Source organism: Notothenia rossii (genome assembly GCF_949606895.1).
Source record: "Notothenia rossii genome assembly, chromosome: 1".
In the NCBI taxonomy this organism is placed as follows: Eukaryota; Metazoa; Chordata; class Actinopteri; order Perciformes; family Nototheniidae; genus Notothenia; species Notothenia rossii.
In genome coordinates, this window is record NC_136912.1 from 39,863,878 (window position 1) to 39,935,966 (window position 72,089).

Consider the following 72,089-nt stretch of genomic DNA (forward strand, 5'->3'; position numbering starts at 1 on the left):
TTACAAACCACAGACTGTCTGTGTCATGGCGAATACAGTCACTGGTTTATTTATGTCTGTAGGCCGTTGTTATCAGTGTGGAGTGAGCATATACAACGTTAGCTTAGCCTGGTCGACCCAATCTCCATTCAGAAAACAAGCATTTAAAAAGGTTTTTCGCCTGCCGTCTTGTCTGCAGACTTGTCAAGCTTTAATTCATGGTTTTTACTAACCGGTATCAGTATGTTGTTACGTCGGCATCATTTAGAAACGTGTATTACAATTTAATCACGGTAAAATTTGTTCATTTTGTTGTAGTTGTAGCTCCCGGCCAGCGCATCTTGTTCGAATGATGCGAGTAAACACAGCTGGCAGCCGCGGTGAAACTTGAGCGATTAGAGTGATGCGATAAGAGCGAAGCGAATATTCGCATCTCGTCCGGTGTGAACGCAGCCTAAGGGCTTCTCGGCAACTCTGCAGAATCCTATGGGTGACGTCACGGATCCTACGTTCATTTATATATAAAGTCTATGGTTATAATATCAGCGCGGCAGCGGTCGGATCAAAATGCCTCCGAATACAGTTTGAATAGACCTACAGCCAATCAGAGCAACGAAACGTTGGGTCTGCTGCGTCATGCGTCGTGACTGATACGTCACGTTCACAGTGAAAAGTCCCCAAACTCGCGAAGAGTAAATTGCAGACAGACAGCAGAACTTCTAGGATTAATTGTATATTTCGGATGGATAGATTTGTTCTTAAACGCCCTCGCATTTAGGTACAAGTCGAACAGGTGCCGGAGTCACACGACCCACCTGAAGAGTGAATTGTGAGTTTTGAATATATTTTGGAATAATGGGTCATTTGAAAAAGTGTTTTGTATGACAATAGAGACACAGGCCATCTGTTGTGTGATGTGTCTGTCTCTCTCTGTTTACCTGTGTCTGTGTGTCTCTCTCTCTCTCTCTGTCTCTCTCTCTCTCTGTCTTTCCCTCTCTCTCTCTCTCTCTCTCTCTCTCTCTCTCTCTCTCTCTCTCTCTCTCTCTCTCTCTCTGTCAATTCTATATGCCAACTTTTCTTGTTTCTGCCGCTGCGCATGTTGTAACGACGTGGAATTAGCAGAATAGGCTATTGTATTGTTAACTCACACCTGTTGCTCTCGATGTAATTTAGCTGATAAAAGGAGACTAATAAAAGCTAATAAAAGCCTCACGCGTGGCGTTTCACTGTCAAGGGGTGCGATATAGTGTGTATGTAATTACATTACAAATACTGACTTGAGCCCCATCATTGTATGGCTTAGCCCTACCATAGATTACCCAAAAAAAATACTCTGGCGCCACCACTGTATATATATATATGTATATATATCAGCCCGTTTTCACTAAGGGCTAATGCTAACGCTTCTTGTGAGACTTGTGTTTTGTTTCGTCAAAAATGGCTCATATCGTATAGCTGCGTCTTTCCCTGTTATTTGAGTATAAGACATTCATAGGTTTTTAAATGTTAAGAAGCCCTGAGACACAGTTTAGTGAAAAGAAAAACCACTGCCCCGGTACCGGGGTCTCTCGGGCATAACAGGTTAATCCACGTGAGTTTACAACTACAAAAATAATTGGTTTGTAATCCTGACTCAATCATCTTCTTCACGATCATTTATGTTTATGTTCGACGAATTGACATGAAAGCACTGACAAATATGAATATACTGTGTAGTCAACTTCATTAAAACGTTATTAACTTGCCTAAACTCAGTAATTCACGAAAAAGAGGTTTATTTTTAATGAATCCATCTCATCCTGAGAATATTCAGGCTGCATGGTTTCCCCAGTGATGTGGTCTCTGATCGGGGGCCACAATTTACTTCTCGTTTTTGGTCTGAGTTTTGCAGGTTGCTGGGAGCCAGTGTCAGTCTCTTGTCCGGATTCCATCCCCAATCCAATGGTCAAGCAGAGCGAATGAACCAGGAGATGGAGACTGCCTTACCCCTCGATTCCACCGGGTCTGTCTGCGTCGTGTAACGGCTGCGTTGCGGTTTTGGTCTGGCCTCCTCCGGCGTCATACTCTACCGGGCGCGTTTCAGGAGCCTTTCAGAAGCGGAGCGTCTTGCGTGCCGGCTCGCAGTTTTAGTTGATTTGGGCATATTTCCTGGACAGGCTACTTTGTACAGACACAGTTAATAATAATTGTAATACTCCAGTTGTAAACAACATGAATCAAATATGTTTTGCTGTATTTTAGTGGTAAAAAAATGCATTCATCATCATAATTATTCTATATATAATTTACACAGTGCCTGTAAACCGGAGGAGAACGCTGGCATTTCTCCTCCTACTTCGAGCGATTGAACTACTAACAAAGCACTTATATACTAATAAAGGGCTGGCTTATCTAAAGCCAGTTGAGTAGCACTTGAAATGTTTGGCTCTATGAAACCTGATGTACTTAAATGATTCTGTTTTCTTCAAGGTTGTATCTTCCTGGTCGAATGCACTTATTGTAAGTCGCTTTGGATAAAAGCGTCAGCTAAATGCAATGTAATGTAATGTACTTGAAAGACTACGGAGGGATAGGGTCTGCAAAATTAGTTTATTTGGGGATTGACTGGATGCTCTTACCGGTCCACTTCCTGCCCGGCGCTATGCAACGCCTCGCGTCGCATAGAAAATAGACTTGCATCCTATTTATAACGGAGCCCAGCACCGAGACGCTTCTGAGCCGTGGCGCGGCGCGTCTGGTGGAATAGCACCCATTGACTAGAGTGGTCGCGATCTTTGTGAACGCCACGGCGCAGCCATAACGTGGCCGTAACGCGACGCAGACGGACCCGGTGGAATCGAGGGGTTAGGCTGTCTTGTCTCCTCCACTCCCCCCTCCTGGGCGTGGCAGCTTCTATGGAGTATGCCCACAACACCCTTCCTAGTTCTGCTACTGGTCAGTAGTCCCATTCCAATGCTCCCGTGGATACCAGCCACCCCTTTTCCCTGCACAGGAACGTGAGGCCAGCGTCCCATCAGCCCAGCCGTTGGTAAGCCGATGTTGACGCATGTGGTTAAAGGCCCGCTCCGCGCTACAGCGCTCTTCCGACCGTTATCAACGGTCCGCCAATCGACGTCGCAAGCCAGCTCCACAGTACTCCCCAGGGCAACGTGTCTGGCTCCCCACACGGGACCTCCCTCTCAGACTTGAGAAGTTGGCACCCCGTTTTGCAGGCCCATTTCCCATATCAAGGGTCATCAGCCCTGCAGCTGTCCACCTGCGCTTGCCCCCTTCTATGAGGATTCACACCTTCCATGTGTCCAAGATCAAAACAGTTAATGTGAGCCCTCTTCAGCCCCCCTCTAGACCCCCACCACCACCCCGGATTATCGACGGGGGGACTGTTTAAACCAGAGGTTGCGCTAGAGCTTTTCGCTGTCCGTCATTTTGACGGAGAGGATCGTAACATTTCCTTCAAAATCCAATATTACCCGTCGGCCTTTATACAACTCTGATGAGAGGGAGAAGAGCACGCTCGTGAACTGTTAGCGCCGTGTTATGCATGCCCACTGCACCTCGCGGGAGCGCGCACAGCATAAAGCCAAGATTCACAGACATTTCAATGATTTGTACGACAAAGTTAGGTTTGGAAACTGTAAAATTTCCTTTTTGGCAGGCATGCATAACATGGCATAACACCGGAGCCTCGCTGCGGGGAAACTTTGGCTCTGTTCCGAGTTTGTCCTAATCTGTTAAAATGACGGACTGCTTTCAGATTTTTCCGTCATTGTTAAAAAAAATCCGTCATAGACGGAAAATATTCGGTTAACGCGACCTCTGGTTTACGCTGTCCGTCGCTTCATCAAATCCCGGCGATGTGGAAGAGGGTTGCAGTACCTGTTACACTGGGAGGGTTATGGTCCTGAAGAGCGTTCATGGGTACCCGCTCGCAGTATCTTTGACTCATCCCGATCATCCCGTGGGACGTCAAGAGCCGTCCATAGAGGGGGAGTTCTGTCAGAGATGGGGTCATTACTAAAAAAATGTAATATATTACATATTACATATTACTTTTTAAAAAAGTAATATATTACACTACTTCGTTACTCTCTACATAAAGTAACTCGTTACTTTACTCGCCGAGCACGTACGAACTGCGCATGCGTGAGTTGCAATAACTCTCCTTACCAGCAGGCGTCTGTAGTGTGTATTCGTCATTCAAAACATGCAACAACCGGAAGACAGAGAAGAAGAACAGACTACGTGATATAAACAAACAACAAATAGCGTGTGCGTTAGCTTCACCTTAGCATGTGTTTATCCAAAGCGACTTTTATCCAAAGCGACTTACAAGCAAACACATGTGTTTACAGCAGTGGACAACAGCTTCTGGCCTGGACACAGTTTGCACCTCACCGTCACATTCCTGTCTATTATTCGGACAAACTCAAAATAATGGGCATACCTCCACCCCTCGAAAGTTATCGCTGACTCAGCCATGTTTATGCAGCACTGCACGTGGAGATGTGGACGCGCAAGTCGCGCATAATACGTACATATAAAACTGCGGCGGAAACCCCTCTCATCTTTCAGTGTGATTATGACTGATTTTAGTAAGTAACGAAGTAACGCGTGTCGTGGGAATGTTAGTAACTGTAGTGTGATTACTGAATTATAAAAGTAGCGCGTTACACTGCTCCATTACCGACAAAAGTAATATTATTACAGTAACGCGTTACACCCAACTCTGGGTTCTGTCACAAGTTAGACACATATTATTGTTGTTTTTTGGTTTGGCACATCTTAACTCTCCTGTAATTTCAGATCCCGCCTTCCTGCAGGCTCTTGCAATCAGCTCACTTCTCTCACCTGGGGCCCTGGGGTTAAATGGATTCCTTGCGTCCCTCACTTGCGTTGTTTCCCTGCGACTAGTCCCTCCCACCAGGGAAGCATGGAGAGATGCTGCAAAGAAACCACGAGAAGCAGGGAAATGAGTTTTAAGAGCAATGGGGCGTCCTTTCCTCCGGAGCGTCACGTGAAGCAACGTCCGTTTGTGATGACGCTGCACAGCTGATCGTCTGACAACAGCCAGCTCTGTCCCCGTTGTTTCCACACACACCCCCGCCTCTGTTAGTACACATTTACTGACACAAACATTTGTATCATATTCAGCAGGTCACCATTGAAAAATAGGTCAATGATCTCAATGGGTTTTCACCTGAATAAATAAAGGTTTTGAATTGAATTGAATCATCTGCTGTAGACCCAAATAAATAAAATAAAATAGGAACTAATTCTCAAAAAAGATAAACACCATTCTTAAAATGTATAAACAAATAATAGTTTGATTAATAATGATTCCTACCTGAAAACACCGGCTCCGTTTCGCCGCTCCACCTGCTCTCCTTCTGATCCTCCCGGCTTCACCTGCCTAGCTCCTCCAACGCTGCCTCCACCCCATTCCCGGACTTCTCAAAACGTGTCCTGCCTTTGGCTGGCCTGGACCCCTCTTCCGTGGACTACTTGGAGCTAGCTGCCTGCACCTCTGCAGTCATCAAGCTGCAGGATACCCGCTAGCTGCTAATGCTAGCGGCTGCCCGGCTCACCTGTCCACTCAACGCTCCGTCTCTCCTGCCTGGCATGGCATTGAGGTACTCCGCTGCGAGACTTCTACAACTCAACAACCATTCCACACCGTTATGGATCTCTGTCATCAAAAACCACAAACTTCTAAAACGAACCAGATACATCCATAGAGGCTCCGGTCGCAAGTTTGTTTACTTTCACACAGGTCACTCCATCCCCGTATTCTGGTCGGCTGAGCGCACACCCACCTTTCGACTACGTCATCACAACAATACAGACGAGCGCGCCCCCTGTCTGCAAGCCCTGGCAATGACACCTGAGTCAATCCTCACCACACAAAGCAATATGAAGCTCACTCTGTTTAATACGCGGTCCCTCAACAATAAAAGTCACATTCTCAACGAATTCATTCTGGACAATAAACTGGACTTTCTCTGTCTGACAGAAACCTGGCAACAACCTCTGGATTATCTCTCACTCAACCTCACTACACCCAATTGATACTCATACATAAATAAGCCACGCTCGGAGGGCCGAGGTGGTGGAATTGCCGTAATACACCGACAGGACATTAAAACCAGCCTCATCCCCATCTCATCTGCTCCTTCATTTGAACACCTGGCTTTTAAACTCTCTGGTCACACACAGTCAGTCCTGGCAGTTGTCTACCGCCCTCCCAAACCAAACCCATCATTCCTCTCTGATTTCTCTGAATTTCTGACCCAGCTCTGTTCTCTCTCCACCTCAGTCCTCCTACTTGGTGATTTCAACATCCACATGGACTCCACTGACTCTACAATAACTACAGACTTCACGGACATGCTTAACTGCTTCAAACTCATTCAACATGTCAACTTTCCGACCCATAACCGTGGCCACATTCTGGACCTTGTTTGCTCGACTGGACTAAACCTTCACCATCTGTCTGGCTCAGACCTCTTCCTCTCTGACCACTTAGCCATCACCATGACCATCAACATTCCCACCCCACCACCAAAGCAAAAACGCAAAATCAACTTCGGTAAATTAAGCTCTGTCTCAGCTACCTTGCTCTCATCCTCCCTCTCTGAAAAAATATCCACCACTCCCTTTGTGGACCTCCATAGCCCCTCTGATCTCACTGACTACTACAACAACATTCTGTCCTCCTGCCTTGACCAACTTGCACCCATAAAAACCAAAACAGTTTCCTTCACCCACTCTGCTCCCTGGTTCACCCCTGAACTCCGTCTGATGAAAACCCGTGCCCGGCAACTTGAAAGACTCCGCAATAAAACAGGTCTCACAATTCATTCTCAAACCTACAAAGACCACCTACAGCAATATAAAGATGCCCTCTTCCATGCCCGCACCACTTACTACTCTCAGTTAATCCACTCTGGCTCCGGAAACCCCAAAACACTCTTCTCCACAATAAACAAACTCCTCAGCCCCCTGGACACCACCACTCAGTCATTCACAGTAGACAAATGCAGCTCTTTTCTCAAATTTTTTCAAAGCAAAATAGACAACATTTACAGCAGCTTAACCACTACCACACCAGCTCTCCCTCAAGCCACCTGCCCCCCCTTATCCTGCCAACCCCTGTCCCAGTTCTCCTCTGTCTCCCCTACTGACCTCTCTGATCTCCTCACAGGAATGAAAACTGCCACCTGCACCCTGGACCCCATCCCCTCCAGCTTTGTTAAGGCCTGCCTTCCTACTCTCTCTTCACTCATCACTACAGCAATCAACTCCTCCCTGTCTTCTGGCACCGTCCCACCGTCCCTCAAAATAGCTGCTATCACCCCTATTCTGAAAAAACCCGGACTAAACCCTGACAACCCTAATAACTTCAGACCAATCTCGAACCTACCCTTTCTGTCAAAAGTTCTGGAACGCGCTGTAGCGTCACAACTTAAGCATCATCTCTCTGCTAATAACCTCTATGAAACTTTTCAATCCGGATTCCGCTCAAACCACAGTACCGAAACCGCACTCCTCAAAATTACAAATGACCTTCTCCTCTCCTCCGATGCTGGTAACCTCAACCTCCTCATCCTCCTTGACCTCAGCGCTGCCTTCGACACCATTAATCACTCCATCCTCCTCACCCGTCTTGAAACCACCTTCAACATCACCGGCACTGCCCTCTCTTGGTTCACTTCATACCTCTCTGACAGAAACCAGTTCATCTACATCAATAACTGCAAATCCCCCACCGCTCCTCTCCCCCAAGGTGTCCCTCAAGGCTCAGTTCTCGGCCCCCTCCTCTTCATTCTCTACCTGCTTCCCCTTGGTCACATAATCCGCCGTCATGGACTTCAATTCCACTGCTTTGCCGACGACATCCAGCTTCTCATCTCCACCAAGCCCATCTCCACTGCTACCCACTCCATCCTGACAAACTGCATCACTGAAATAAAATCCTGGCTCCAACTTAACTTCCTGAAACTCAACTGCGATAAATCTGAAATAATAATCATTGGACAAAAGAAGCTCACCACACCTATCCATAACTTCACCTTCAACATAGACGGCTTCCCAGTTCAAACCTCCCCTCACATCCGGAACCTAGGCATCATATTTGACCAAACCCTCTCCTACAACAGATACATCAAACAGATCACAAAGACAGCCTTCTTCCACCTCAAAAACATCGCCCGTCTACGTCCATCCCTCTCTCCCACTGCTGCCGAAACCCTCATCCACGCCTTCATCACCTCCCGTCTGGACTATTGCAATAGCCTCCTCTATGGTTCACCTGCAAAAATCCTCAACAAACTTCAATATATCCAGAACTCTGCCGCCCGTCTACTCACCCACACCCGAATCCGTGAACACATTACACCCGTCCTCATCAAGCTCCACTGGCTCCCCATCCCCCAGAGAATTCAGTACAAGATCCTCCTGATGACGTACAAAGCCCTCCATAACCTGGCCCCATCCTACCTGACTGACCTCCTCCACAGACACACTCCCACTCGCTCCCTCCGCTCTGCCACTGCCAACTTCCTGTCCCTCCCCACCCGGACCAACCTCAAGTCTTGGGGCGACAGAGCCTTCTCCGTTGCTGCACCCACCCTCTGGAACTCACTACCCCAATCCATCAGAGATTCTTCCTCCCTCACAGCATTCAAAACATCACTCAAAACCCACCTGTTCAACACTGCATTCAACCACTGACCACCCCACTCCCCCCGCATTTTTTCTGTTTTGTTTATCTCTTTTTGTATTTCTTTGTCTTTTTTTTGTTGTGTTTTCTTAAATTCTCTGTCAAAGCGTCTTTGAGTTTCATGAAAAGCGCTATAAAAGTCCCATGTATTATTATTATTATTATTATTGCACAAAATAAATAAAAATAATTCAGAGAAGAAAAAGAGATATGTTATCTATCAAAACCCAGTTAGATTAACATTCATTGGATTGCACACTTTGTTTGTTTGTGTGGATATGTAGCAAATTAACGTTTTAAATAGCACTTAATGACTGACTGAATGGAAATGACAATAAATGAAAATGTAAAACGAAAAAAGTGATCATGAAAATGTTTCCAAAAAATGAATAAAATTATTTTTGACCACTTTGTTGTTCAGATATATCCAAGAGGCAAACTCTGTGGAAGAGCCGGGACGCCAATACGGAAGTGGCACACACTGCAGTTCATATATTGGCCGATAGGGACTGACTGCAGAAAGGAGCAATTTCCATAGACCCCCATGTTAAAATGCCCAACTTTACAGCAGAAAAAAACATGTTTCTACCCATGGAACCCCCGGTGTAGTGTCCCCTCAGCAACAGACCACTCAGAGCTGGTGAATACTTTGGTTTATTTCACTGCGTTTCTGCGTTTGAATGGACACATAAAAAGGACACGTTTCTCAAAAGATCCTCACGCGGTATGAAAATCTCCCACAATCCATTGCGGTAACAAAGCTACAGTAATGCAGGCACGCATTTGTAACACCAGATGGCGTGATTCTCCAATTTAACCCGGATTTTACACCAACCTTTATAACTCTGTTACATACACCCCCCTAAAATTATTCTAAATTGGGGCAAAACACAGAAAACAACAAAACACACAGGAGATACAAAATACAAAATACAAGCTGTGTAGAAATTTGAGCATAACCTCGTTTAAGTCAGTTTGAAACTGTCCACTTGGAACAAGTCAGCAAGAGATTGGCCAAACTCCTTCATAACATAGACACAAAATATGCCGTGTACACCTCTTATAAAATAAACATTACTCTTCTACATCTTGAAATTACTGAGGGACACTGTAAGACAGTGCAAATACTAATTGAAAAAAAAAACTAAAACATATATATATATAATCACTATCAGGAGTCTAACCAAAGAATATGTCTCTCATAATAGAAAACAAAGAACCACTTGTTGACACTGAGTCATCAACAATCTGCTCATTCATTTCACAAATGAGTCGAGCTGGAGGTTTTATAGGTCTACCTGCCCTAGTGCAAAGTGGAAGAGGCTGTTCACTAACTACATGGCCCTGTGTGAGTGCACCTAGTTGTGTATCTGTTGCCATGTCAGGGGAGGGCACACAATGAGCTCTTTCTGCTGAGGACTGTAAAGATGCATCTTGGGGCACCTCACATTCAACAGTGGAGGGCAACTGTGCAACACGTACGAAAGAGTCTGAGGAATTCAAAAGCTCACACACAACATGTGATATCAAAGACTCTTCTGCTTCTGAAGGTGCTGTGCTCACATCCACTACTGAAGAACAATCAGGCTGACTGGCTGTCTCATCCCCATCATTTGCATCCTCCATCTGCAGGAGCCAGTTAACTGTCTTCGTCTCACTGTTCTGTACAGCAAGAGAAACCACTGGGTCACTTTGTCCACTTCCAGCGACAGAAGAGCAGCTTGACTCAAGATCTTCATCACCTCCCACGGGGAGAAAACTCACAGGAAGCAGGAGATTCCTATGAACAACTTTTTCCTTTGACGTCACAGGGTCTCTAATGCAGTACACATTGATTCCTGGCTTCACAGATATCACTTCATAAACTGTGGAAACCCATCTGTCTGCAATCTTTCTTTTCCCTCTCTCACCACGATTTGCAAGCAAGACTCTGTCACCAATAGTGAGAGGTGACCCTTTTGCTTTGCGGTTGTAGTTATTTGCCTGACGCGCCTGTTCAGTCCGACTGTTCTGCCGGGCAATATGAGCAGCTTCAGCCAGGTCATGTTTCAAGCGGGAAACAAACTCACAATGGTCAACAACAGCATTGCTAGAGAGGGCATGCTGGAACACAACATCAACTGGCAGACGTGGGATCCTCCCAAACATGAGAAAGAAAGGTGCAAAGCCTGTTGTCTCTTGCTCAGTGCAATTGTAACAGAATGTCAGCATTTGGAGCATTTGTGGCCACCTGGCCTTGGAATGTGGAGGCAGGGTCCTTATCATGCCCCCAAGTGTTCTGTTGTACCGCTCGACAACTCCATTCCCCATAGGATGGTAAGGGGTGGTGTGTGACTTCCGGACGCCAGCTACCTCCATGAGCTCTTTAATGAGTTGACTCTCAAAATTGGCTCCTTGATCTGAATGGATGCGTTTGGGGAAACCATATATGCAGAAAAAGTCATTCCAAAGTCGACGAGCGACCTGTTTAGCTGACTGATTTTTACACGGGAATGCATGAGATATTTTAGTAAAATGATCTGTGACTACCAAAACATCCACACACTTTTTGTGAGTCTGTTCAGCAGTCCAGAAATCAATACAGACTAGTTCCATCGGTTCAGAGGTGCAAATGCTTTCAAGAGGAGCACGGTCGTTAGGCTCAGGTGTTTTTCCAACCACACATCGGAAACAATTCCTCACATGATTGATGATGTCACGTTCCATTCCTATCCAAAAGAATCTCTGCCTGGCAAGAGAAAGGGTGCGGGCCTGTCCCTGATGACCAGCTGAGTCATGTATGCCATTGAGAACCTGGGCCTTAAGGGAGTCTGGAACCACAATTTGGTGGATTGTCGTGTTCATTTGTCTGTCTTTCTTTACCTTGCACAAAATGCCATCCTTGACGGAGAGTTTGGGCAAGTGTCTTAGCAGTTTTGTCACTCCGCGAGACTCAGCAGCACGCTCACGTCTCGTGGGTCTCCTGCGGCGCTGGATGTAATAGAGAGCCCTGCCTATGACATCATCCTGCTCTTGGAGATTAACAAGTTCACTCTTCGGTAGAGAGGAAGTCTGGTCAACACCAGTGACCTGAAAAACAGCTGGTCCTGTTCCTCTCACTTGGCCGACACCTCCAGTGTCGTGTGCATCCAACACTGCTGAGACTTCATGTGATGACAGGGACCCCTGAGAAGGAGGCTGGGTGATGACAGCGACTTCCTCGGACTGATCAACAACCACCTGGCAGTTATTAGTACACCTAAATGCATCCTGCACTGTTCTATCCACCATCCCAGACATGTGGTTCAGTAAAAACACATAAGGTTCAGTCACAAGACGGTGGCTCATGCACGACTGGACAAATGGCTCTCTACTTAATGCATCAGCGACCACATTCTTTGGACCAGGGATATAGTTCAGGTCAAAACTGTATGCTGCAAGCTTTGAAACCCACCTCTGCTCACAAGCATCCAACCTAGGCTTAGTCAAGATGTATGTCAATGGGTTTTTATCCGTCCAGACTGTGAAGTGTCGCCCTTTTAGCCAATGGCTAAATTTGTCACAAACTGCCCATTTAAGAGCGAGAAACTCAAGTTGATGTGCTGGATAGTTCAGCTTAGAGTGGGAAAGTGTCTTGCTAGCAAATGCTACAGGTCTGGCCATCTTTCCATCAGGAGGCAACTGTGAAAGGACGGCCCCTATGCCATCAAAGGAGGCATCAACTGCAAGAATGAATGGGCGTTAAAATCTGGATGTGCTAAAGTGACACTGTGCACCAGCTCATACTTCAATGTTCCAAATGCTTCTTTGCACTCATCATTCCAGTCTGTTGGAGAGAGTCTGACATTGCCTTTTTTAAACTTTGGTTTGTGGCCTCTCCCTCTTTTGTGCGGTGTGGCAGGCTCAGACACAAGGTTGAACAGCGGCTTAGCTTTGGCAGAACATCCCTCAATGAAATGGTGGTAATAGAGAACCATCCCTAAGAAAGACCAGATTTTCTTAGCACATGGTGTTTGCCCATCTTGCTCCATCAAGTCAGCTTCCTGCATATCATTTATAACCTCCACTTTACTCGGGTCGGTCTTAACACCATCCTCACAAATAATGTGTCCCAGAAATTTGACTGACCTGCGTAGAAAGTAGCACTTCTTAGGGGAGAGCTTTAAGTGGTTGGCAGCAAGACGTGAAAAAACCATCTGTAGACGCTCAAGTGCAACCTGTTCAGATGGAGCATAGACCATGAGGTCATCCATGTAGCATAGCAGACTTGTGAAGTTCTCATCCCCAAAGATGGACATCATCATTCGCATGAAAGTGGCAGGGCTGTTCGACAAGCCCTGGGGCATCCTGTTGTATTCATGAAGACCGAATGGGGAGGAGAACGCTGTATATTTTCTGTCATCTTCATGCAGCCCGACATTGTAGAACCCTGATGTGAGGTCCATTGTGGAAAAGAACACATTTCCACCAAGCGCAGCAAGGGCATCAGTCTGATGGGGCAATGGATGTGCATATTTTACTGTTATTGCGTTCAACCACCTAAAGTCATTGCAGAGGCGAAGGTCACCATTTGGTTTGACAACAAGGACAAGGGGTGATGAGTATTCACTCTGAGATTTGCGAATGATCCCTAATTCCTCCATGTCATTCAGAGCATTCCGTAGCTTGTCATAGTGGCATGGCGGAACCCGCCTGTATGGAAGTCTGAAGGGCTTGTCATCAACCAGGTGTATTCTGTGCACAAAATCCACTGCCTCGCCACAGTCCATTTTGTGCTTCGAAAATGTTGATTCATACTGCTCAATGATTTTCATCAGCTTATCTTTCCACTCGAGAGAGACCTCACAAGATGAGAGGTCCAAATCCTGCAAACCCATGTCACTCAAGATGCGGGACATCTCCTCCTCTGACCTTGGCTCAGGCGACGGGCTGTGTGTGTACTGTGCACTGGATTGGACGCAAACTGGATCTGGTAAATCCTGCACTGAAAGACAGGGGGACACATCAGCAACCTTTGCATTCTTTTTAAGGGTGAGTGGCTTTTCAGTGGGGTTTACAATTTTGACAGGAACCCAGCCATTTCCCCATAAAGACGTGACAACCCTCCCCACCATAATTTGTGCAGGTCTGGCTTTTGACTGGGTGGGCTCAATGATGACTGTACTCCCTACTGCAGAGACATCAGACTCAGGTAATTTCGCCCACACCAAACTTTCAGACATTGGCTGCAGAGTTACACATCTTTTCAGTTTTGCCGTGCCAATTTTGTTAGTCCCTGCTCCACCTTTGCATTCATCTGAGGAGGACAGCAGAGACATCAACTTGGGCAAACTATCACTCTGAACACTTCTCACAGGAGATGTGATATTTTGGCAACTTACAGTTTTTTTCATCTGCGAAATGAGCCACTTGATGGCATTGCTGCCGAGAATTATTTCATCAGTCTGGCCTGGCACAACTAGAACAGGAATTATTACCTTATAGCCATAAACTGATGCAGTAAGATCATACATGGCAGTTGGAGTAACAAGGTGACCACCACAACCAACTATGACAAAGTCTTCAGCTGATTTCCTTTCCATGTTAGGGACAGATTGTGAAAGTCTTCTGTCAGCTGCCTCACTAATTGTGCATGCCATAGATCCACTGTCCACTAATGCTTTGAGAGCATGTCCATTATGCGTGGTCACAGCCGTGTGGAATAGACTATCAGTCTCCGGGAGTCTTTGCAGCCTTTGTACAATCAGTGTCTTATTTGATGGCACCATGCTGCTGTAGGTGTCATACAATGTTTCACAATCATCAATGTCTTTCATATCCAAGGTGGAAGGCTCACTCACATAATCTGCACTATCCTCCCTCTTGCACAGATCATTCAGTTTCCCTGCTGGTTGTAGTGAAGAGGACGTCTCCCCTCTGGGCAGTCACGTCTTGGGTGACCAGGTAAGTGACACAGAAAGCAAAGTCTTTTCTCTCGACAGTGTATGAAAGCAGAGTGAGAGCTGTCATTACATATAGAACAAGGCATGTCCATAAAGCCCTCAATCTTTGGTGGCTTGTTGCTAGTATGTTGCCTCCTATTAGCTTGAGCATACCCAGGGGCCTGAAGCAAAACCTTCTCCAGCATGCCAATCAACCTCTCGAAAGCAGGGTTGTCCTGGCTCACAGCTTGTGCCTGTTTGGGAATGTCTGACACTAAAGCAACATTAGTGCTCACCTCAGCTACATTCATGTTTATCCTGCCTCTCTCTGTGGAAGACCTCAGTCCCTTCTCTAAATGGTATTCATCTAGCACTTCCTGAACTTCTCGTGCTGACCATTTATCAATTGTCTTGGACCTAAACGTAAGAGCTAAATCTCTGCTGGGGCAGTGTCTGATGAAGATACGTGTGACTTCAATACTGGGATTATCAAACACCTTACCCTGTTCCCTAAGACAACTGTCAGCCACATCGACAGCTCTGTTTAGTCTGAGCCAGTACTCATATGGGTCCTCTTGTTCTTTTGGTAGGGTGGAATAAAAGTCAGCCAGAGGCACAGAAGAGCAATGGCTGGAGCTGAAATGTTTGCGGAGGAGTCCATAGATGGCCTGCGGTTTCTCTTGGACATCAATTCCACTATTTCTTATCCCAAACTTCACAACATCCTTTGCTCTGCCCCTCAGGTGAATCAGAATTTCTTCAGCTTGATGCTCTGGCTGGATACTGCTTTTCCTGATGTAATTTCTCATCAAATCCTCCCATTCATCAACAGGCAGTGTGTCTGAACTCTCTCCTCTGAACATAGGTGGGTCTTTAACTCCTCTCTGAGTGACTAGCTGAACTTGGGAGAGATCCAGCGTTTGGCAGGGGAGTGTGTCTTTTTTAATGCATTTTTCTTCATGACTCGTGTGTACAGCAGCTGTAGTGTTAATGCGCAACATAATGCTATCAGCTAGCTGCTGCCCTATCTGCTGCACAATAGTGCTCATTTGGTCAGCTAGTCCGACATCATCAGGAGGCTTGGGGACTGATGTGCTAAAACACTGTGGTGTAGATAACTCTACTGTATGCTGGAGGGAAGGTGTCATCACATCTCCACTTCTGATAGGACTGTGCACTGAATCCCCATCAAAAGTTTTCCTATCCCCCACCTTTAAGTCACCTAGTGGAAATGGAACAGGTGTGCTACATAGCCCTCTACCCCTACCAACATTGAAAGGAGTGATTTCAAAGGTATTAAATCTACTGGAACTCATGTTTCATCGATAGTAAACCAAAATAAAATGACAAGTTCAAAAGAATAAGGCTTATATCAACAAAATAAACCTGAGAGTCCAACACACTGAAGGAATTGAAGCTCCAAAACGTTGCAGCGGCGAGAAGACATTCACCCTGGCCCGGCGTAGTGAAGAACGGGTCACGGCACCAATATAACCCCCGGTGTAGTGTCCCCTCAGCAACAGACCACTCAGAGCTGGTGAATACTTTGGTTTATTTCACTGCGTTTCTGCGTTTGAATGGACACATAAAAAGGACACGTTTCTCAAAAGATCCTCACGCGGTATGAGAATCTCCCACCATCCATTGCGGTAACAAAGCTACAGTAATGCAGGCACGCATTTGTAACACCAGATGGCGTGATTCTCCAATTTAACCCGGATTTTACACCAACCTTTATAACTCTGTTACAGATGCAATAAATATTATTATGAATATAGTTAGATTCCACCGTCATGATTATGGATCTGTGAGTGAATTGTTTTCTAACACGACCCTTTTATTTATATTAGGTCTTAAAGTTTTAGCATAAATTAGGGCGTGGTCACATTGAGTGACGGCTCTGTGAAGTGACTGCTGCTGTTAGCTTCTTGTCTCTCTGCTAGCTGCTCCGTGAAGCTACAGGCACTCTGCCTGTTCAGCTCATCCAGGGAACACAACTTGCCCCCGGCCGTGTTTGTTTGTTCTTCATGCTTATATATCGGACTATTGTGACTCGCTCTGCGGTTGAAACAGACGGTGCATGATTGCGGTTTTGCGGAAAGTGAAATTCAAGTACTTATTTATGTGTTAATGATTTTAATCAACTACGTAATTAATGTTACGGCTTGGGTTAGCGTGTAAGCCAGTGGTAGCTACGTCGGTGCTAACGATGCTAATAGTAGTCTCCAAGTTAAAATCATAGACTATATTTATAAAAGTTAAAATGAAATAGACAAGTGTTAAGCGTTAAGTGGGATAATACTGTTGAACAAACGGCTTCTGTTTGAGGTTGATAAAATAAGGTCATCCTTGTAACTTAGAGGGATGATTATTATGTAGGTAGGAACTGTATGCATGCTAAGGTTAATTTAAATTGGCTATGCTCAAGTACAGATGTAGCACTCCAGATAGGACTCACATGGGTGTGTCCCAGTCACAAGCCCAGCGGATCCCAGTGGCTGGGGGTGTTGCCAAATTGCTAGAGGGCGTTGCCAAATTTCCCCATTTGTTCAATTACAGGATTTAACCATGAGATGGCGCTTCATTCACAAATACACAAAGACAACTGGGTGTTGTAGAACTTATTCTGTTTGCAATGTTTGCATCTCTGCAGTTGTGTTTGTTGAATACTGTAGCATAAACTCTTATTTGTTATGGTTTTCACAGGCTACTATAATGAAAAAACATCAACATTTTAGATAAAATAAAGTATATAGTTTGCTTTATGCAGTATATTTTTTGTAATATTGTTGGGGTGTTTTTACACAGTACAGTAGATTGAAGTAAATCAACGTATACATTAAGATAAGATAAGATGGACCTTTATTAACCCCCATGGGGAAATTCAGTAGTTCAAACAGCAACAGGGTAAGAGTGAAAAACAGGATAGCACAGATTCACACAGATTAATAAAATCTAAAATAAGATGAGCGATAAAAATAATAATAATGAGAAACTATGAAATAAGAAATGAATAAAACTAAAATATAATTATCATATCATATATTATAATGTATTGTATTATTAAGTAATATCATACATTAACCCCATTATAGCAGATGCCACATTGAATGGATGAACACATTTATGCATCAATAATTACAACAGAGTATTTCTAAATACAAGTTGTAAAAATACAATATGTATTTAATATGAATAACATAATGATTAATTTCAGATGATAATACTTTTCATGGTTAGGTCCGGTCTGACAGCGCTTAGTTCTCTGCTGAAGATCACTGCTGCTCTAAACAAAGTCAAAAATCCTACATCCAAACGGAATAAATATAATTTATTATTAATACGTTAAGTCTTGTTAATTGTTTTTCACTTTTATTAAATGTTTGATATTTCCGGCACAGACCCTTTCATACCGGCAATGCGCGATAGAAACAACAGAAAGTGCGACAGTTTAAAGAGCTTGTGACAGCATCCCAAAAACTGTTGTGCAATGAAATATTGGGCTACTAGTCATCTCGAACCTTCAGTTTCAAAAAGAAGGTGCGATACCGTTCCGATAAATATCGATAATTTCTAACTTTGCGGGGAAATTCCTTCGACTCATTTTGAAGTTTTGGGGGAAGCCGGAAGTGACGTCAATGCGGGAACGCTTCACTGTGCGCCGAGAGAACCAAACACGGACAAAGTTTGTTGTCATGCGTAGAAATTGTGAATTACTGAGTTTAGGCACGTTAATAACGTTTTAATGAAGTTGACTACAGTATATTCATATTTGTCAGTGCTTTCATGTCAATTCGGGGAACATAAACATAAATGATCGTGGTGAAGATGACTATTAAATTAGGACTAAAAATCGGTAGTGAGAGCTGCTGAATTTCCTCCCGTAGGATACGATACAAAAACGAATCGATTATTTTTGTAGTTGTGAACTCAAGTGGATGAAACTACATTTATTAGTGCTTTCATGTCAATTCGGCGAACATATGATACATTAAATGATCATGAGGAAGATGATTTAAAAATTGTTTATTTGAGCTGGTCTGCATTTCCTGATGAGAAAACAAACCGATGCTTTTTGTAGTTGTAGTACACCAACATGGATTAAACTTGTGTTTTTTTTACTACAATGTTGGGGAAATTAATGGATAAAATGCATGGATTATTATTATTATTATTATTATTATTCCCACTCCGGTCGGGACACTAGGTCCAGCGTTCCCCCAGCAGCGAGGCTCCCCCCGTTGACAGTTTACGTGGGCTGGGCTGGGTGCAGTGGCGGACTGGCCATCTTGTCTGTCAAAATGCATCTTACGTTTCTAACTTGCAATATCATTATTTCCGCTCTCTTCACTCCAGAAGAGCGATCTCCCTGTGTCTCTCTGTGTGCGGGGGGCGGGGCCTATCAGACATGCTGCAGTGAACACAAACCTACAGACTGGGGGTTGGGAGATCACAGGGGGGGGAGCTTTGGAATGTGAGCATCCCCCTTGGGAGACTTACTCCACGCATTCCGATGGCCAATTAGCTTTAAACAAAGAGTTTGCAACATGGGGGGTGGGGGCTTCTCAAAAGAGAAAATGCAGATATAATTCACTCTCTCGACTCGCTGGTATCTCGAGCTGAGCGCTCATTGGTGGTTTGTACCCGCTGCTGATGAAACTCTCCATTGGCTCGGCAAAAGTTTGTTGTTGTTTTGTGTCAGTTTTACGTCGCCACTTCCATTCACATTTTTCATCATTGTTCCACAATGTTTATCATGAAATTAATATTCATATATTTTATACTATACTATATGCCAACACTACCGATTTGGGCGGTAGTCTACCGCTTTTGACATGTTTTTACCGCCTACCGACTTAGGTGGCTTTCCCTACCGATTTTCAATCTTCCCAAACTATAACAAATAAAAATGACACTCCATAGACACTGGACTCGACTTTTGGTGGACATCGTTTGCAGCGTGATCGCATCATACAAACAGTAGTCCTCTGTGTTTCTGAAAGAGAAACAACGTGCAGACCGGGGGTAATGCTGCGGGAAAGGCAGCGTTACCCCCGACAAGGCATTTGAGTCCTGCAGGATTTCCCCGTTAATATCAGTGTCTCGAAAACACATGTTCTGATTTATGGCGCAACACAAAGATATTTCGCTCTGTGCAAACCTTTGACTCTAATATGTCAACAACATGAAACAAGAATATGAACCTGGCTTTATCCAATGTTCACACAAGAGTTCTACATCCTGACACATCCTTCATCTACACTGTCTCAACTGAAAGAGGACCAGAAACACATTAAAAATATAATAAAATGTGAAGACTTTGGGATATTTATCTCCCATTCTTTACTTTTCGGGCATTTTACAGACTAGACATGTCGTTGATGTCACTGTTTACCAAACTACCACTTTTTCTGAAAAATTCATAAAATTATGCAATATATTTTAAATACATGGTTTATACATGTGATTACTGGGGTTCCATTGCTTCTGATTACCTAATTTGGGCGTGCACATTTGCCACACGCAAACCTACCTCTTTTGGATTTGGAAAGGTTGGCATGTATGCTATACTTGCACTGCTTACTGTTTTCATACTTTATATATCTTAGCATATTCATACACACTGTTAATACTGCTCACAGGCTGCTGTGTATATCTAGTGTATTCATACCCCTCACTGTTTATTCATCATTCAATTAATTCTATATTTTATTCTGTAGATTGTGTACATTACTTTGAACTTTACTGCTTGTTGCACCGTTAGAAGCTAAACTGCATTTCGTTGTCTCAGTACCTGTAATCTGTGCAATAACAATAAAGCAGGCATCTTTATTGTGGCCTCAACAATCAAGTTCTAAGTAGTGCAATATGAAATAAAAACAACTACCGTAATTTTCGGACTATAAGGCGCACCTGAATTTAAGCCGCAGCAGCTAAATTGAATGATGTGTACATATATAAGCCGCACTGGACTATAAGCCGCAGGTGTTTTAATGTTTAATTACCATATAACCAAATAACCAACCACCTTAGGTATAAAGGCAGGGTTGGGCTTCAGCAATACTCTCGTTAACCCTCGGGCGAACTGAGTGCATGAAGGATGTACAGATAGCGCATGAATGTCACTGACTCGCTTGGCGGATGCCAGGGCCAGTAACAGCACTGTCTTGAGTGACAGGTGCTTCATGTCAGCTTCTTCCAGGGGTTCAAATGGGGCTCGAGTGAGCCCATCTAAAACCACTGTCAAGTCCCAGAAGGGCACCAGTGACCTGGAAACAGGAAGGAGCCTGCGAGCTCCCTTCATAAAACGGCAGACCAGAGGATGCTGGCCGGCCGTCTTACCCTCAAAACCCACATGGCATGCAGCAATAGCAGCCAGGTAGACTTTGATTGTGGAGAAAGCTCTGTGTTTATCAATTAGGTCCTGTAGAAATGATAAAATCACTCCCACAGGGCATTGAAAAGAGGTGTGCCCTTTTTGAAGGCACCAGTCATCAAACAGCCTCCACTTACAGTCATAAAGAGACCTAGTGGAGTAAGCTCTCGCACTCTGAATAGTGTTTATCACCTTCTGCGGGAGACCCACTGCATTCAGATTATACCACTCACGGGCTCTCTGCTCGGCGGGTATTATAGATATAGCCTTCTTTTCTAGAAGTGATAGAATCTCTCTCTCCAGAATATGGGCTGACTCTCCTCGGGCTTGTGAACACAGAACGCCCGAGAAGCTAGGAGGGGTGACAGCGAATTGGAGTCTGTAGCCCCGTGTTACTGTCTTGAAAACCCAAGCAGACGTTGTGAGCATCTCCCACTGTTTGCTCCTTAGAGCCAGCGGAGATGTCACGTCTCTTACCCTCTGAGTCTCTATTTGTTGTGTTATGGGGCCCTCTAGTGTCTGAACACGATGGTACCCCATTTCAACAATCCCCACCGAGACTGCGCATGCGCGTGACGGTGGTGCCTTCACAACCCCAGCCGGCACTGCGCATGCGCATGGCGGTGGTGCCTTCACAGACCCGTCTATTATCCGCCTTTTGAGAGAGGCCGTAGCTGCTCTCAAAAGAGGGACACGCGACAGACTGTTTATTGTTTTTATTGTCTTTCTTTTCATTTTTTGGGACTGCGCCCTTGGCTTGAAGCCTGGAGTGAAAAAGTGAAAAATTGTTTATTTGAAAACAACAACAATTGTGACATGTGTTTTTGTGACTTAGGCAGATAGCAGAACTCGCTGTCTCTGGTATTAAGTTTGTTTCCCTTCTGGCGCGAACTTGAGGATGGCGTTGCGGCATCACTCGAGGTGGCGGGAAGATGGAGGCCTGGTGGCACCCCGAAAACACATCTGGAGCTGGGGAACAGGGAACTTCCAGCTCTGTCACCGAGGAGAGGAGAGGAGGCTGTCAGGCCGCCCGCTTCTTCTTCCTCGACTGGTGACCGAAAATCTGAGTCGGCTGTGCCTGAACAGCAGCTGCCGAAACCGGAGATTTCCTCGGCCAGCTCGTCCTCGTCTCCTGCCTGGGCTGGGGACTCGGGGCGGGCTGTGGCCTCTGCTGCCTCGGTACCTTGAACCGGGCTGGACGTGAGGCAACTTGGGCGAAGGACTGCCGCGAGACCGTCGCAGGTAGCGGCTGGACCCTTCGGGGGAGACAGAGGTGGAGGGCCTCGTCTTCCTTCTTTTTCGACTCACATCTCCGCTGCATCGAGACTAAAGCGGAGCCGAAAATACCCTCGGGAACGATAGGCATGTCAAGAACATCCTCCTTTTCCCGGTCTGGGAGGTTGGTCAGGTTGAGCCACCTGGCTCTCTCCTGTACCACCATTATGCCCATGACTTTGCCCGTGGCCTGGACTGCACAGCGCTGCACACGGAGGCAAATGTCCGTGATCGCTGCGATCTCGTCCCATACAGCCGGCCCAGGTTTGCTTGATAGGTCCTCGCAGAGCTCCGCCTGGTAGGCGGTCAGCAGTGAGGAGACATTGAGTGCCCTGGCGGACAACGCTGCGGCTTTATAGGCCCGTTCCGTCATCGCTGACTGGAACCGGTCTGCCTTCACCGGTAGCGTGGGGTTCCTGCTTGGTGTCAGAGCCAGCCTCGGTTGGAGGTGGGCTGCCACCAGCGGTTCCATGGGCAGCATGCGGAGCAGGCCGAGCCTCTCCATACCGTTACAGTCCAGGGAGGAGGCACCCTGGATTGGGGCCTTATTACTGAAGGGACGGTCTCTCCACGAGACCGACACCTCGTCCAGCATCTCCGGGAAGACTGGAAGGAGCTGCCTCTTTGTCCTCGCTGCTTGGGGCAAAGTCTTCCCCTCGTAGCGAGACCTGGAGGTCTCCTTGGGCATTTCAGGCCATGGGATGTCCAGCCTGGACGCGGCACGTTGACACAGGGCCTGCAGGTCCATGCTCAGACAGGACAAAGCTGGTGCGCTATCGCCCGGGAGAGCAGCCATCGCTCCCGGCTTTGCAGCCTGAGCTGATGACACGAAGACATCATCGTCTTGCTCATCCGAGTCGGACAGGAGGAACTCAGAGGCATCCTCTTCGTCCTCCATGTAGTCCAACTCCAGGACATTATCCGCGGGCGAGACCATGGTGAGGTCCAGTTGGGAGCCCCAGCTTGGCACAGCGCGGGGCTCCGCTCTCGCGGCTGTTGCCGTTACCGGGCCCCAGCCTGACACGGCGCGGGGCTCCGGTTCAGCAGCTGCCGCTTATATTGAGCCCCAGCCTGACACAGCGTGGGGCTCAATCTCCGCGGCGGATGCCCCCATGTCTTGATTGCCGGCCGGCGAAACAGCGGACATGAGGGGGTCCTGTCCCGACAAGCCAGCTTGGCGTGCTAGCCGTCGGCGGAGGCTCTTGATGGTGAAGCGGGCACAATGCCCGCACGAGCCGGGGTTGTCGATAGCGTCCTGGGCGTGTTCCAGCCCGAGGCAGGACGAGCAGATCTGGTGTGAGTCTGTGCCTGATATCTTCAACCCGCAGCCGCAGAGCCGAGCCTCCGAGTCCCTGACTCCTCTGGTGTGAGGGAGAGAAGCGTCCATCTCGTTCGCCGTGGTGACGGCGTGGAGAGGACCCGCTCGTAACAGGTACGTTGCTGAGAAAAAATCCTTCCCCACCTGTCGTTAATCCGGAGAAAAAGCGACGGTGTAGAATTTTATTCTCAAAGAATATTAACTGGTGTGTTAACACCCTTTTTATCTTCCCCTCCTCTGGTGTGAGAGAGAAAAAGAAAAAACCGTCCCCGCTACCGTGGTGTCGGTAGTGAGGAAAGGCAAGCTAGTAACAGGTGTGTTACCAGCTTGAAAAATCAAAACCTTACCCTTAATTCTGAAGAAAGAAACGGCGAGGTAGATTGCAACCCTAACTGGTGTGTTAGTATTAACAGTCTTCTTGCAGAAGTATATATAGAAGTAGCCGGCGAGCGCCCGTCGACCGAAGTTAGCTTGGATAGCTTGGTTCCGTCTGTGGACTGTGTGAGCTAGCCCGGCTACCAATAGAGATGTGCTCTGAAGCGAGAAGAGGTGTTTGAATGATGCATGCGGCGTAGCGCAAGCTACTTATAGGGGGTAGATTCCCTGACGCTGACGTCAAGATCACCTGCCAATCAGGATTGGCGTAATGAGATTGATGCTTCTGTTTGCTCCGCGATGAGGCGCATCCCATAGTGAGACATCGAACGGAGTGTTACGAATGAGAACTTTTCAACTTTCAAACTTAAACGGTGCGCTCCCAGCGCACGTTTAACAACTTTGCACAAACTGTCTCGCTCTCGTAATGTCTGTCTGTCTTGCTCTCGTTCTGTCTCTCGTACCACTCTCGGTTCCACTTTTACTTTTGCGCGCTACCTGTCTCACTCTTTTCCGGCCTCCAGCTTTTCCAGCTGGAGCCCGCCGCTTAAAGGTGGGGGGCGGGGACCGGCCATAGAGCCCATAGAGTTAAAGGTGGTGGACTGTAACCTGTAAAATCCATAGATTTAGGAGGTCCCCTAGTGGCCGTTAGCTGTAAAAATCCATAGATTAGCCGCACCGTTATATAAGCCGCAGGGTCGAAAACTGGGAAAAAAGGCGCGGCTTATAGTCCGAAAATTACGGTACACTCTTTTCGCATTGTTGTGGTGCCGAGAGATGGGAGTCGGAGGCGGGGTATCAAAGGTACAAGCTAGACTTTTATTTAGCATCTGAAAACCATTGTAAACAACTTCATGCCCGGGAAGCGAAGACCGGCGGAAACAGGAAGTCCGGTTCACTAAAATGTCCGTGCAGAACAATACCCCAACCCATAGATCCGTGGGTGAATAATGTCAATCACCACAGTGTACACATTAACAACAACTACACTATTTTGGCAGTGTAACAATTAAACAAGAACTACACTCTTTTGGCAGTAACAATTAGATAAATAATAAACGGTCAGACTGACACTGAAGACAAACAAACTATTTTCAGCAATCAATCTGTTTAGTTGACTCTGGGTGGCATGTGGCGATTTAAAAAAAATCGTTTTTTGACTGTTTAGATGGTGTTGCTCCATCTGGGTCACCGCCAGTGGTTGAGACGGTGGGGTCTTTGGCGACTTCAGGAGATCGGCATTGCTGTTATTCAATGTGGACAATGCTTTCTGTCCTGCACACAGTTTACATTTGACCGTAATATTTTGTGCGTCCTTTATCCCCACAAATTGAAAATAGTGGTTATATCTCCAAGTTGTAAATGCGCTGCTACTCTCGCTGATACTTGCATCTGCCATAGTGTGTGTGTGCTGGTGGTGGGCGTTGCCGTGTATGTGTGTGTGTTAGCCTTAGCAAGTGTTTGTGTGTCTGTGTATTTTCCCCATAAGGCAAGACCCGCCCAACTCTGTCTCTGATTGGCTTACCCTGAAATGTTACCCCGCGTTAACCAATCATCACTCCTCTCTGGTCACTTTCACTTTTCCATGGTACTGTGAGAGGACATCGCTGTATTCGCCTGTAAATTACATCCGCAGGGAGATTCGGTTCAGTTGGATCACATAATGTAACGCAGTAACGCACCCATTTAAATCACAGTAACTATAACGGCGTTACTGAATGGGAATAGTTAACTAGTAACGTTATTAGTTACCGCAAAAGGTAGTTGTGTGCGTTAGTTTGTAACACGTTAGTCCCAACACTGGTAAACACACACCTGATCACCTGAGAGCTGCCGTTTCATTCAGACTGTTTAAAAAAAAAAAACGGTCTGATTTTAACAACTCAATGTGTGATTGTTATAGCAGTAATATTAGACACTAATAATACAGTAAACTATTAACACTGTACATATTATTGTTTGCCCGTGGGATTAGGATTATCGGGAGTGAGAGCAGTGCTGCATTTTCCTCCGGTCGGATGTGATATAAAAACAAAGCGATTATTTTTGTTGTTGTAAACTCACGTGGATTAAACTACATGTATTAGTGCATTCATTTCAATTCGCAAACATATGATACATTAAATGATCGTGAGGATGATGATTGAAAATCGTTTGTTTGAGCCGGGCTGCATTTCCTGATGAAAAAACATAGCGATGGTTTTGTACTTACACCTACGTGAATTAAACAACATTATTTTGTTAAATAAAAACATGGTGATGTTTTGTAAATGATTACATGTCTCTTATTTAGCACAGAATATGATCCTATCCGTGACATATGGATTTTAACAAATATCCGCTATATCAGACACCTGTAGATCTATCAACTGTTTATTTCACATGAGTTCCAGTGTGTCAGCTTTTCACGGCTCCCCCTGGTGGATCCATGATCCATTGCAGCTGGTTTCATTAAAATTACATTTATTTATCAAGGGGGCGTATCAAGTCCTGCGGGGGGGGTTTCCTTTTCAGCAGGGGCCCACCCCGTGCAGATCACGGACCCGCACGGGTAGGCGTCTGAAATGAAACGCTACATCTGTATGTACACAAGCTAATGTCGAAGTAGTGTATGTGAAATCAACCTCACAACAAAATGTGTGTATATTACAATTATTAATGTCATATTTCAAGATGATTACTTAGATATTACAATATGGTTGGTTGAGCTGGAGTTCATTATTGAGCTTACACGTTAACGTCAGTCATATCTGAAGAACAAACCCAAACCTTGTTGTTTTTATGAGTTGCATTACCAAATGGGTATCAAATAAACAGCAAGCATTGGTAACACAACTTCCAAAGTTACAGTAAAATAAAAAGGACCCTGACTCGGACAATACACAATCCAACATGTTCAACAGAAGAGAATCAGTTATATTGTTTGTACACATGGTACTTTACATATATATCTGTTTGTTTAAGGTGTCCAGGTGATGCAGAGAGGCTGGACCAGAGAGTGAGAGACAGAACTGGACTCCTCACAGCAGTGAACTTCAGCACAGGTACAAATACTATTTTTTTCATACTGTACAAAAAATCAAGAAAGTATTGACTTTAATACACTGATAAACATTCCATTAAACAATACTAGATCACCTACACACCAGTGAAGTTGAGGGGTTTTTCTGTGCAAAAAGTTACATTTAGATGTTTTCAAGCAATATGATTTTGTCAGCTTTCTAATTTAATGTATTAAAGGCAAAGATATTTAACACATAGTGAGAACTGCTACTATTTATCTCTCAATATTGTCTGTAAAGAACGTGGTAAAAGTTATTCTTTCAGTGAGACAACAGAGCAAGCTTCTAGAGTTGCACTACGTTTTGATAATAGTTAAATATTATTTTGATAATAACATATATTTCAATGTTGATGAACTTCATACTTTTCATTCATAATCTGATTGTCTTTGTAGCTCACTGTTGAAATAAAAAAAAAACATTACAATTACAAAATAATTATATCTACAGCCCCTAAACACACAAACACACCGCTTTCATAAATAACACACTTGTTCTGCAATAATATGTTTTATGTTTCCTGTCATCTTTGTTAGGAAAGGACCTGCCTGAAAGACACAACATTTTCTCCTTCTCTGAGGGTCAAGAAGAACATCCAAGAGAAAAATTAAAAGCTGATGCTATGAGATTTTAAGACCAGTACACTACTTTTATTGTAAAAACAGTCAGCTGATCGAATACACCTATTTCCACATCTACACTCCATCAGCTGATTATTTCTATTTGCCTCGCTTTATGAGCTTCACATCACTTGTGCCTTGTACTGCAGAGTTTTCAACATCACAAATAAATGGGGCCAATTTTCAGTCAGATGTAATCTAACATTTTCAGTAAGAATAATGGACAAAAGGAGTGCAAATACAAATACAATTTATGAAATGTCAACCAAAACTTAATCAAACATGCTTTAAATAAAAAGCACATATGGACAGAAGGTGTAAAACTATTAAAGTAAACACATTTAGTCAAATAACGTGACAGACTAGGCCTGTGCAGTTGGTATCAGCTTTGCCCAGCATGGGCTCCTCCATCAGGGAAAATGAAAATAACAAATGCTTTAGACCAGGGGTGTCCAAACTACGGCCCGCGGGCCAACTGCGGCCCGCCAACCATTTTTAATTGGCCCGTTTCAAAGTCTAAAAGTATAATGGACTATGGCCCACACATAATATTTGCGTTTAACTGTATTGTACTTCTTAGTTTCAACACTAGATGGAGCTACTGTCTTTAACAAGGCAGCGTCCCTACAAAGCAAGCAATCAAAGAACAAATTTGCTCAGGGTCACCAGAAATGGCGGAACCAAAAAGACGCAAGATCGCAAGTGAGTGCAGAAAATTTCAGACTCGGTGGAAAAATGAATATTTTTTCATAGAAACCAAGGGGAAGTGTGTGTGTTTGATTTGCAATGAAACGGTTGCCGTTATGAAAGAGTACAATGTACGACGACATTACGAGACGAAACATCAGACCTTCACGTCCTACACTGGCGCCGAGCGGGAAGAGAAGGTGAAGCAAATGACAGCTAGCCTGCTAACCCAGCAACAGTTTTTTTTCCGTGCAAACAAAGCTCAAGAAAATGCTACAATAGCCAGTTATGAAGTAGCTCAACTCATTGCCCTACATGGGAAATCTTTCTCAGACGGTGACTTCATCAAACAGTGCCTCACTAAAGTCGTGGGAATAATGTGCCCGGAGAAAATGCAGGATTTTAACAACGTTAGCATGTCTAGAAATACGGTTGTGCGGCGAATTGAAGACTTGTCGGCTAACTTAAAGCAGCAAGTGTCAGATAAAGCTTGTGCTTGTGATTTTTACTCGATTGCATGTGATGAGAGTACAGATGCCACGGACACTGCACAGCTGTTAATCTTTTTGCGGGGAGTTGATGATAATTTTTGCATTACGGAGGAACTGCTTGATCTTCGGAGTCTAAAGGGGACAACAACTGGTAAGGACATTTTTGAAGCTGTGTCAGATGCAATTGACTCGATTGGACTTAAATGGGACAAGCTGTGTGGACTAACAACGGATGGGGCTCCAGCAATGACAGGCGAGCGCAAAGGAATGGCATCTATGGTATGCGCCAAGGTGCGAGAGAGCGGAGGGGAGGCTGTCAAAATGCACTGCATCATCCACCAAGAAGCCCTCTGTGCCAAGTCAGTCCAGCTTGGCGATGTGATGAACACAGTTGTGAAAACTGTCAATATAATTCGGGCACGAGGGCTCTACCACAGAGAATTTCAAGCGTTCCTCTCTGATGTCGATGCTGAATACGGGGACCTACTCTACCATTCTGATGTGCGCTGGCTTAGCCGTGGCTCTGTGCTGCAGCGGTTTTATTCCCTGAGATCAAATATCGACACGTTTTTGAAAGAAAAGGGCAGACCTCTGCATGAGCTCAGTGACCCTTTATGGTTGGCAGACCTGGCTTTTTTAGTTGATCTCACTGATCATCTCAACACCCTGAACAAGAGACTACAAGGCAAAGAGCAGCTGGTATCACAGCTGTATGCGCACATGAAAGCATTCCGTGCGAAGCTCCGTCTCTTCGAGTCACAACTGCGCAACTTCAATGTAGCGCACTTCCCCACGCTGACCGAAATCAAATGCGCGTTTCCAGATGCCCTCTCTGCTAAAATGGGAGAATATGTGTCTGTGATCACATCTCTCATTACAGAGTTCAGTCGGCGCTTTCAAGATTTTTCTGTCATTGAGAAGAAAATAACACTGTTTGCGGCTCCGTTTTCAATGGATGCAGAAGAAGTGGAAGAGAGTCTGCAATTAGAACTGATTGAAATGCAGTGTGATGATTCTCTGAAGAATCAACATCAGCTTCTCTCCCTACCTGACTTCTACCGGAGCTTGGAAAAGGCCAAGTTTCCTCTGATGAGACGCCACGCAAAACGAATGATGAGTCTGTTTGGCTCAACATACATCTGTGAGCAGACATTTTCTCTGTTAACGCTGAACAAAAGCAGATTGAGAACCAGAATGACCGACAGCCATCTCTGTGACGTCCTTCGCATCTCAACCACCAAACTTACTCCTGACCTGCCAGCTATCCTTCAGACCAAAGCGCAGCATCACTGCTCCCACTGAGTGCAACATTCTTCCCATTACTGGTGAGTTAAAAATATACACACAGTTTTCATGTGTTAATAAGCCCAAATACTTAATAAATTCAGTCAATTAAAGTTGAATTTTTTAACAAACATTAGTTGATGTGTTAACAAGCCCAATTATTTATTTATTTGTAAAAAACAAAATTAAAATCTACTAATGGAGAGCTGTGATGGAGGCTTTTTTTCTTCAAACATGTTCAATTATCAAACGTAATTTATCTGCATTTGATTGATTTTACCAATATTAGTGCATTAGAAGTGAGGCAGTATACTTCACGTCTAGTGAGTGGCCCAGTCCTTCGTATATTTTTCTGTATGTGGCCCTCAGGAAAAAAAGTTTGGACACCCCTGCTTTAGACAATAAGAAACATAAAGTTGACTGTTGAGTTGCTAAACATTTTTAGATTGTCAATACTATTACTGTATAACTAATATATCAGGTTAAGAAACACATTCAAATAAAGATTGGTCTTTAAATACATGTCTTTTGAATTGCTTGTCTAAAGTCAAGGATCTAGAACTGGTACTTAGTTTTAATGATACAGTCTGGTTATTATGCTGTTTGGAGGAGGCCTCACAGGTAAGAACACTAACTAGCTACCATCACATGTACCTTAGCTTGACTTAAATGTATTAAACGTATAATTAAGTGATATCAAAATATAAATAACTAATGTCATGCAAACATATTAATATTTGCTTGATTTCAGTGTTGAATTTAGTACAATTGCATACAAACGTTAAGGGATTTTAAGATTCTGAAGTATTATGCTAAAAACTCAATAACTTTATAGTTATATTTATAGTTTTGCTGAATAGTTTCCTGTCCGCTTACCTTAGAAACGTAAAATGCCACGGCAGTGTGCAGATGGGGAGCATGTTAGCTTAGCTTGGTAGCTTCAGCTAGCTCTGGAACTTTCAGCTCGGTGGCAGCCATGGCAGCAGGTCCCGCCTCGGCTCCGCCTCTTTGCCCTTATTTGGAGCAGGCTGGAGAAGGCGGGACTTGAACTCTGACGTCACTGTCGAGCCGTTAGTGGCCGACTCCGCCTACTAAGGGCTTCTCGGCAACTCTGCAGAATCCTATGGGTGACGCCACAGACCCTACGTCCATTTATATATACAGTCTATGGATATATCACATATTTGTAACTAAATGATACATGAATTGAAACAAAACACGGTATAAACTGAGGAGTGACTCCCGTGAGGTTCATGTATTTTCTTCACTCCGCTTGGAAACTGCTCTCATGTCAAGAAGCATCACATCAGTGCATGCACTGCATCGTCCAATCAGTGAGCGATACACAGTAAGGGGCTGGGCGAGTGTCTGAGGATTTCATCGGAGGATGGTCTCACGGTTCCTCGGCTATCGCTCCTCCATTATCGCTCCTCGGTCCTCCGGCAAAAATAAGGCCATTGGGACGCTACTCAAGATGGCGCAGAAAAATCAACTTTCGTTGAGACCGAGACCGAGGAAATTAAAAATAAGAGAAGTGAGAAGGGCCCCTGGTCTCCCCATACCTTCCCCTTACCTGCTACTCCTTCCCTCATTACTCCACAGTATTTATACCATCTCAATCTCACTTGTCCTCTGGCAGATTGTCTTGTCTATTCTGCCAAGCTCTCCAGCGTTTGATTATCTCTAGCCTAGTTACCTGTCCTGCCCGGTTTTGACCCCTGCCTGCCTGTTATCGGACCTCGAGTTTCCTGCCTGCCCCCTGTTTGGATTTGTTTGCCTGTCTAACGGCTCGCCGGGTTCTGAGCCCTGTTCTGAGCCCTGTTCTGCCTGCCCCTTCTCGGATTTGTTTGCCTGACTGCTGGATTTCCTGGTTTTGACCCTGCCTGTCCCTGACCTGATTAAACTGAACAATCTGAACACTGGTTGTATCTGTGTCGTGCTATTGGGTTCTGATCTGTACCTGTGAGCATGACACATCTGGTGATAATTAGCAAAGAGATGATGGGCGTCTTGGCTCTGGAAACTGTAATTCAATAATATACGATGGATGACTGATTGACTGAAAGAAAAAATTACATAACATGTAACATTTGGCCAAAAACAACTCACCGTAAAGGCTCAGCAGACCCAAACAATAGATAATAAATGATACAATGTCTACTTTATCTGAAGCTGTATATGTCATTTCTTGTGAAAATGATTGAAAAACAAAGAGACTTATAAAACACTTGGTAAGTCTCAACTTTGAGTGGCCAAGGTTAGCAGCTCATTGTCAAATTTGATCTCTTCAATCTTTTATTTTATCTTGATGGTCATCACAGGGCAACATCTGTTGAGAAAAGTGGACAGCTTGACCACCGATTTATTCCATGGAGTTGAGGCCTTGAACAGTTCAGCCATTTGTAGCTCAGCAAATGCAATTCCTGCCCATGCTGAACCGGTCAACACCAATCGACGGGATTTTTTTACCTCAGAGCATTAAGTCTCCTCCACAATGATTGCTTAAAGTATAAACAAAATCAAATGCATTTAACATTGATTATCATGCATTATACAGGAAATAAAACGCACTATGATCATTGCAAAATCATAATTTAAGTGAGCAGCTATTTTTAATTCTATAAGTACTTGAATTTAACAACATTACCATTCATTTGTATTTCGCTGTGATGGAGAGAAGCACAAGTGGCACATCGTTTTTTTTCACAATAAACCATGTTTTGCTCGTCAAAATTAATGTTCAACATGTCATGTGTAATTACCGTTATGTCAAAGCAAATGTATCCAGGTCTGAAAAAATGTATTATACATGTTGGTTATTTAGCAATGTGTAAAACCATGTGAAGCATTTAGCTAAAGATTAGCATAAATTACTAAATTAGACAGTTTTCTTTAACAACAACCCTCCATGAAGCACTGAAGTTAAGTCTTAAGACAAATAAATGTCAATCTAGTTTTACACATCTGTTTTGTTTTTGTATGTTTTTAATCATTGTAGAATAGGTATCATGCCAAAGGGAAAGACTGGGGAGATGGGGAGAGCCACTAATGGCAAAGGTGGAAATATAGACAGGTCAACCCCTGCGTGGATACATAAAATGGTAGGAGAAAATGGAGAGAAAACAGTGGATACAGTAAAGAGGCAAGAGACATATTAAGTCCTATTGTCATGGCCCTTTGTGATAAATGCATTATTATCATATTGATTGACAGAAGACACCCTGAAGTAAAGGTTGTAGTTGTCATTTGACTTCGATCTCATTTTTCCTTGCCTAGAGGACAAAATAGGTAAACATTTGCTCAACCTTCCCTACTCTCCCCTATAAAAGTAATGTGTTTTTGGTGCATTTTAAGAAAGCAACATTGAGGTGAAAAAGTAAACTGTGAACTTAGTGGAGTTAAGGAAGGGATGCACATGGAACTGTTTAAAATGAGCGAGGTGCAGCAGTGTAATGTGTTTGGGACCTCAGCACTAGGTAACTGTCCCCTTATTTCATCACAGTGTCCCGGGATGAAACAGAGGTAAACAGATGAAATTGTGATTCAGACAGCAGTGGTGGCCCAATCAATTGCTTTTCAGATGCTTGGATTTACTGCCCCGGCATGTTAAACACTTGTGCCTTTATAGTTTTTTCTTCCGATGCGAGATGCTTCTGCCCGAGCCTCTTGCTTCTTTGAAATGATGCATCGACATTGTCAAGGCAGCCATATGCTGACCAATTGAGAGGCACACCGCAGATGTATTCTCTCGCACTTACATTGAAATGCACCAGAGGATTTACAGTGTTATTGAAATGAGAACAAATGGGTATAATGTACAGCTCATTAGGTAAATAGATGGAGAATCAAGTTGTTCCCCTCAGACATTTACTTGATGTCATTAACTCCAAATTATCACAGATGTTCTTGCATGAGGAGACCACGTCTTTGACCTTGATAAATAAAAACATGTAACCCTTTGGAGTCGACCGTCACGCCGGCGTGATCAGATCACATGACCTGTTCAAGCCGGTGCCGCATAAAAAAAACAGTCCGGACAACATTGCTGTGTCTTTCCGTCGAAAGTACTGGCTTGAAACTATATACCAGTCTTTGTTTCATGCCCAGTAAACACGGAGATACGATGATATAAAGTTAATACAAATATATTCTTTTTGCACGCTCAAAAGTATGAAAAATGGAAGCACATATTTCAATATCTTCGCCGTATTCGATAATTTTACGAAATGGAAAATACTGGAAACTTTAGATCCTGCTCAACAGGATGTATTTACCAGGGAGGGGGTGAGGTAATCAGGTAAACGGAGTGATACGAAGCGAGATGAAAAGAGACGAAGAGGGATGGCGGGAACCGAAGAGAGACGGTGGGAAATGGAGAGAGACGAAGATATACGAAGACAGGCGACGGGAGACGAAGAGAGAAGGCCATTGAAGTAAAGTGACAGACAAACATTGAGAATTTAGATATAGTTAGATATTTAGAGTTTTGAAGATTCAACTATGATGAAGAGAACTCTGAACGTGAGCCAAGCTATAAGCTTGTTTTCTGACATGGAGGAGGAGGAGGAAGACAGGTCATCCTCAGAGTCAGAGAGTGATGATGGAGTGGAAGACCCTTTGTTTGTGATTGACGAGAGGTAAGAAGTATTTCTTTATGAAAATGTTTTGATACAGTATTGGTATTGATACAATACTTTTTGTTATAATAATATATATAAAATCAGGATTATAACCGTGTTTATATATATACAGCTCTGGAAAAATTAGGAGACCATTGTAGTATTATCAGTTTCTCTGGTTTTACTATTTGTAGGTATGTGTTTGAATACAATTATTTTCAACTCTCTTTTTTCAGAGCTGTATATAAATATAAATCATGACAGTAAATATTATATAATTTAATCAAATATAGAATTTTCCTGAATCTTTGTACATGTTTTATTGCCATTTACATAGATGATGAGCAGCCTGGACCATCAACTGAGACACAGAGTGGGCATGGTAGAGGACGTGGGGGAGTAGACCAGTCCAGGTCCAGATCTCCACAAGCCCAGGCAGCCACAGCCCTGGCAAACAGCTGCTGAGCCTGATACTGCCCGCGGAAATCCTCGATAATAAATAGTGGTCCGCATAACCAAAAAGTGTGAGAACTCTCTCTCCTTATACTAGGGTATAAGGAGAGTCACATTGAAACACTGCACAGGGGACAAGATGATATTAAACTAAAACAAGTAATAAAGTTGTGTTCTGATTTTAATACTTGTATTCACTTTTGAGTGATGCCGGTATTTACATTAAAGGGTTAGTTCATCGTTTTAGAAACAGGCTTTCTAGGGACCTCAGAACTGGATGGTCACATAATCAACCAAAAAATTGTTCTAGAGTTGCCAGTTCACCTGCTAGGCCCTGCCGAGGTGTCCTTGAGCAAGGCACCAAACTCCTATCTGCTTCCTGGCTCCAAAACATGCTGGTAAAAGGCAAAACATTTTATGTCTCCATGCTTTAATGTTCAAAAAGCTCTTTATTTTTGTCATACTGCCTGTGCTGCAGCACCTCTTTTCACCCTCTGTCTTAAACCAGAGCCCAGTCTGCTCTGATTGGTTGTCTGGACGGCTCTGTTGTGATTGGTAAAACGCTTAGAGTTGTGTCACAATTGTCCCGCCTCCTTAGCCTATCACTTGCAATGTGTTGGAGCGCTAGCCAATAGAACAGCGTGTGTTACATAGTGATTTAATTATGTTATTGGACTACACAAAGTTGGAGGAGTTTCAGACAGGGGGGGATGGCGTGGGAGAGAAACTTTAGGATTTTAGCTTTGCATACATTTACATGCACAAAAACACAACACACTACCAGAAAGGAGTGTGTGTGTGTGTGTGTGTGTGTGTGTGTGTGTGTGTGTGTGTGTGTGTGTGTGTGTGTGTGTTTGGCCTAGCATTACTATACTTGTGGGGACCTAAATCTGTTTACAAAGTCACGTGTGGGGATTCACCTCCCTTATGGGGACAAAATGTAGGTCCCCATGAGGGCAATCATTAGGGTGAAGACTTGGTTAGGTTCAGGGTTAGGGTTGGTTATGTTTAAGCTCAGGATAGGTCTCCAGGAAATGCACGTACGTCAATGTAATGTCCCCTGAAGTGTGTGTGTGTGTGTGTGTGTGTGTGTGTGTGTGTGTGTGTGTGTGTGTGTGTGTGTGTGTGTGTGTGTGTGTGTGTGTGTGTGTGTGTGTGTGTGTGTGTGTGTGTGTGTGTGTGTGTGTGTGTGTGTGTGTGTGTGTGTGTGTGTGTGTGTGTGTGTGTGTGTGTGTGTGTGTGCAGGCAGAGACTAAGTAGGCTGGCACCTAATGAGCCGATTACTGGGAGCTGCATATGGTGTTCGGTATGGTTCTCTTGGCTGCACCATTAGGGCTGATGAGAGCTGGGGGGAGATATTGAGAGTGGGTGGGTCAGCTTGGGGAGAAAATGCACAAACATGCATCTTCTTAGACACACAGAGCTTTTTTGTGTGATGACACACTCTCTGGGACGGTATGTACAAAGACAACGAATGCAGAAAGGGCCACAAGTTCTGTGAACTTGCTAAAATAATTTCACGCCGTTATGACATTCCGATTCAGATGACATTCAAATGAGAAACATTGTTTAAAGAAGCAGTTTTTAATTAATGAGGGAATGCTTCTGGCAGCTGAGAGTGATGCATATTTTCCGGAGAGAATAAAAGAATAAAAACATGTCATTAACTTCTGTTTGTCTTTTTGAAACCATTTCACAGGTTGATACCTTGTGTATTGAAAATGTCAAACTTTAGTATTCTACAGAAATAGGTGCCTGCTTTCAGTTATTGCAAATAACTATAAGACTTATAAATAAGCAATCATTTAAAAAGTATGCATGATTTGCTGTCAAGGGATCAACATGTCGTATACAAATGTTTTCATACAGCGTTTTATTATGAGTTCTATGAGAATGAGTATTGAATGTATGCTGGATTAATAAAGGCCAAACATGTTCTTCCCTCACTCTAAATTAACATTTCAATACAAGTAATAATGATGTGAATATTAATTAATGTAATTGGTTAAAATAATGGATCTGTCATTATGCTACAGTCCTGTGAAAATGTATTAGGCATGTTGTACAGTATATCCTTTACTAAATACCTGTTTTGTTTCTCTTTTATTTTCACAAAAACTAAATTTGAATTAATAATCACACATTTTAGATATGAAATAGCATTACACAAATAGAGAAAATTAGTATTAGAAAGGAAACCACAAAAAAACAAGAAAGTGGTCATTGGATCCACACGTGCAATAACAAATTAGACTATGCACTATGATGAGAATTATGATTAAATTAACCATTATTGAACGTCTTAGAATGTTTCTGGTTTTTGTGAGTAGGATGTTCTTATTAATCAAAAAAAAATTCTAAGACCACACTGATGTCAACTTTGGACTATTCAACATCCGTTCTATACAACCAAGGGTCCTCTTATCCAAGATCTCCTGACTGATTGTAAGTTTGATTTTCTCTGTTTGACAGAAACGTGGCAACAACCTAATGACTTTTCACAGCTGAATGAATCTACTCCTCCTGGGTTTGTTTACATCTGTCAACCCCGTGCCACCGGCAGAGAGGGGGGTCCCTACCATAGTTGCAAGCGTCTACCGTCAACCTAAGCTGAATAATAATTTCATAAACAAATTTGCTGCTTTCATCACACATCTATACTCACTCTCACCTAACATAATAGTGCTGGGAGATTTTAATCTCCCAGTTTTGGATTACAGCAACATATTGATTTTGCATTGACAACCTTCCCAGCATAAATTGTTCATCCCCGCCTGATGAACTGGTTTCTCATTACAATAACAATCTTCATAAACTGCTCAATACCCTGGCTCCTTTAAAAACCCTGTCTGTTTCCTTCACCCCTTCTGCTCCTTGGTTTACACCTGAACTACGCCAACTCAAAACAAAAGACCGTCGATTGGAACGCCTCTGCAAAAACACTGGACTTGTCGTTCACAAAGAGATGTGCAATAACCACATTCTCCACTACAAGGACACTCTACAGCCAAATCATCATATTACGCAGTTCTTATCAGCTCTGACGAAGGGAACACAAGGGTCCTGTTCTCTACAATGAAGAACATTCTACGACCACCGGACTCTCTTGCACCTCATCAGTATTCAACTGCCTACTGTAACTCCCTCATGTCATTTTTTAATGACAAAATAGAAAAAAATCACCAGCAACTAACTCCTATTACCACCTGCAGTATATCTCTCCCTGTTTTCACCGACCCTCTCTCTCATTCTCTTTCAAGTTTCACACTTCCCTCTGCTGTTGTAATATCTGACCTCATCAGTAAATCCAAGCCATCTACCTGTCAGTTAGACCCTCTTCCTACCCCCCTGGTAAAAGCCTGTCTACCCTTCATTGTCCTCCCTTATAACTGTCATCATACACTCCTCCCTCACCTCTGGCCTTGTTCCCTCACTTCAAATCAGCCGCCATCACGCCCATACTGAAGAAACCTGGTGCAGACCCCAACAATTTTAATAACTTTCGTCCCATATCTAACCTACCATTTCTCAAAAATCCTGGAAAAAACTGTTGCATCCCAGATCCATACCCACTTGTCTGACAATAACCACGAACCATTTCAATCTGGTTTCCGCCCCCATCACAGCACAGAAACAGCACTGGTGAAAATCACTAACGACCTCCTCATAGCAGCAGACTCCGAACTATTAACTATCCTCATCCTCCTTGATCTTAGTGCAGCTTTTGACACCATTTCCCACAGCATCCTCATTGACAGACTGACCTCCATTGGGATCACTGACACACCCCTCCTCTGGTTTAAATCATATCTCTCTGGCCACACTCAGTTCATCCAACTCAAAACCTTCAAATCACAGCCACTTCCAGTCACGACCGGTGTTCCCCAGGGCTCTGTCCTGGGGCCTCTTCTTTTTATCATCTATTTACTTCCTCTTGGCAATATCTTCCGCAAACACAACATCCACTTTCCAGCTCTACTTTTCCTCCAAACCAACCACCATCCTCCCTCCATCCTCCCTGTCTGACTGCTTACGGGACATCAAACCCTGGTTTTCCTCTAACTTTCTCAAACTTAACGACAATATAACCGAGGTTCTCCTCATTGGCACAAAATCCACCCTAACTAAACCTGACAGTTTCTCCATTACAATAGACAACTCTTCAGTCTCGCCCTCCCCTCAGGTTAAGAGTCTGGGTGTCATCCTCGACGGCACAATTTAATTCAAATCTCACATCAGTAATATCACTCGGTCTGCCTATTTCCATCTACGTAACAGCAACCGCCTCCGCCCGTCCCTTAACCCTAAGACCACCGCCATTCTTGTTCAGAACTCTGCCGCCCGCATCGTCAACAGAACCCCCTCCATTAACCACATCACTCCTGTTCTTCAGCAACTTCACTGGCTCCCCGTCAAATCCTGTATCGTTTTTAAGATTATAATCCTCGCCTTTAAGGCCATCCATAACCTCACTCCTCTGTACCTCTCCGACCTCCTGCACATCAACACACCCATCCGCACACTCAGGTCTTCTGCTTCCCTCAGCTTCAATGCACCCCCCTTCCGTTTAACCACCATGGGGCCTAGAGCCTTCAGCCGCTCTGCACCCCGCCTCTGGAACTCCCTCCCACCTGACATCCGCAACACTGACTCTCTCCCCATTTTCAAACCACGCCTCAAAACATATCTCTTCACACTCGCAGATCCACTCTGGTCATTATCCATCACACATCCTCTGTTTTTATTTATTTGGTTATTTGATTGATTTATATACTACATTGTCTTGTTTATGTTTCTTATGCTGGTGTTATCTATTGTGTATTTTGTTTTTTATGTGTTTGTACGGCGACCTTGAGAGCCTTGAAAAGCGCCTATATAAAATAAATGAATTATTATTATTATTAAAGGGTCAAGTTCAACCCAGTTTAGCAAGAAAACTAGGAAGGTTGTCTTCTAGTAGAGCGGAGTGTTTAGGCGAGGCCTAAAATCTCCCTTTAGAGCTTTCTCTGATACACATAAAAACGTGTTATGCATGTGAGTAATATGTTAGAGTGAAGCGAAATTAGTTTAGATAAGATTAGAGTTAAGATAAGGTAAGTTAAACCTTTAATGGTATATTTAGGCGTAAGAGCAGCAATAGCACTAAGAGACAAGGAAACACCAGTATAAATTTCAATCACAACAAAAATGTTGTTTGTAGAGGTTTTTTATTTTTTTACTATGAGAAACGGCTCTGTTATACAAAATTAACACATGCACCTTTTAAAGATATGACCCTTTGAGCATAATATTAACTGAAATATTGACGGTGTGGACATTTGATTTTGACACATAAAAAACAAAAAAAGAATACCCCGATTTTAATTGCATTTTACAAGTGCATTTAAGCATCATGACAAAACTGTAACAAACAATTGTAACATTTTTCACAGTACTGCCACTGCAGACCTTGGGTCCCTTGGGGAAATCTCTGATATGCCTTACCCATTCTTGATTAGATAGAAAAAATGATTAAGAATGAATGGCTTTTTTAATGTAATGTAAGTACTCATTACAATTCAAATAATAAAATTAATTAAAACCATATATACCAAATACCATAAACCTTTATCTGGAATCCTCATGTGCAAAGAGAGCCATAACATTTCTCACAGGCGCCCACGAAAACTTTGAAATATCGAAACTTTAATAATAAAATAATTCAAAATGAGAAGTCTTTTTATTAGTGCATAATTCAGGCTCATTGATTATTTATCGAAGCGGCTGGGGGCTGACTGCAGTCTGAAAGGTTATACAGCTATATTCCTGCTACAGAAATAACCCAGAATAAAGAGGGACGGTGGAGCTTTAAATGAATCCACCATGGGTCTGAGAAGGATGGACTCTGTCTTTCTATCATGTCTCCTCATTTACAGGCGCCTGTGTTTCCTCTGTGCTGAATACAAACCTTTATAGTCTGTCTTCTCCTGCCTCTACATCAGTATCTTTGTCCCCTCTACATTTTACTGCACTCCCTGTTCTTCTATCAATTTTGTCTTAGTCGTTTCTATGACTGATCGAACCTCCAGAAATGATTTAATTACGGTGCACTGATATTACATTAGATTACATTACATGTCACTTGTTATATGCTTCTATCCAAAGTGACTTTCATATATTCAATACTGTGGGCATTCCCCAAAGGAGTAATTTGGGTTGAAGTGTCTCTCCACTGATCCGAAGATCAGCACACTAACCCACTGAGCCACAGCCTGGAGTTAATATAACAATAAAATTACGCTAAGAACGTAAAATAAAGGGGAAAGTCTCTATTTTAAAGTAATCTTAGTAGGTTGTAGAGGGTAAAAGCAAGAGATTTCCTTGAAATACATGTAACTAAAATGAATACCTTTAAACTAGTGTTTATATTTGTTCTTCATTCATTTATTATTGGAAGCTATATTCATCATCATTTTTTAGGGATTCACATCACTCCAGTTCTGAGGTCTTTACTGGCTTCTATCTGACAGAAAATTTACTTCAAAATACAGCTGGTGGTCAATAAAGCAATGAATGGTTAATACATTTCTGATCTCCTTGAACCATCCAGAACTCTCAGGTCTTCTGGGAGAGTCAAAACTAAACATGGAGAAGCAGCATTCAGGAATGATGCTTCATTTATCTGGGGCAAACCCCCCAGAAACTACAGGTCCGCTGCAACTCTTACTGTTTTTACCACTGCTTTCGATTAAATCAAACTCTTTTCCATATCTAACACTGCACTGTAATTATTATTCTTGTCTTTTATACCTGTCTTTTTCTATTTGAGCTTGTTTTATTTGATTCTTTTGACTTTATAATGACTGTTTTAGTATTTAAATGTAATTTTATAATGTGTTTCTGCTGCACTATTTCTTAATGCTCTTAAAGCTTTTCAGTTTTTGTAAAGCACTTTGAATTTCCTTATGTCGAAGGTGCTATATAAATAAACCTGAAGAATAACTTTTATGCAACTAAAATGATTGTCTTTAAGCTCAGCCATCTGTAATGTCACCTCTAAATAAAACCGCAGCTATAGAAAACCAGATGCCATATACAGTAGATGCATTCAAGTCAAGGATCACATTGACATCACTTGCTGCAGGAACCAAAAAGACAAAAAAATGTAACACAAAAAAAGCCTTCAGTCACCTTCGTCCCCAAAACCAAAAAGAGACAGCCTTCAGCTACCTCTGTCCTCGCACCATTTTGATCATGTTTGTCCCTGCATTGTCTCTTTTCAGCAAACACTGAAATGTTGAAAGCAGATTGTACATCGAGAAATCAAATCCACTGCCTGTCCAATAACATGATTATTATATTGATTACTATAATTATTTTGAAATTAGATATGTTTCATATTTCTCTGGTGATTTTAATTTTTGTACATATGAACGATTCATACATGTTTATAATGGATCCACACAGCTGTTATTGCCGGTCAGAGGGTTTCACTCTCCTGTAAGTTCCCTCCAGAGGGAGTTTCTATTCCATCCAAGCACAAAATACAAATATGAACCTTAACATTTGAAACATCTGCAAAAAATAAACCATTCAAAACCCTGGCAGTTTCACATTCCTTTATTTACAGGCTGAACAGTGTTTGTATATCGTTCTCAGTTTAATCAAATAAAAAGATTAAATATTGCAATGATTTGCAATTATTTAATTTTTTTCATGCTAGCTGCATGGATCCGTACGGTCTATTTGTCAGTCTGTCTATCCACCCTTTCTGTCCAGGTTAGGTGTTCGGATCAGGGGCTCACAGGTTCAAACCCCGCTGCAGTCAGCATGTTGTTGTGTCCCTGGGCAAGACACTTCACCCCAAATTGCTCCAGTGGGGATTGCCCACAGTATTGAGTATGTAAGTTGCTTTGGATAAAAGTGTCTAACAAGCAACATGTAATGTATGGGCCTGTTAGTGTATTCTAGAACCCTGAAGGCAGGAGAGACTGAAAAGAGTCAAGGGAAGCTTATAAAAGTTAACAGCATTTAATTACACAAAAGATGCGGTGGTGTACAAATGAAATGTGCGAGTGGCGGCTCCCCTCCCCCCATGCGTCCGGTCAGCCCAGATCAGCAGGTAGAAGAGATCAATTATTGGCTTGCTCTTCCTGTTGTCATCTGAGGTCTTCTCCTGTTGGCCGGCGTCGTCAAGGGGCGGGTCCAATGCAATTCCTGCCTTTTTCTGTTGCTAACTTACATCATTCTGGTGTCTGTGCAGTAGCGAGCCGTCAGGGCCCATTCTACAAAATAATATTTAAAAACTTTAAAAATATATTTTTTTTTAAATATTTTTTTTAATATTTTTTTTAAGTTATATTTTTCATTAGTTTTACCAAAATAACTTAATTTAATTGTATTTAAAATAACATTTCCAAAGAAATAAATCCTTCGAATCTGCCTATTCAGTTTCTGTTGGAATGTAAAGGGTTAAATGAAAGAAGCTCGTCTCTGCGAGTTACTGTGAAGAGAGGAGCTGTTGGACGTCCAGGGGGTCCAGCTATGAATTCACAGAGGGCCCAGCTATAGAGAACCGCAGTGACGCATCATAAAACCCGGAAGTAAACTTCTTCCGGTTCCTTCGTGAAAATCCAATTCAATTTCTCCATAGGATTTTGGAAAATAGCTCGAAATAAGGTCTGTGGTTGACACACATTTAAGAGAGGGATCACGTTTTGTTCAGCCGGATGATCTCCACATGTCAACCCTACTTTTATAATTTTTGAATCATAAATCTAGTCGCCAGAAGCAAAATGCTAACGTTATGCTATAGACCAGCGGTTTTCAAAGTGTGAGGCGCGCCTCCCCTGGGAGAGAGCTTCAGGGGAGGCGCAGCGTGAGACACAAAAGAACGAGAAAAAGACGAGTAAAGTGACACTTGCCCACTTGTGGCTGTCTGTGGAGACCGAGTTCCCCCACCTCGCCAAAAAGGCTGTAAAAGTGCTCATTCCCTTCCCCTCCACCTACCTGTGTGAGTGCAGGTTTTCGGCATTGACTTTGATCAAAAGCAAGTACCGGTAAAGGCTGCAGCCAGAGGATGATCTGCGTTTATTCCTGTGTGCATCAAAGACGCAGACTCATGGTTCCCACTAAAGTAGGGGAGAGTGTAATGAGGAGGCAAGGTTGACGTTCAGTGTGTTGCCGGGAGCATATAAGGATTTATCCACCATGTTGAAAATGTTAAAAAAAATATGTCTTGAGAACACGGCGTGCGGAAATATACGGGTCGTGCTGCAGCTAAATGTGCCTGTCCTCTGTAAGAAGGTGTCCGCGACTGACATGCAAGGAAGAACGGCTGTCCACAGGCTGTTCCAACTTTAACAACTGTATTAACTTCCAGGGTAGTGAATTGAACATGCAATTGTAATTGGGTGTGTGGTATATTTTCATGCACGCACACGCATGTTCCACAACACACAAACTGAACAACACTCAATTTTCCGATCGCTACCAGCGTCCTTGCGATCTTGTTATAACAACAAGTGCACGTTACTGATGCAATATGGTTGAGATCATTCGGGCTTATTCTAGAGGGGTGCAAGGAATAGTTCAAGTAGTGGGAGAGTTTTATACAATATGTTTAAAACATAAAAATAAAAAGGTTTAAAAAAGTTATTGTTTAATGTTTTAAGGAGGTGACGCTACTCAGCCAATCAAATCGGTGCAGTCAGCACGATAGATTCAAACACAGACGAGACAAGAGGAGCGAAGCAGTCGGAGTAATTTCAAATGGCGGAAAGTAGACAGCGAAAACAGAACATTTCATTACATTTTCTCTTACTGGACCTCTTTGAAATGCAATTGAATACCCCTGCATTATAGCAACAATAATAATAATAACAGCAATAATAATTGGGAGGGGGGGCTCGGCTGTTCTTATGTTCTCTGAGGGGAGGCTCACCTTCCCACACTTTGAAAACCCCTGCTATAGAGAGGCGAAGTCACGCCCATCTACTTCCGGTCCATGGGACCCCGGAAGCGAAAAATTATACATTGAATTCAATGGAGAGAGAAAACGTATCTTTTGATCCCGTTTGAATTGTGCCACGAACTACACATATGATGTTTGTCAATCTTAAACAATCATTTCCATGTCAAAAAAGTCACATTTTGTCGTAAAACTGTTGAAATATAAGACTATGAAAAATACGCGACTAAAAAGACTACAAATCCCAAATCCCATTCTGGGTCGCGCATGTGATGTCACAGGCGATAATGCTCCAAGTGGTTGCGAATCGTAATTAAAGCGAAGAAGAAGATTTCATAACTGATTTATTCCCTCCAATAAATATAAGAGATTGCTCCAATAAATTCACTTTTATAAGATGCCTGTGTGCTTTGTACCATGTTGTAATCACAAAAGTGATCATACCACTTGCTCGTTCTATCGCTTCCCCTCTTATGAAAGGACCAGGAGTCGCTGGATCAGACATATCAGGTAATATCATAGGTAATATACATGTTGTGGATGGAACATAGTCAAGTTAGCTACCTAGCTAGTAGTGAGCACGTTAGTTAGCATTACATTACTTAGCCTTGTCATTTTTAGTAGCCTTACCATGAAATTATTATTTTATTACATGAAGTACACCAAAATGTTAAACAGTAAGAGTAGTCATCATGGTAAGTATTTCGTGAAACATTTGAAGAGTAGCCTACTGCGCCCTCCACCGGGTGCTAAGGAAGCAGTTCAGGGAGAGTCGAAGGAAGGCAGGCAGGCAGGGAGCTTTGCATGACATTCTTCTGGACATGTGTCATTGTGATGATAGTGAGAGTGAGTCAATCTGTTTGTTGGAAAGACAGTAGTTGAGTGATTACTGAGAGAGAATTATTAAAAGAGATAATTATTCAGTGTTGTTACTTTAAAGTGTTGTCACTGACCTTTTTCTCTTTTATTTTCTTTACCTCACCTGTAACTGCTGAGACCCTGAGGAACATGCACACTGGACTGACCTGCTCTGGCAACCTGATTTCCACTGTACGTAATAGTATTTGGTTATGGTATATTATTTATATACATCAAAGGCACAATGCACCCCCCAGAGAGACACATGTATTGAGTGTGATATTTTGCATAGGTCATGTGAAATCATCTTTACATACTAGAAAACTGTAGGAGCGGCAACTTGTTTTGAAATTGAATTTTTAATATCCGATAATAAAGTTGATCTTTTTTCTTTATTCTTCCCTCTTCCCAGCTCCATCCATCACCGTTCTCTGTTCCTGCAGGTCCTGCTTGCTAATCAATGCTCATATGTTTTTACACAATTACAAATAAAGTCAATGTACTGTATGACATGAAGTTGTGCTTCATTCTGAGTCAATAATAAATTCATTCTGCCTTCAACTGCAAAATGATTGTGGACTGCACCGACATCCATGTAGCTGCCCCCCAGTAAGATGAACCAAGCAAAGCTGACACTCAACATACAGCTGTGCTCTTAAGTTGACATGAAGAATTTGTGAAATATTGGTAATTATTTGGAAAAAATGACTGACGATGCAGAAAACTTTTTTTATTTAGGAACAGTGGTCAGGTGAAGCATTTATCACTACATATGTGTCACACTTAAAAGGCCAAACACACCTCGTTTACAACTCCCCAGTTGACAGCCATGACTCCGTCTAAATTGTACCCCCCAAGCACCCTCTTCATGAGGGACGCGCATGGAGTGGATGAAAGTCCCGACCTCAGCACAGCACCAAAATTGCTGGCTGTCAACCTGCCCTGCCTGTGTAACTGCCAATGAGGATTTGTCCGCTGTCCTACGGTGGCTCTCTGGATGGCAGCTTGCTGGTCTCTGCTCAGTCGCATTGAGGCAAGAATTGCCTCAAGCCCCCGACCCCCATGCTCCTTCACCAGCTCCGGCACATTGAAAATGGCCTGATGTTGAGGCTGCAGCTCCGGCTCAGGTGACAAAAGCCATGCCATGCCCCGCTGCGCCCCTCAGTGCAGACCTGAACCAGTCTACTTGCTCAGTGGCGATGTCTCTGGCCAGTGGGTTGTATGTCTCCTCTTGCTGTTGGTAGAGTTGAGACACCGGCTGGACTACTTTTGAAGTGCCAGGCTTCCTCCACTGGCACTCAACTTCTGTGGAGCTGATCTGCCACATGGCAAATATTGCCAATGCTGCAGCGTGGCTGCATTTGTACATCCTCCGTGCACAACCACAGACAGCGCTCTGCATCGCGCCATCCTCTCCCATGTAGATCTGTACAAATAAAGTAAGTACCATGTTTGTTAACATGCTATAATAGATTGAATGAGCAATACAAGGATGGTCCAGATCTGGGGGTGGGAGGGTTTATTTTTCCATAGTTTTGTCCTCTTGTCTGATTGTTGTTATTGTTTGTTTTTTCTGATTTTTTTGTAATTTGTGTTGTATTGGTTGTGATTGTACATTGAATTTTTTTAAATGTGTATTACATTTTTGAAAAACATTTGATCAACAAAAAAATAATTTTTGGTCAGGATCTAGACTCAGTGTGTAGTTTATGAATTAATCAATGCTCTCTACATTAGGAAAACACATACCAGTGTACCAGAGGGAGTCACACACAGCTGTGCCTAGATAACCAAACAAATTGACAAGATAACCAAAATCCTTGAATCTACACACAGCAAATAAACTCAAATGACACAACGAGATGTAAAAAGGAGATCACACATATAGTCGATATAAAACTGGCCGCTTCAATCTGAAGAGCAACTAAAACAAAACACGGGAGTGTACCTTGTTCTTGTGAACACTAATGTTATCCACAGCATACACACCCGTATACAGTACACCCGTTCTAGTTTCTGATTGGCTCTCTAGGTTGGCATTCTAGCTTCTGACTGGCTGTCCAGGTTGTCAATCACAGCCGTGGTTCATATTATGCTTGTCGACTCGTAACATCGCTAAACTTTTTTTCTTGACGGTTTTCTCAGTCAACTAATGCTATTGATAACAGTGACATAAATACAGCCCTGCACACTGCAGTCATTATATGCCGGGTCTGTGGTTCATCATCTTCTTTTTCATTCTCCTCCTTATTGACTGACATTAACCTGTTAACATTGCACTCATATTACTCACCGAAACCTTGTAAAGCCGGTCCCGCATGCTGGCTCTTACATAACCGACTAACTCCCCTTTCGTGTATGTACAGCTCTCAACGTGCCCAGACTTGTAGTGATTTTCACCTCGTTTTATACTTTTATTCTCATTCTGAAAGAATGAGGTGAAATGTGCCAACGTGACGGCCATCTTTGTGTTGGTGACGCGTATTGTGCGGGACCAGAGACATGTAGTTCACTGAGCGGCTTAACACAAAAAAATGTGTTACTTCACAGTTTTACGACACATTTTAATTTTTTTGACTTGCAAAATGTTCTTTTAAATTGACAAACATCATATGTGTCATTCGTGGCACAATTCAAACGGGATCAAAAGATACGTTTTCTCTCTCCATTGAATTCAATGTATAATTTTCCGCTTCCGGGGTCCCATGGAGCCTCCCGGAAGGGGAGGGACTTCGCCTCTCTATAGACGAACTACAAGCCAGTACAACAGCAGGGTCGCACGACTTCAACGTCACGCCAACTTAAGATCGTTTCAACTGACTTGCACTGAAACTGCACTTTGAAAACTTTAAATATATTAACATTTTAAACTGTATACCCCGGTTATCTAGGCCCTTTTTGTTTTGTTTAATGTATACCACGTTTATCTAGGCCCTTTTTGTTTTGTTTTATGTATACATGTCACACTGTGGGAAACGATATTTCGATATTTCTGGATGTATAACACATGTAGAATCTTTGACAATAAAGCTGAATTTGACTATCGCGCGATGGCATATTTTAACAAAGCTTTTCATTTTAGCCACACTTAATTTAACTTGAAGTCATAGCTGTGTCAATTACCAGTCTGATATCGTTTTACAAAGATGACAAGAAGAGTGTAGATAGAGGAGATAACCACTACAAGTCAGGACACGTTACAGTGCAGCCTAGATGAAGGTGTGCTTACCGGTGTTGTCAGGGCTAGCATGAGGGACAAGGTTTATAGTGTCGGTGAGTAGTGATAGTAAGAGTACCGTTAACCTAGAGTTAATTTATTCACATTAATTCCCATCAACAAATCCATTTTATGTGTCACATGAAATCTTTATTAGGCAAGGCAAGGCAAGTTTATTTATATAGCACTTTTCAACACAAGGCAATTCAAAGTGCTTTACAAAAAATGAAAGACATTAAGAAAATGGCATTGAAAATCAGTCATTAAAAAGGAAAGCTCATAAAATAAACATTAAAAGAAAAAATACATGGATAAAAGTTACAGTGCAGTTTAAGATATGAATAGTTCAATTAAAAGCAGCGACAAAAAGAAAAGTCCTCAGCCTGGATTTAAAAGTAGTAAGAGTTGCAGCGGACCTGCAGGTTTCTGGGAGTTTGTTCCAGATATTTGGAGCATAATAACTGAACGCTGCTTCTCCATGTTTAATTCTGACTCTGGGGACAGAAAGCTGACCAGTCCCTGAAGACCTGAGAGATCTGGATGGTTCATCATTTAGCAGGAGGTCAGAAATGTATTTTGGGCCTAAACCATTCAAAGCTTTATAAACCAGCAGCAGTATTTTGAAATCTATTCTTTGACACACAGGAAGCCAGTGTAAAGACTTCAGAGCAGGAGCGATGTGATCCACTTTCTTAGTGTCAGTGAGGACTTGAGCAGCGGCGTTCTGAATCAGCTGCAGCTTTCTAATAGATTTTTTAGTGAGACCTGTGAAGACACCATTACAGTAGTCCAGTCTACTGAAGATAAAAGCATGGACAAGTTTTTCCAAATCCTGCTGTGACATTAGTCTTTTAATCCTAGATATGTTCTTTAGGTGATAGTAGGCTGATTTAGTAACTGTTTTAATGTGACTGTTGAAACTCAGGTCAGAGTCCATGACTACACCCAGATTTCTGGCTTTAACTGTTGTTTTGAACATTGCAGGCTGAAGCTCAGCGCTAACTTTTAAACGTCCTGCCTTGGCTCCAAAAACCATTACCTCGGTTTTGTCTTTGTTTAATTGGAGAAAGTTCTGACACATCCATTCATTGATTTGTTCAATGCACTTACTCAGTGTTTGAATTGGAGCATAGTCTCCTGGTGAAATGGTTACGTACATTTGTGTGTCATCCGCATAGCTATGGTAACTTATTTTGTTGTTCTTCATTATCTGAGCCATTGGTAGCATGTAGACGTTAAAGAGAAGAGGCCCCAAGATTACAAATATTACACACCAGAAAACACAGAAATATCCATGAAATAAACATACAGTAGGCTATAAACAATTAAAGGGATAATTGGGAAGGCATTACAAATGTAAATATATTTTAAATAATAAAACAATCCCACAACCACAGGTATCTACAGGAGAAGAGGGAATTCTCTCCACAAAATGTGAATGCCCATTTGGAGAATGGAAATGCATTCATGCGGCTGCATGAGCTATCTTCGCCATCCACAATTTCAGCTGCACTGACACCCCCTGTCAGTGGAAGAAGCCAAAGGCAGCTAAACGTATGCATTCAGTGGAGGAGCTATTTCCTCCAACCAATAACTAATTTAACCCACTGACAAGAGAGCCCACCTCCGAAGATCGTGACTGGCTGAGGGAAAGACTCAGGGGCAGGTTCTCAGGAATTTCTTGGCTTCTCTCCCCCGAGCCAGAAGAGGAACATTGCAGCTTGGAAACACTTACTGTTCCTGAAAGCAACAGAGGGCAATTCAGGTGGCTACCACTGGTCAGCGAACCAACCCAAACTGGCATTTGTTCAGAAAAGGAAGGTTGACTGCCAGCAACTTTGGAGCTTTCCTGAGGTCAAAGCGTGTGACTGCTTCCCTTATTGCCAGGGTGCTAGGGCAACAACAGGCCCTTGATAGTGTTTTGTCTGTACAGTGGGGGACTATGAATGAATGTGAGGGCGTCAGGGCATTCACCAGTCACCCAGATGCAGGTCCATGAGTCAGGATTGTTGGGGGCATCTCCAGATGGTCTGGTAGGGTCTTCTGCTGTGCTGGATGTAAAGTGTCCCTACGGAGCCAGGGAAATGACAATTAGTGAAGCATTGCAAATCAAGGGCTTCTGTGTCAGTAAGGAAGGAGAAACATTGAGCCTGCCTGAGGAACATCCTTACTGGCACCAAGTGCAAGGTCAGCTTCACCTCACTGCAAGAAAGAAGAAGAAATAAAAAAATTGTGAATCGTTTGTAATTTACATTTACTCGCCTTTGCAATGTTGTGGTTGTTAGATTGTTAGGTTTTCTTTCAGCTCGTCTGTTGGGAAGATATAAAATATTAGTTTCATGGAAGTCACCCCGTCACATATAAGAGCATTAAGACATACAGTACATAGGCTAAAACAAAACATCTAAAGATATAACTTTGCACTTTGATAAGTCTTCTGAACATTTTCACTATTTTGACATTTTTATAGATCAAAATTGAACTAAAGAAATAAATGGTAGATTAATCCATATTGAACATAGGTGTCAGCTGCTACACTAATTATAATAGTTATATTTCTTAATTAATTAAGATAAGATATTACTGTATTGATCCCAATTTGGGAAATGTTTGTGTTGCAGCAGCATAACAAGAAAAACAAAATATAAGTTATTATATATACAAAAGTATGTGAGGGATGGAATATTAAATTGAATATAAATGTAAAATGTACATGTGATTTTACGTCCAAGAGAAGCTATGGAGCAGAGAGTTCTCTGCCAGCCAGAGGTGATTTGTTATTAGTTCAATATTTCAAACTGATTTCCCTGACTACAATCTTTAGTTACATGGTGAAACGTTATGCTGCTTGTAATAATTAGACTTATCATAAAAGCCACACAGGTTTTAATAGGATGTATTCATTATCTTTACTTATGTTGCGGTCTTTTCAGCAGCACCATCTCTAAAACGGCGATACAGTCACTACCCATCATTTACATTTCACCGTGACATGGACAAAAATGTAACGTCAGCTTACCTCATGGCACGAATCCAGACTCTCCTTTGGAAAACATTGGCCGGGAAGCGATAGAACAAGCACGTTTCATGCGAAACCTGTGGCTGCAACCCGGAGCAAAGTAACAAACCATTGGGTAGCTAACTAGTAGCGCTAGCTTTAGCTAACGTTAGCTAACGAAACGAACTGCCGAGTAAAATTGGAAAACACTGGTAATTAATTATTCTATAATTTGTAAAACTACGGTGTTAAAAACGACAATTTCAAAAATACAGATTCTAATGGTCAGATATATACAGATACTAAAGATAGGCATGTACTTGCTTTCAAGCAGAACACAGGGGGAAACAAACTTAGCGGGGGTGTTTACGTACAACGGCCTCGACAATTTCTGTAGTCCTATTCAGCCACTCGGTAACAACCATCGTTTTTCAGACACTTAAACTCTTCAAAAATCACCAGTGGGGTCATTGCTGATGTATTTAATGTCGTAGAACAAAACGTGATTTATCTCTTAAATTTGTGTCAACCACAGACCTTATTTCGAGCTATTTTCCAAAACCCTATGGAAAAAAGGCATTGCTTTTTCACGAAGGAACCGTAAGTGCTAAAAATGCTAACTTACTTCCGGGTTTTTGGACTGCGGTTCTCTGACAGTACAATTGACCAATTATCTTCCCTCTAAATGGGAGGGTGCTATTATCGCGGACTTTATGACAAGTTCTGCCCGCTGTGAAACTTTTCTTGTTTCCATAGCAACAACAACTTCCTGTCAACAGCGTTAACTCGTCTTCAAAATAAAAGCATGCCAAATTACACTTAAGACATACAACTGCAACGAAAGTAACAAACACAATGCAATATCCTTTTTAATTTCAAAGAACACAAATAGGGTTGTTTACAGGTGTTGTTTTGTGTGGTAGAGGGTCGCTTTCATTGATGCGTTTTGCACCCCGGGCCGTTGTTTTGATATTCTGCTGTGACCATAGACTGTATAAATGGACGTAGGGTCTGTGACGTCACCCATAGGATTCTTCAGAGTTCCCGAGAAGCTCTTAGTAGGCGGAGTCGGCCACTAACGGCTCGACGGTGACGTCAGAGTTCAACTCCCTCCTTCTCCAGCCTGCTCCAAATAAGGGCAAAGAGGCGGAGCCGAGGCGGGATCTGCTGCCACCGAGCTGAAAGTTCCAGAGCTAGCTGAAGCTACCAAGCAGTGGCGGCTGGTGGACAATATTTTTGGTGGAGCTGTTGATATAGTGAGTAAAACATTTTTTTGGGGAGAAATGACCCCTTAAATTGGAACTTCTGGTGATGTAATGGCCCCATAAAATCGTGGTTCTAGGGACAGGAACAACCAGGCTGAGTCGGGCTGAGTATGCTAAACTAACTGCGGTCAAGCCAGCCTCCACTCGGGAAAACCTAGTCAAGCCAGCCCTCACGTGATATTGCGGTGCGCGAATATCCTATGCATTACGGTAGAGTAAAAACAAAATCATCCCTCTGTATTTACATGAGAATAAAACAAAAACTGTCCAGTATCAAAGACTCATTTCACTTCAGGATGATAGCAGGACATCCCATCTAGTCACTCAGAAAAAATCAGGACATTCTGATGTAGAGTTTCAAAATAAAAGACCTTTTGAAATCTCTATTGTATGAGCTATCATCCCTGTTTTAGATGAGAATAAAACAAAAGCTGTCCAGTATCATAGATCCATCTCACTCCAGGGTGATAGCAGGACACCCCATCTAGTCACTCAGAAGAAATCAGGACATTCTGATGTACAGTTTCAAAATAAAAGACCTTTGAAGTCTCATATATGAGCTATCATCCCTGTCCCCAAAGGTCTTTTATTTTGAAACTGTACATCAGAATGTCCTGATTTTTTCTGGGTGACTACATGGGGTGTCCTGCTATCACCCTGGAGTGAGATGGATATATGATACTGGACAGTTTTTGTTTTATTGTCATCTAAATCAGGGATGATAGCTCATACAATAGAGATTTCAAAGGTCTTTTATTTTGAAACTCTACATCAGAATGTCCTGATTTTTTCTGAGAGACTAGATGGGATGTCCTGCTATCATCCTGAAGTGAAATGAGTCTTTGATACTGGACAGTTTTTGTTTTATTCTCATCTAAACACAGAGGGAGGATTTTTTTTGACTCTACCGTAATGCATAGGATATTCGCGCACCGCAATATCACGTGAGGGCTGGCTTGACTAGGTTTTTCCGAGTGGAGGCTGGCTTGACCGCAGTCTAAACTAGAGAGAGAATCGCTGTCAAGGGGGCTACAACTACAACAAGATGAAAATATTTGACCGTGATTTAATTGTAATACACGTTTCAAAATGATGCCGAAGTAACAACATACTGATACCGGATAGTAAAAGCCATGAATTAAGGCTTTGACAAGTCTGCAGACCGACGGCAGGCGAAAAACCTTTTAAAATGCGTGTTTTCTAATGGAGATTTGGCTAAGCTAACGTTGTAAATGCTCCGACCGTCCACACTCACAACAACGGCCTATACAGACATAAATAAACCAGCGACTGTATTCGCCATGACACAGACAGTATGTGGTTTGTACTTGTTTAACTTTTATCAAGTTTCTGAACAGATATGAAGAGCTGTAAGCTCTGAGTGCTAAGAGCTAACGGCTGTGTTGTTTTTCTTGGGAGCTCATTGAAGATGACGTCACGGCTCCGCCTACACTGCGTTACTATAGATCAGCGGTCGGGAACCTATGGCTCGCGAGCCATATATGGCTCTTCCGGTGATGGTATATGGCTCCCAGACAATTTTGAGTTTAAAAAAAAAAAAAAAAAAAAAAATACTTGTGATATTTCTTAATAATACTGTGTAATTTTAAAGTAAATAGAAATTAGTTTTGAAGATAAATGTCACGGGTCACGGGTCACCCGTGGGTTGTAACGGAAAAGATGGCGAAAAGAAAAAAAGACGATGATTACCGTGCATTCCAGGCTGCTGCATGGACAGAGGAATTTGCGTTTGTGGAGAGAGCAGGATCTGCGGTATGTCTAATATGCAATGATAAAATTGCATCGATGAAACAGTCAAATATATAGCGGCACTTCGATACGCACCATGCTTCATTTGCATCGAAATATCCAGCGGGGGACAGCAGGAAAAGGGCATGCGAGGAGCTAGAGCGGAGAGTGCAGACGAGTCAGCAGCAACTACGTGTGTGGACCAAGCAAGGTGACGGGAATTCCGCTAGCTTTGCGGGAGCTTTGGCAATAGTAAGGGATGGAAAGCCATTCACAGATGACGAGTATGCCAAAACATTCATGCTTGATGTGGCCAATTAACTGTTTGATGACTTCCCAAATAAAGACAAGATAATCAAACGAATAAAAGACATGCTCCTGTCAGCAAGAACTGTGCACGATCGTAGCATCATGATGGCAAATCAAGTCGAGGAAACACAAATTAAGGACATAAATGCCGGGACATACTTTTCTCTCGCGTTAGATGAGTCAACAGACGTTAGCCATCTATCTCAGTGCAGTATAATTGCCAGGTATGCTGCAGGTGACACACTGCGTGAGCAAAGCTTGGCTGTTTGGCCAATGAAACAAGAGGAGAGGATTTATTCACGTCTTTTATGGAGTTTGCTAAAGAAAAAAAACTACAGGTGGATAAACTTATTTCTGTCTGTACTGATGGTGCACCCTGTATGTTGGGGAAGAACAAAGGATTTGTAGCGCTTCTCCGTGAACATGAAAAGAGAGCCATCCTAAGTTTTCATTGCATCCTGCACCAGGAGGCGCTTTGCGCTCAGACGTGTGGCCAGGAGCTTGGTGAGGTGATGTCGCTGGTCATTCGAGTGGTCAACTTTATTGTTGCCCGAGCTTTAAATGATCGCCAGTTTAAAGCTCTGTTAGAAGAAGTTGGGAATCATTATCCCGGTCTGCTTTTACACAGCAACTTGCGTTGGTTGTCAAGGGGGAAGGTGCTCAGCCGTTTTGCAGCTTGCCTGAGTGAAATCCGGACTTTTCTTGAAATGAAAGGCGTCAAGCATCATGAGCTAGACAACACTGACTGGCTCCTGCAGTTTCACTATCTCGTGGACATAACTGGCCATCTGAACCAGCTCAATGTGGAAATGCAAGGTATTGGAAATACAATCTCATCCCTTCAACAAGCAGTGTTTGCATTTGAAAGCAAGCTGGAAGTCTTTCTCAGGGACATTGAAACAGGTCGTCTTCTGCACTTTGAAAGACTGCAACAATTTAGAGATGCGTGCTTAGCAAGTGACTCCACTCAACATCTGGATCTCCAGCAGCTAGCTGGCTTTACGTCCAATCTCCTGCAGTCATTCAAAAGCACCTTTTGGAGAATTTCGTGCGCGCACTGGTCTTTTCAAGTTCATCACTCATCCACATGAGTGTGCAGTGGACAAAATCGACCTGACATGCATCCCCGGGAGACTTTGAGCTGGAAATTGCTGACCTGAGGGCATTAGACATGTGGATGAGTAAGTTCAAGTCACTTAATGGAGAGTTGGAAAGTCTTGCGCGACAGCGAGCAGAGTTGGCGAGGGAACACAAGTGGACAAAAATGAAAAATCTTCAACCTGAAGACCAGCTGATTCTTAAAACTTGGAACGAGCTTCCTGTGACATACCACACAATGCAGCGTGTGAGTATTGCCGTATTGACCAAGTTTGGCTCTACATATGCATGTGAGCAGTCATTCTCGCATATGAGGAACATTAAGACCAACCTACGCTCACGTTTAACTGATGGAAGCCTCAACGCCTGCATGAAGCTCAACCTCACCACGTTTGAACCAGACTACAAGGCCATCAGCAAAACCATGCAGCACCAGAAGTCGCATTAAAAGTAAGACATATTTAATTTATTATATGTTAAAAATACTATATGGCTCTCAATGAAATATATTTAGAAATATTTGGCTTTTATGGCTCTCCCAGTCAAAAAGGTTCCTGACCCCTGCTATAGATACTACCCCAGTTCCTCACGAGTCTAAAAAACAACTCACGTCAACGCACGTAAGTAACGTGGGCGCCAACGTGAGCGCTCTCGTGACCAAAATATTTGACGGCGCTGATTGGCTGAAATTATGTTTCGGCGGCACAGTTTACTATTGAGACTTTTGGAACGTGCTGGTTGCTGCTGTTTGGCACGGGGGCAGCGCCCCGTAATGATAAACTAATGCCAATGGCAAGGCCAGGCAGGAAACATGTGACTTATCAGTAACTTTAGACATCGTAACACAATTTTAAACAAGATTTTATTGTAGATTATACATTTTACTGATACCAATTGTATGATATTTACCTTGTTCATTAAAAATTAAAAATATAAAATATTTATATTTTTTTATATATTTTTTTGTATGTGGGAAGAGGTGGGGCGGCGCCCCTAGGGCCCCTATGGGCCGGCCGCCACTGCTACCAAGCTAAGCTAAATTGCTCCCCATCTGCACACTGCCGTGGCATTTTACGTTTCTAAGGTAAGCAGACAGGAAACTATTCAGCAAAACTATAAATAATAATCTAAGTTATTGAGTTTTTAGCATAATACTTCATAATCTTAAAATCCCTTAATGTTTGTATGCAATTGTACTAAATTCAACACTGGAATCAAGCAAATATTAATATGTTTGCATGACATTAGTTATTTATATTTTGATATCACTTAATTATACGTTTAATACATTTAAGTCAAGCTAAGGTACATGTGATTGTAGCTAGTTAGTGCTCTTACCTGTGAGGCCTCCTCCAAACAGCATAATAACCAGACTGTATCATTAAAACTAAGTACCAGTTCTAGATCCTTGACTTTAGACAAACAATTCAAAAGACAACATATATTTAAGGAACCAATCTTTATTTGAATGTGCCTCTTAACCTGATATATTAGTTATACAGTAATAGTATTGACAATCTAAAAAAATTGAGCAACTCAACAGTCAACTTTATGTTTCTTTTTGTCTAAAGCATTTGTTATTTTCATTTTCCCCCTCTCATATTCAGTGTGGACGGATTGAGACAGCGTGGTGTCCAGAAAGCTGCAGAGACTTCAGGGAGAAACCTCCGTGTGATGGACGTCCTGTCTGTTGGTTTGGAGAGGACTGAGGGTCTTTCCTCTGTGAGGAGGACCAGGCCTGATGGAGGAGCCGATGCTGGGCAAAGCTGATACCAACTGCACAGGCCTAGTCTGTCACTTTATTTGACTAAATGTGTTTACTTTAATAGGTTTACACCTTCTGTCCATATGTGCTTTTTATTTAAAACATGTTCGATTAAGTTTTGGTTCACATTTCAATAAATTGTATTTGTATTTGCACTCCTTTTGTCCATTATTCTTACTGAAGATTGGCCCCATTTATTTGTGACGTTGCAAACTCTGCGGTACAAGGCACAAGTGATGTGAAGCTCATAAAGCAAGGAAAATAGAAATAATCAGCTGATGGAGTGTAGATGTGTAAATAGGTGCATTCTATCAGCTGAGTGTTTTTACAATAAAAGTAGTTTCTTAGTGTACTGGTCTTAAAATCTCATAGCATCAGCTTTTAATTTTCCTCTTGGATGTTCTTCTTGACCCTCAGAAAAGGAGAAAATGTTGTGTCTTTCAGGCATGTCCTTTCCTAACAAAAATGACAGGAAACATAAAACATATTATTGCAGAACAAGTGTGTTATTTATGAAAGCGGTGTGTTTGTGTGTTTAGGGGCTGTAGATATAATTATTTTGTAATTGTAATGTTTTTTTTTTATTTCAACAGTGAGCTACAAAGACAATCAGATTATGAATGAAAAGTATGAAGTTCATCAACATTGAAATATATGTTATTATCAAAATAATATTTAACTATTATCAAAACGTAGTGCAACTCTAGAAGCTTGCTCTGTTGTCTCACTGAAAGAATAACTTTTACCACGTTCTTTACAGACAATATTGAGAGATAAATAGTAGCAGTTCTCACTATGTGTTAAATATCTTTGCCTTTAATACATTAAATTAGAAAGCTGACAAAATCATATTGCTTTTTAACATCTAAATGTAACTTTTTGCACTGAAAAAACCCTCAACTTCACTGGTGTGTAGGTGATCTAGTATTCAGTGATGCAAACACACATATGGTGAAAAAAGAGAGAACTATTCGAAGCAGAAAAAAAACAGCGTAATATGCCATCTGACAAAGGCCTGTGCTATAATGCTTCAATTAACTGGCTATTCTTTATAATATACTCAGATCAATAGGAGACAGAGATGTTAAGTTATAAATCAAGGGTTTTTATTATTATTTACAGCAGGGGTGGGTGACCTTTTTCCTTTCAATTTTTGCAACATCCTCCGAGGGCCGTACAAATGATTGAACTCAACCTCTGCTTAAAAAAACTAAAATCACAGCCCATTCATTTGGCCTTTCTTCAATCAATCAATCAATCAATGTTTATTTATATAGCCCAATATCACAAATGTTACATTTGTCTCAGTGGACTTCACAGTTTGTACAGAATATCAGTATGACAATACGACACCCTCTGTCCTTAGACCCTCACATGGTACAAGGAAAACCTTCCAGAGAACACCCCACAGTTTAAAGGGAAACATGGGAGAAACCTCAGGGAGAGCAACAGAGGAGGGATCCCTCTCCCAGGACGGACAGACGTGCAATAGATGTTGTGTATTAATTGAAAAGATAATACATTTGCAACATAGGTAGTCCAAATGTTTGGAAATGCATGTGTGTATAATAATAAGATGAATCCACGAGGATATCCATCCAGGACTTATGATCCAGGACCACAGCCACGACTCAAGATCCAGGACTCGCAATCCATGACACAGGACCGCAGGATCATCCATGACTCCGGATCCCGGCGTATATAGACACCAAAAAGAAAGACATTTGGGGAAGCTGGGTTAATCGGAACATGAGAGTACACAGGTATAGACAGAGAGAAGGAAGAAGTAAGATGTCCCCCGACAAACTAAGCCTATATCAGCAAAACTAGGGGCTGAATCTAATCAGCCCTAACTATAAGCTTTATCAAAAAGGAAGGTCTTAAGCGCACTCTTAAAAACGGATAGGGTGTCTGCCGTCCGAACACAAACTGGAAGCTGATTCCACAAAAGTGGAGCTTGATAAGAAAAGGCTCTGGCTCCCATTGTACTTTTAGAGACTCTAGGAACAACCAACAACCCTGCATTCTTGGAACGCAATGCCCTAATAGGACAATAGGGTATAATGAGTTCTTTAAGGTAAGATGGCGCCTGCCCATTAAGGGCTTTGTCGGCGAGAAGAAGAATTTTAAATTCTATCCTGTGTTCTATAGGGAGCCAGTGTAAGGCAGCCAGAACAGGAGTAATGTGGTCCCTTTTCCTAACTCTGGTTAGTACACGAGCTGCAGCATTTTGAATCACCTGAAGCGACTTGACTGACTTCTTGGTACACCCTGATAATAAGGAGTTACAATAATCCAGCCTTGAAGTAACAAATGCATGGACTAGTTTCTCTGCATCGTTTTGAGGCAAGATATGCCTGATTTTTGCAATGTTACGTAGATGGAAGTAGGCGGTCCTTGAAATTGATTTTATGTGGGTGTTAAAGGATAAATCCTGATCAAATATAACACCAAGATTCCTTACAGTCTCACTGGAGGCCAAATTAATGCCATCCATAGTTAATATATCTTTAGATAATTTGTTTCGTAGATTCTTCGGGCCAAGTACAATAACTTCAGTTTTGGTCGTGTTTAACATCAAAAAATGTAAGGTCATCCACGTTTTTAAGTCCTTGAGGCAGTCTTGAATTTGATTTAGATGATTAATTTCATCAGGCTTGATTGATAAATATAGTTGAGTATCATCCGCATAACAATGAAAGTTTACAGAATGATTCCTTATAATATTGCCTAACGGAAGCATATATAGGGTGAACAAAATAGGTCCAAGCACTGAGCCCTGTGGCACTCCATGGCTAACTTTGGTTTGCATGGAAGATTCATCGTTGACACGTACAAACTGAGAGCGTTCAGATAGATAGGACCTAAACCAGCCTAAAGCAGTTCCCTGTATGCCAACTAAGTGCTCTAGTCTTTGCAATAGGATATCATGGTCGATAGTATCAAATGCAGCACTAAGATCGAGCAAGACAAGAATAGAGACAAGTCCCTTGTCAGAGGCTATTAGAATGTCATTTGTGACTTTAACCAGAGCTGTCTCTGTGCTATGTTGTGTTCTAAAGCCAGACTGAAAATCTTCAAATAAATCATAGTTTTTTAAGTAATCACACAGCTGTTTTGCGACTGCTTTCTCAAGAATCTTTGAGAGGAACGGAAGATTAGAAATAGGTCTATAGTTGGCTAAAACCTCTGGATCGAGGTTGTGCTTTTTAAGAAGCGGTTTTATCACTGCTACTTTAAATGATTGTGGAACATAGCCTGATAATAAAGACATATTCATAATATTTAATAAAGAAGTGCTAATTAATGGAAAAACTTCATTTAACAGCTTAGTTGGAATCGGGTCTAAGATACACGTTGATGGTTTAGAAGAGAGAATCATTGAATTTAATTGTTCAAGGTTTATGGCTGAAAAGCATTCTAGTTTACTATCTAGTGTAATATTAGAACTTACGTTTCCGGGAGCTGTTGATAACACTATACTGGTCAAAGGCAAGAGGTCATTGATTTTGTTTCTAAGAGTAACAATTTTATCGTTAAAAAAGCACATAAAATCATTACTACTGAGTGCTATGGGAATAGAAGGCTCAGTCGAGCTGTGGCTCTCTGTCAGCCTGGCTACAGTGCTGAAAAGAAATCTTGCATTATTCTTATTCTCATCTATTAATGAAGAGTAGTATGCTGCTCTCGCTTTACGCAGTGCTTTCTTATATTCATTGAGAGTAATAGGCCAAATTAAACGAGATTCTTCAAGTTTAGTGGAACCCCATATCCTTTCAAGTTGTCTCGACTTTTGCTTTATTTTGCGGGTTTCGGCATTATGCCATGGAGCTAATCTATGTTGTTTTATTTTCTTCTTTTTCAAAGGAGCAACAGAGTCTAATTTTATTCGCAGCGCATCTGTAGCACTATCAACAACATGATCAATTTGGGGTGGTGTACATCTGGTATAAGTTTCCTCCCCTACATGCAGACATGCTATCGAGTTAAGTATTGGTGGAATCTCTTCCTTAAATTTGGCTATAGCACTAACAGATAGGTTTCTGCTGCAGGAGCTTTTGGCTAATGCTTTGTAGTCTAGTAACAGTACTTCAAAAGTTACTAAGAAATGGTCGGATAAAGCAGGATTATGCGGTTCGACTAATAGTTGCTCAATTTCAATACCATAAGTCAGAACAAGGTCAAGAGTGTGATTATAGCAGTGGGTTGGTTTATTTACACTCTGACAGAAACCAACAGAATCTAATATAGAGTTAAATGCAACAGTAAGGCTATTGTTATCATCGTCAACATGAATATTAAAGTCACCTACGATAATTACTTTATCTGTTTTAAGTACCAAAGCTGATAAAAACTCAGAGAATTCTGATAAGAATTCTGAATAAGGACCTGGTGCACGGTACACTGTAACAAATAAGATTGGCTGCAAAGTTTTCCAGGTCGGATGCGTAAGACTGAAAACGAGGCTTTCAAAGGAGGTATAATTTAATTTTTGTTTAGTATTGATAAGTAAACTTGAGTCAAAGATTGCTGCAACTCCACCTCCTCGGCCCGTGCCTCGGGCAATATGAGTATTGATATGGCTGGGTGGAGTGGCCTCATTTATGCTGACATATTCTTCATGTCTCAACCAAGTTTCAGTGAGACAGCATATATCAACATTATAATCTGATATTAAATCATTTACCAGTATTGGTTTAGATGCTAGAGATCTTATGTTTAAGAGACCACATTTAATCTTCCTGTTTTGTTGCACTGTAGTAGTTGTTACATTTACTTTTATTAGGTTATTATGTATGACACCTCTACAGATGGAGCGATTCATTTCGGACAGTTTGAAACGCGAGGGCCGTGATTGGTACGTGATCTGCCCTCGCTCAAGGGAAAACCTCCAGCTTGACTTGAGACCGCCCCCGTGATAGATAAATGTATTTATAATGAAGCCAGCTGCAATGGATCATTGATCCACCAGGAGGTGCAGTGGGGTTCCACACTGGAGCACATGTGAAATAAAGTCAGATACAGTACGCTGGATGTACAGCGGAACTTTGTTAAGATCCATATGTCACGGATATCCTACTCTGTGCTAAATAAGAGACATGTAATCATTTACAAAACATCAACATGTTGTTATTTAACAAAATAATGTTGTTATTCGAAAAAAACGAACGGGAGGAAATGCAGCCCGGCTCTCGATTTTTAATCCTAATTTAATCATCATCTTCACCAAGATCATTTATGTTTATGTTCGCCGAATTATCATGAAATCACTGACACATATGAATATACTGTATTCAACTTCATTAAAACGTTATTAACGTGCTTAAACTCAGTAATTCACCAAAAATATGTATATTTTAATGGAGTTTCGTTGGTCGATCAGGATCCCAAAGTCTAGCGGAGGGATCCTCATCTGGATGAAGGGTGTTATTTTCCCCATAAAGAACAAGTCGCTGCAAATTATCCCGCTTATTACATGGCCACATTCTCAACAAAGTAACGACAAGACTCCCAATATTAATTGAAATGCTTTTATGGATTTAGAAAATGTTTTTATTGATTAAAAAAATTGTTGTATGTATTGATTTAAATTGACATGCATCCGCTAAGAAAAATAGTCCGTTGTTACAGTTTTTTAAACAGTCTGAATGAAACGGCAGCTCTCAGCTGTGTATTTACACAACTAATGGCCCATCAACCACAGCTCTCTCCCCCCCTCCCCCCTTGATCTTTCTTCTCCAGCAGCTAAATTAACGGTAGGTTACTCTGAGTGACAAGCTTACAGTTAGACACAACACTGTCATTGCAAGTGACCCTCAGTTAGTTGACTTTTATGTTCAACTGCTAAATTCGTTACTGATAAAAAAAGGGCTTCTACTGTACCTAATTACCTTAACACTAGAACCGCCAGAGGTTTTTGTATAGGCCTACCTAAACCCGTCAAATCCCGCTATTAGAATGCAATTTTTAACAACATAGGATGCTACATAACACACTTTCAGGAAAAGTCAGGGACTGGGAGACTTTAATATTTTATTGAAAAAATGTTACATTGCACACACAACAACACATCACACAAATTGACCCGATTGGCGGTTCTAGTATTAAATAAACTCACTAATTAATGAAACCAGTTCAATACGCATTATTCTTATTCTTATCATTCTTTATGAGCGCAGAAATAGTCTTAAAATCAGATCTGTTTTTTAAATGAAATCTGACGGCAGGCAGTTAGCTCTGATCACCTATGACAAATGCGCCGCACCTAATCGCTGGCCATTCAGCCACAGACACTGTTCGAAATGGGGGGGAGCTAGGAGGAGCTTGGCTCCCCCGAACAGGGAGGGAGCTCCCCTGAAGGCTGACTTTGAGATAAATAGGGGGAGCCCAAAACAGTCGTGCATATTTGTGTCACACAGATTAGAAATGTTGAGTTTCTGTAAATAACAGTTCTTGAAATAAATAATAGTTATTGTTCATTACAGTTTCTGAATATTTGTTTTATATTTGTGAATATGTCTGGGTGTTGCCATCTGTATGTGGCGGCGCTGCATTCTTACTTACGTTGCTATGATTATGGCGGTGATGCCGGCGCGGTATTTGAAATGTTCATATTGATATTTTTTTAACTCTGGCTGTGTAATAAAAAAATATGGCAAAACGAAAACAGCCAAGCGTCACAGATTTTGGATTCACAAGCAAAGAAGCGAAGGAGTCTAAAAATGACAACGTGAACGGAAAACAACTTTCAGTTGGCCGGCTGTAAGCGGCGTTAGGGTCGAGTTTGACAGCTCCACACCGAGGGAGAGGCCTGCCGATGCGGAGCCTGAAGAGGCTTCAACAACGGCCACATCCGCCGGCATAGTGACACCGTCTGTATTAGTAGAAGAGTGTTTTTATAGCAATTGATCGCATCCGCGCTGCTCCGCAAGTCAACAGAGCGTGCGTGTGACATATTTAGTAGCAGGATGTGCTCTGAAAAATAGGGCTCCCCGAAAGCAAATGGGTAATTCGAAAACTGACAGAGCTCCCTCTATACAAATCAAACTGTAGAAGGTGTGAAAGCACCTATTGTTTTAAATAATGGTCGGAATGTGACCTGTGAGCCTTCTGAATTACCGTGGGACAGCACATTCTAAACTAAAATGTTCAATCAATAAAGTAACATCTTATCTTATCTTAATAATATCTTCATATTAATAATAATAATAAATCATACAGTATGTGTCCGAAAGGGAGCAGGAGGAAGCAAACACAAAAATATACTGCATATTAAAGCAAACGATTGTAAAGGTTAAAGTATGAGCATAACAAATAAAGAAGTGTAATGTAAACATTTACATTATAATTATGATTATTTAATATATAAAGACTATATATTATTGAATTACAAGATAAGATATACTTTAGTTGATCTAAAATATTGATGTGTTAAAATGCTCTTCAAAACACAACTGAAAGTCCATGAAACTTGTCTTTCTGTATTTGTGAATGAAGCGCCATCTCCTGGTTAAAACCTGAAATTGAAAATCTGGCAACGCCCTCTTGGAAAATAGTGGGAGGGCTTAAAATTCCTCTATACTGGTCTTTGGCTGGTGGTAGGCAGGAAGCTGTAAGCTGGAGTCCGAAATTCAGTGCTCCATCTGTATTAGGTTTCTTTCATGCTGTGCAAAGAAAAAGCAACCTCTGAATCTAGATATCTCACCATGACTCGCGCATGCATGCACGTGCACGGTTGTGGCAGAAATATATGGACACAAGATGTGTGCAAATTTATTTAGTATCCTATCCATGTGAACATGATTTAAGTGGGGAAGGGGACCTAACCTCCTCTAGTGGGGTCTGGGTGCATGCTCCCTCGGGAAGATTTTTTTTTAAATATTGAAGTTAAAAGCATCAATCTGGTGCACTTTGATAGCAACATGAGGAGATCTATGGATACATCTTTCAACACCCATATGAAACAGAACTGTAAGCAGATTCTTCTTTTTGGGTATATTATACAAATCACTCCCCTTTTAAACTCTATTCTTGTTATTTTTTAACAACGTTTCTTTTACTGTCATAGTATTTTATACCTGTTTTTCATTTAGTCTCATTAATAACTACAATGATCATATCAAGGTGTGCTTTAACCTCACTGAGCTGAGGTTATTTGAGCTTCTCAGGAGAGAGCTCTCTTCTACCTGGTTGTAGAAAAGCTCTTTAAATTCGTTAGCATAGCTAGCTAACCAGATGCTAATAACAACAGATCGCCACTGTGCTTACAACTAAAGACACAGCCACGCAAACACTGCAGCATGTGTACGGCTCCTTATGGGTACTGCAATATTTGAAGAGCTGGAGCGGCGTTCCGGTGCTCTCCGTCAGCACTCAAATCTACACTCCCTTCAGACGAGACATAACCACGTGAAGACACGGTACGCTCGTGTTGAGTTCAAGGAACCTGTCCTTGGCCAGAAAAAACAGGCACTCGCTTGTTTAATTATTTTGCGGTCTAGATTTCTTCTTCTTTTTTGAAGTGAGAAGTTGTGCGTCAGTCGGACTGACGGTCGGACTGACGGTCGGACGGACCCCCCCCCCCCCCCCCCCCCACCAAAACAAAAACTCTTCGGTTCTCCACGAATTACACAAGTCACCCAAATCAGCGTTAAAAAAGCGGGAGGCACTGAAAAGCGACTAATTTGCATCACTGAGTATTGTTTAATGGACTATATATCAGTGTATTAAAGTCAATACTTTCTTGATTCTTTGTACAGTATGAAACAAATAGTTTTTGTGCCTGTGCTGAAGTTCACTGCTGTGAGGAGTCCAGTTTTGTCTCTCACTCTCTGGTCCAGCCTGTCTGCATCACCTGGACACCTGAAACAAACAGATATATATGTAAAGTACCATGTGTACAAACAATATAACTGATTCTCTTCTGTTGAACATGTTGGATTGTGTATTGTCCGAGTCAGGGTCCTTTTTATTTTACTGTAACTTTGGAAGTTGTGTTACCAATGCTTGCTGTTTATTTGATACCAATTTGGTAATTCAATTAATAAAAACAACAAGGTTTGGGTTTGTTCTTCAGATGACTGTGATGTTAACGTGTAAGCTCAATAATGAACTCCAGCTCAACCAACCATGTTGTAATATCTATATAATCATTTTGAAATATGACATTAATAATTGTAATATACACACATCATGTTGTGAGGTTGATTTCACATACACTACTTCGACATTAGCTTGTCTACATACTTGAGCATAGACAATTTAAATTAACCTTAGCGATGCATACAGTTCCTACCTAAATAATAATCATCTCTCTAAGTTACAAGGATGACCTTATTTTATCAACCTCAAACAGAAGCTGTTTGTTGTACAGTATTATCCCACTTAACACTTGTCTATTTCGTTTTAACCTTTATAAATATAGTCTATGATTTTAACTTGGAGGCTACTATTAGCATCGTTAGCGCCGATGTAGCTACCACTCGCTTACACGCTAACCCAAGCCGTAACATTAATTACGTAGCTGATTAAAATCATGAACACATAAATAAGTACTCAAATTTCACTTACCGCAAAACCGCATTCATGCACCGTCTGTTTCAACCGCAGAGCGAGTCACAATAGTCCGATATATAAGCATGAAGAACAAACAAACACGGCCGGGGGCAAGTTGTGTTCCCTGGATGAGCTGAACAGGCAGAGTGCCTGTAGCTTCACGGAGCAGCTAGCAGAGAGACAAGAAGCTAACAGCAGCATTCACTTCACAGAGCCGTCACTCAATGTGACCACGCCCTAATTTATGCAAAAACGTTAAGACCTAATATAAATAAAAGGGTCGTGTTAGAAAACAATTCACTCACAGATCCATAATCATGAAGGTGGAATCTAACTATATTCATACTAATATTTATTGCATCCATGGGTAGAAACATGTTTTTTCTGCTGTAAAGTTGGGCATTTTAACATGGGGGTCTATGGAAATTGCTCCTTTCTGCAGTCAGTCCCTATCGGCAAATATATATGAACTGCAGTGTGTGCCACTTCCGTATTGGCGTCCCGGCTCTTCCACAGAGTTTGCCGCTTGGCTGTGACGTAATAACTTGAGGGAAGGGGTGGGGGTCAGAGGGCCTAGGTATAAAAGTCACGGCTCGCCATTGTGTCTGTGGTTATTTAAACATTCCCTGATAAACGTTATTCAGCGTCAATAAATGAGTGCTAATCCCAGTGTGCTCAGTGTACAACATCACGTGTCATTTCACCTTCGATTCAAGGTTTGAAAACGTAGCATTTTGCTACATGCTAATGCTAACCGGAAATGAAGAATCTTCAGAATATAACTGTTAAGCTAATAGTGTGAACTTCCGGTTTTTCAGATAAAACTGATTTAAATTAAATAGTGTATTTAATTCAAATTACGCCACATCAACATTGATTTTAATTTCTAACAGGCCCTAGAGGAAAAAACCTACTAACTTCGTTTTTTCATCTATGGCCATCACCAGACTTTAGATTTTCACTTTGTCCAATATTTTGTTTATGTCCAAATGTATGCAGAACAAAATATATAACCACCAGCTTTACCCCTATATTCCTACCGTCCTTAAATTATAAAATATGTTTTGTACCAATGATGAAGGTAAAGAAAGAGCACGGCTAAGCTGTTTTGGTACTGGGCTTTATAATTAGGACCTCATTTTAAGACTGCAAAATATAAAACTAGTTTTTAGTCAAAGACACACAAAGATGCGCCAGTGAAGATGGCCACATTGTCCAACTCTGCTCTTTTTTCTTGTTTTGTTCTTGTTTATTTACTTTTTGTCTTTGCTTTAAACATGGTTTGCAACATGCAAGCCGACCGCACCAACTCTGTTATAAAATATAGCAGAGAGGAACTTCTTTACATCCGAAACTCCGTGGAAAATAACCCACCGACAGACAATGGGGATTCGACGCAAAAACAGGACCAAGCGAGGGTGCCGGGCCGGGCTGCTGGTCAGACTGAGGAAACGGATCCCCTCTTCCAAGTATTCTTCTGGCTAATGTTCAATCCATTGAAAATAAGCTAGATGAACTCAGAAGTCGGATTGCTTTTCAACGGGACATTAAAAACTGTAACGTGTTCATTCTCACTGAGACTTGGCTCAACCCTGCTATCCCGGACTCTGCCATTGTTCCAGTCGGCTTCAATATCTTTCGCCAAGACCGGACTGCTAACTCGGGAAAAACTAAGGGAGGGGGTGTATGTGTGTCATGATCAGCGGCGCCGCCATGGATTTTGGGCCCCATGAAAAGATATCACATTGGGCCCCACCACCAGGCACAGGCCGCGCCAACCAAAACAATGCTGTAACCACACCTCCAGAACCCAACCGACTCATTTATGCTTTAAATAACTCTACCTGTACAGGCTTGTTGCATCTATCTTGTAGTCCAATACTAACCGCACAATATTTACTGACACTGCGCGGTGAAAATATAACACTGTGCAGACTGCAAATTCTACTGCAACATTCTGCTGCAGTAGAATTCACTATTTGATATAACACTAACATTCCTGACAATAGACCTCAATAGTCATCTTTTATGGTGTACATGCCTTTTTAATAACATTTTTGAATGGAACGTTCATAAATCAAAATAAATATAACTTAAATATACATGAGCTCTTAAATTAAAAATAAAGTGAACATTAACACCAATATTATAACAAAAAAAATAACATAACATATTTTTTTATTAAATATACACACCAACTTTATTCTCCATATATATCAACAGTTTAGGAAGCCACTGATCAAGTCCTTGAAGTCCAGCTTTCTAGCCAACTGGCTTTCAATGGACAGCATGGCAAGACTGCAAAGCATTATGGGGGGACAGGGCTGCGGAGCCTAGAGATGGATCTGTTGGTCCTGGCACCAGGGGGAGGGGCAACTGATTTATATGAATAGCTTCTAAAAATGTACCTGCATTTATTAAATGTCAGCTAAAAGAGCAGTGAAATGAAAAACCTCAGCATTTTCTGTGAAGATATTGACAGTACTTAATGTCAGCAAAACATTACAATTATTATTTACAATGGACTAAGCTTAGCTAACCGACTAATTTCCACCACTCATAGACCACACCCACCTTTTCTTTGAAAAACTGGGTGACATACTGTCGTCCTTTAGTCCATTTCTCTTGTCTCTCTCTCCTTTCTTTTCTTTCTTGAAAGCCTGACTTTGTGAGTGGTTGAGACATGGCACACACGTAAGTACTAGCATCCCTCCTCACATGCTCTCACTCTGCTGCTAGAAAGTGCGGTGCCGCACAGCGTCTGGAGGCAGGACCAAACCATTAAATGTAAATAGAGGGGGTTGTACAGAGGCTTTGGATAATTAACTTTTGGAAGAAAAAAAGTGAAATGAATCGTAAGTTTATTGAGTACATTATCAATAAAATGTTCTATTATTGTTAATTATTGATGATTGATGAAAGGTTACTTAAACATTTTTTCTTAATGTTATAAGAATGTTTGGGGCCCCTGTCAGTCACGGGCCCTTAGAACCGTCCTAATTTTTCACCCCCTTACGGCGCCCCTGGTCATGATTAACAATAACTGGTGCACAGACGTGAAGATTATTTCTTCTGACTGTTCCGCTCATTTAGAGCACATCATGATCTCATGCCTTGCTTTTCACCTACCGAGAGAATTCTCATCTGTGGTGATAACAGCTGTGTATATTCTGCCACTCGCCGACAACAACACGGTGTTACAGTATAAATTGAGTCATGACAACTGGCGACATTCTATTATTTTCGTCATCGGAATCCGGGGCGTGTACATTGAGGACCCATTGTTGACTTACCAGGAAAGAAACATCGTTTGTCGTTTACGTTCATCTTTTGCTATATCTGCCTTCCTAAGATCCATTTGCTGCACATTCAGTACTCGTATCTGAGGTTGTGGGGCAGAGGCCGATATCGTGACGCTTACAGGGAGGTATCGAACATTTCAAAGTAGGTGACTGTGTGGATGCCTGTTCAAAACATTGCAAACTTCAATAAATCATTTAAATTATATATTTGTGTCCGACTTTCATTTGTTCATCGTTCTTAATGTGATGTATAGTAGCTTTGATAGCTGTCCATACCTTCAGACAGCCTAAAAGTAAAACACAAGTTGTTTATTCACAGCCTGAACGCTCATCGAGATGACTGGATCAGTCATGACAACTTGTGATCAGCTCCGATTAAATTGTGATATCAATTCTGTAGCTAACCTCCAGGGATCACGTTTATTTTATGAAATACCTGTATCCCTCTCATCACAACAAGACTCTACACTGTGCAGGAAAAACAATTACATACATGAAAATAACCTTGATGCATGGGAATTAAACACACAAACTATCTTCCGTGGCTATATTGATATGTCACAGTAACGGTAAACCACAGAAAAATAAGTCCAGCGGGGCACAAGTTGAATACATATAATACGGTAGTTCTATTATGCCTTTAAGCCTATACGTTTAACCCATAAGAACCCGGACCCATTTCTACTTTTGGGGAAATTAAGGGGAACGTCATTTAGACTAAATAGACACATTTCTGACAAGTAACCCCCCCTAGTGTCAAATATCTGGGCTTTAATGGTAAAGTAACTCTTATTTATAACTTAATTAACAAGGATGATGTTTTGGTTTGCATTTGTTTGAACATACTATGAATTGAAGAATAAAGC

At 42.2% G+C, this 72,089-nt stretch overlaps 1 protein-coding gene and 1 long non-coding RNA gene across 2 annotated transcripts; both read left to right on the top strand.

Moving 5' to 3' along the window:
• Positions 1–23,979: 23,979 nt before the first annotated feature.
• LOC307024562 (general transcription factor II-I repeat domain-containing protein 2-like) lies at positions 23,980–30,473 on the top strand. Its single transcript, XM_079658815.1, has 2 exons — positions 23,980–26,986; positions 27,541–30,473. The coding sequence occupies exon 2, from the start codon at positions 28,296–28,298 to the stop codon at positions 30,102–30,104; it is 1,809 nt and encodes a 602-aa protein (XP_079514941.1). The 5' UTR covers positions 23,980–26,986; positions 27,541–28,295; the 3' UTR covers positions 30,105–30,473.
• A 14,667-nt stretch (positions 30,474–45,140) lies between these two features.
• On the top strand, positions 45,141–46,481 carry LOC307037276. The gene is made up of 2 exons (XR_013807648.1): positions 45,141–46,157; positions 46,378–46,481. It is a non-coding gene; the product is annotated as an uncharacterized lncRNA (long non-coding RNA).
• Positions 46,482–72,089: the final 25,608 nt, after the last annotated feature.

What these genes read in the sequence shown, in the direction of transcription:
- LOC307024562 (XM_079658815.1), top strand. Translation starts at nt 28,296, where the DNA reads ATGGCGGAACCAAAAAGACGCAAGATCGCAAGTGAGTGCAGAAAATTT.